Source organism: Rhododendron vialii, chromosome 6a (assembly GCF_030253575.1).
Source record: "Rhododendron vialii isolate Sample 1 chromosome 6a, ASM3025357v1".
Lineage (NCBI taxonomy): Eukaryota > Viridiplantae > Streptophyta > Magnoliopsida > Ericales > Ericaceae > Rhododendron > Rhododendron vialii.
In genome coordinates this window covers 36222097-36283181 of record NC_080562.1, presented here as the reverse complement: position 1 = coordinate 36283181, position 61085 = coordinate 36222097, and the positions used below count along the sequence as shown (strand labels likewise).

General features: G+C 38.5%; 7 protein-coding genes and 1 pseudogene across 8 annotated transcripts in view; 3 read left to right on the top strand and 5 right to left on the bottom strand.

Moving 5' to 3' along the window:
• Positions 1–623: 623 nt before the first annotated feature.
• LOC131331434 (uncharacterized) lies at positions 624–2953 on the bottom strand. Its single transcript, XM_058365365.1, has 4 exons — positions 2305–2953; positions 1963–2171; positions 1782–1846; positions 624–761 (listed from the first exon to the last, which is right to left on the bottom strand). Exons 1-4 carry the CDS (start codon positions 2356–2358, stop codon positions 724–726), a joined length of 366 nt encoding a protein of 121 aa, XP_058221348.1. The 5' UTR covers positions 2359–2953; the 3' UTR covers positions 624–723.
• LOC131328694 (BRAP2 RING ZnF UBP domain-containing protein 1-like) lies at positions 2416–6110 on the bottom strand (annotated as a pseudogene).
• A 3929-nt stretch (positions 6111–10039) lies between these two features.
• LOC131331433 (translation initiation factor IF-2, chloroplastic-like) lies at positions 10040–21313 on the bottom strand. Its single transcript, XM_058365364.1, has 12 exons — positions 18982–21313; positions 18801–18833; positions 18187–18300; positions 17825–17974; positions 17614–17712; positions 17449–17511; positions 16558–16713; positions 16331–16396; positions 14754–14987; positions 13915–14190; positions 12906–13094; positions 10040–10563 (listed from the first exon to the last, which is right to left on the bottom strand). The coding sequence occupies exons 1-12, from the start codon at positions 20593–20595 to the stop codon at positions 10408–10410; spliced, it is 3150 nt and encodes a 1049-aa protein (XP_058221347.1). The 5' UTR covers positions 20596–21313; the 3' UTR covers positions 10040–10407.
• A 1430-nt stretch (positions 21314–22743) lies between these two features.
• LOC131329538 (DNA-directed RNA polymerases II, IV and V subunit 12-like) lies at positions 22744–25952 on the top strand. Its single transcript, XM_058362707.1, has 3 exons — positions 22744–23120; positions 24233–24325; positions 25669–25952. The coding sequence occupies exons 1-3, from the start codon at positions 23075–23077 to the stop codon at positions 25689–25691; spliced, it is 162 nt and encodes a 53-aa protein (XP_058218690.1). The 5' UTR covers positions 22744–23074; the 3' UTR covers positions 25692–25952.
• Positions 25953–26332: 380 nt separating this feature from the next.
• Positions 26333–29120, bottom strand: LOC131329537 (CASP-like protein 2A1). Its single transcript, XM_058362706.1, has 3 exons — positions 28661–29120; positions 27227–27344; positions 26333–26834 (listed from the first exon to the last, which is right to left on the bottom strand). The coding sequence occupies exons 1-3, from the start codon at positions 28882–28884 to the stop codon at positions 26550–26552; spliced, it is 627 nt and encodes a 208-aa protein (XP_058218689.1). The 5' UTR covers positions 28885–29120; the 3' UTR covers positions 26333–26549.
• Positions 29121–51357: 22237 nt separating this feature from the next.
• On the top strand, positions 51358–53416 carry LOC131329161 (uncharacterized). Of its 2 annotated transcripts, none has more exons than XM_058362243.1 (5): positions 51358–51741; positions 52440–52476; positions 52570–52691; positions 52900–52963; positions 53169–53416. In XM_058362243.1, the coding sequence occupies exons 1-4, from the start codon at positions 51466–51468 to the stop codon at positions 52960–52962; spliced, it is 498 nt and encodes a 165-aa protein (XP_058218226.1). In that variant the 5' UTR covers positions 51358–51465; the 3' UTR covers position 52963; positions 53169–53416. The 2 variants fall into 2 exon arrangements, with proteins under 2 accessions (XP_058218226.1, XP_058218225.1); XM_058362242.1 differs by having other exon boundaries at positions 51360–51741; positions 53100–53416.
• A 46-nt stretch (positions 53417–53462) lies between these two features.
• On the bottom strand, positions 53463–57851 carry LOC131329160 (ultraviolet-B receptor UVR8). Its single transcript, XM_058362241.1, has 4 exons — positions 57271–57851; positions 54845–55061; positions 54365–54680; positions 53463–54064 (listed from the first exon to the last, which is right to left on the bottom strand). The coding sequence occupies exons 1-4, from the start codon at positions 57594–57596 to the stop codon at positions 53580–53582; spliced, it is 1344 nt and encodes a 447-aa protein (XP_058218224.1). The 5' UTR covers positions 57597–57851; the 3' UTR covers positions 53463–53579.
• Positions 57852–58213: 362 nt separating this feature from the next.
• LOC131329159 (uncharacterized) overlaps positions 58214–61085 on the top strand; it is an 11618-nt gene continuing 8746 nt past the window's right edge. The window contains exons 1-5 of the mRNA XM_058362240.1: positions 58214–58907; positions 59065–59622; positions 59725–59990; positions 60085–60174; positions 61074–61085. The exon at positions 61074–61085 is cut by the window's right edge and continues 123 nt beyond it. Coding sequence (XP_058218223.1) covers positions 58860–58907; positions 59065–59622; positions 59725–59990; positions 60085–60174; positions 61074–61085 — 974 coding nt within the window. The 5' untranslated portion in view covers positions 58214–58859. The remainder of the gene's footprint in view (positions 58908–59064; positions 59623–59724; positions 59991–60084; positions 60175–61073) is intronic.

The window sequence follows — 61085 nt, the reverse complement described above, 5'->3', positions numbered from 1 at the left end:
CAACCATAGTTAGGCACGTATCAGCTTAACTGAGTCATTGCATCAAGAAATAAACTAGTACTAGTAATTTATAACCCACAGTTTAAGTTGGCCAAAGCCCAATCAAGAAGGGATGACCGATGAGTCACCGAAAAGAAACACACGTTGAGAACGTCAAATGCGCTTTTGTTCACCGGAGAAATAAGCTAGTTCCAATAGCAAAATCTTTATCAGTTGATACATGCGCAAGGAAGACAGATTTCAGGTTAAGGTATGATGTATCTAACGCAGGGCATCATTTTTCTTTTCTTTCCTGAATATTTCTGCACGTGTAATTGTAACTGCTACACCACTGAATCTTCAGCGTTTGAATGAATGATCCCAAACTTGTTCCTCTTTACAACATGAAGCTGAATCTGATATATTCTCTATTTACATTCTACATCATGACAACTTTCAAGAAAGGACCAAAACCCTTTTAGCTAATATCCACCGAGCCAAGTATCAGGGACGGTTAAACTCTGTGAGTACTCATCCATATCACGTCCACCCGAGTGACGTCAATCCCAGGGACGGATCGTACCTCAAGTCTGCTCAAGTTAAAACACATGTCGACAGATGAGGAAGTACATACAGTCATTGCCGAGTTCTTTCAATTGCAGCTGCCATTGTGGCTGAAGCCTCTTCAAGCGTCCGCTTCTTTTCCACACTCGTGAAAACCTCAATAATATCTCATCATAAAAGTCATCCATCACAATTCCACACTCCAGTCCTGCATTTACCTGTCCAGAGGAAAACTCTTGTAACGCGAGAAAAACATAAAATGATGACTATGACTAACATGAGAGCAAAAGTCAGGGAAGAATGCGTTTGTGCCACTTGACGAGGCTGCTTATCTATCTTAATGGACTCAGGTACCAGTGTCAGGAACAGTATGTGCTGAGGAGTCGGGTTCAATCTAGTTTTTCCATATCAAAGACACGGAAAAGCAAAAAATAGCTGTTTCGGAGTATATCCCTGTTTCCTCTCTGTATTAATGGTGTTTTGAGTGTCCTGGGGAATTCTTGGCATAGCATAGAAGTTCCACGCATAATTCACAATAAAATCAGGAAAAAAAAATCTGCTTGCTAGATGAATGCAATTAAAAATGCCAAACATGGATCCTATGCCTTATCCAACTGTCTGACACGGGTATTTCATACATTTAGAAGAGGATATGTAAGTCTTTACTTGTACCATACAGTGGTTATTATCATTGTGGTTTCCAATATAAGCAAGCTAAACAAGTGAAAAATTAGCCGTGGCCAACATGGAAGCATTTCCAATTTTTGTTGAATACAATAAAAATGTGATTAGAATGGAGTAAAATATAAACTTGACATTGCCATATATTCAGGTGACCTAGATACACAAACAAAAAATTATTAATTATTATGACTCGCACTGACATGAAAAAGATGATCGGACAAACCATTTACTATATTTTCATTATTGGTAGCAACTTTTCACTAGGCTTCAATGTAGAATTAAGTCTCTAATCTATTATGAACAATGAAATCAACACGAAAACGAAATCATACAATAGAACTTATATAGCGTAGCTCGTAATACCTGTTCTTCCTTATCCCGTATCGTTTCATCTCTTGACTTAACAGATGATTTTCCCTGGAAAAAGAGAGAGAATAGAAGTCATATTATGCACGTGATACTTTTCACTGTAGTTGTTCAGCATTCTTGCCAGTCCATGTGACGATTGTCGAGACAAGAAAGCATTCTTAAGCATGAAAATGGAAAACAGTTACCTCTCCTCCTTTTCCTTGACCACTTTCTCCAAGATTTCTTGTCTTTGCATAAGACGTTGATGTGTCTGACAACAAAAAGGATACTTTATCAGGGGAAGAATTGCAACTTAAGGTATCATTACTCAATCCAGAGCTTTAACGCAAAATTTTACTAGCCACCAAAGATGCATTTTTCAAGAACCTTGAAATGAGTTTGCCGGAGGCGAAACCCGAAGGGAAAAAGCATGGTGAAAGAGAAGAGGGGCGGGGGGAACTTACGACAGCAACGTCATCATAATGTTCTAGTTTTGATTGGATATCCTGCATCCTTGAAGCCAAAGCTTTCTCCACTGCTTCAGATATGGATCTCTCCTTTTTACTTTTCGCCTCTTCGAGTTGTGATTCAAAACGCTGAAGGCGAACACAAGGAAATGCGTCAGAGAAATAATATACAATTCTGTAATTCTAACTCATGCAAACCTCAAATGCATGGACAGGTGATTATCAGTGAACAAGTAAACATTATGATGCAAGCTGTACTTACTTTTCTTTGAGTCTCCATCTCATTTGAGAAAAGACGATCATAATCGTCCACCATCTGATATTAAGTCAGCAAGTTAGATAATCACTGCATGCATGTTACATTAAAGTTCATTTATCTGCGAATAACAGAGTGGATAAAATTTTGGGAAACCCAGTTGCAATGCTCAAATGACCTTCACAATGCAGACGTAAAAAGTTTAATAACATGAACATATTGAAGAAACCAAAGAAAATATTACTTGCATGCAAATTTAACTTCATTTTAAAGGTTTTGTTTATGTCAGCCTCCCCAACTAAGTGTTACCAAATAAAAGTAACATATGAATCGTTTCCCACCATCTTCCATATGGTAAATAGAGATCTATTTGCTTTAAAAGTTATTTCATACTTGTTTAAGATTTAATAGATGTACAAATCATATATCTGGACACTATATTTTCTTTTTATCAGCTCTGTGGAAATAAATATCTTCATAGTCAACTTTTTTGACAATAGGCTCCTGCAATCTCCATGTTCTAAAATTTCAGTCCCAGCAAGTGCATATTTTGTCATAGAATTAACTTGTCGCATGTCTGCATCGCTATCCCTGACTAGATTCCCTGAATAATTCCATATGGAATGCAATACTATTTTGACACTTGTTTAACAATAGAAATAAGATGAAAATAAATGTACCGCTTCAACTTTGATGTCATAGCCCCACTAATGCCAAAATCCTCGCTGCATCCACACGTACTGCATTCTCCATGAATCGACATAGAATTCATCTTTGCCAACTTCCCATCAGCTTTTGATTGGTTCAAGCGGTGAACATAGATGTGACCAACATAATCCCAAACCCGCTGGCTTTCTAACTCAAGAGAAAAGCAATGTTGTGCGTCTTCCCAATGTCGAACAGCATGTTTTTCTTGATACCTGGATTTAGAAAAAGTATTTATACCAATAACAACAAACCCACAGTGAGGAATACAGCTGATAAAGTGCATGACATAAACAATGTAAGGGCCTTGATAAAGTATCCATCAAACATAAACAAGCGAAGAATGCTTACCTTCCACATCCAACAAAACCACATATCACGCAAACCCGCAAATTTTCAAATGTTCCACAATCAGCGCACTCTGGTTCCTCATCGAGCTGCTGACAAAGTCGACAGACCTGGTAGCAGCATACAAAATATTAAAGAGATCTTCATCCACTTAGCAACTGCAAGTTTATCCCCTTCTGTTCCAGAACATTGGTTTTGTATCTTCCTCTTTTAGATAAAACAAACTCACATGTGAAGGAGTTGGCACTGGTGTGATATCACATTGTATTGTATATACACTATTATGAGACGTACAAGTCAAAATGCTCCTTCAGCTGAACTGATTCACTAGAAAATGTGATTGCAAAAAATTATATAATGCGAGGGGTACGTGAGAAACAAATCCTTCCCTCGCTAAAATATCTGTTTCTCATAGTTCTGGGAAAAGAAAAAAAAAAAAAGATTGTACCAAGGTGGCTGCAATTTTTGGTGAAGAAAACATCAAAACAAATACTCTGAGCAATCATCCTAGCATTGCTTCTGGCCCATCAACAACTTCCCCGACTCTTTTTGTACCATGTATCACGATGAAATATCCAGACACAGACCAAGTACAAACTACTTTATTAAACTAGGACGCATACTGGCTTTGATACAGTTCAGGACATATAAAAACGTATTGAGCCCCAAGAAACTTGTGGAGAAAAACTGGGTAAGCAACAGGAAAAAAGGTCAACGAGCTTAGTTTTGCCAAATGAAGGCACAAAACTACTGAATCTAATCTTGAATATGGATAACTGGTTTCAAAAATCAGAGGGAAGCAAGAATTAACTAACCTGGCAAGACAAATACTTCCACTTCAAAATACAAGGACATTGAAATGAATGGTCACACAGTGTACTCTATATTCCACTCGTATCATCTCTCTAGCAATAAAGATAACATAAAAACAAATCACCATAAGACAACCGTCACAAATTCTTTAACCCCAGAAGCTGAATTAAGCCAAATGCACCGTTGAGAATTCACTGATTGGTAGTACTACACAATATACCAATTTATACATACTAACCAAGACAAACAGGACAAGTTGGGAATTCAATGGATCCGTGGGGAGGCAAACCGGCCTCTTCTTTCAAATTATAGTACACCACAGATTGAGTACAATATGTGGCAGACCTCAGCCTAACATATCATCCATAAAAATCCAAATTAAGGCCAACAGTAAAGCGTAAAATCCAACCCTTTAACACAACTCTACATATAAATAGAGGAAATCAGGCCACCTCCGATGGTCTGAACAGATTTCCATTGAAACTACAATAAAATCCATATGACCTCAACTGATTGACAAGCGTGATCAAAACACTGTAACGATCCTCCATTCCATCATTCCTGCAACACATAGAAAACCCTATAGCCTCAACATTGAAAGGGAAATTGAGAAAATTCTTTGTTCGGTTGCCATTTTAGTTTTAGTTTTAGTTTTGTTTCCAATCATTACCCTATATATTTCTCCAATCATTACCCTATATCTCTAATTATTAATTTCATTTCTCTCTTTATCTCTCTCCAATCATTACCCCTATCTCCAATCATTACCCTATTTCTTTCTCCACCCACTACCAAAACTAAACTAAACTAAACTACCAACCAAACACAACCGAATTTCAGTTTGGCTGTTAGAACAAGTCCAGCCATGTGCCGAAGCCAAATTTTAACAGAATAGCAAAACCCTCTCCACCCTTGTGCCAAATTTTGGCAATGTTGTTCTTGGTGCCAAGTGAAAAGTGGGTTGCAAACAAAGAAGAAAAGTGGTTATACAACTTATACTTATGGCTTATGCCAACATGGCATTGCACTGGCACATCAATCCTTCCATCTTTTAGCAAAATGACAATGTAGAAGACTTTGGCTGTTTGGCAATGTCATTTTGACACCAAAATTAGTTTTGCAAAACCCTTTTCAAAAAGTTATCCCCTTGAGAGTTTTCCAAACTTGTTTCGTACTTAAACCATGTTTCGACTAAAAAAATGATCCTTTCCGGATCCTCCATTCCATCGTTCCCTATTCACATAAACCCCAAGAGCTCAACAATCAGATGTGAAATTCCAAAACTGGTGAATCTACCAAATTCAGTATCACTTTTGAAAAACACTTTTTTTTTAAAAACTTATTATGTTAACAGCTTACTAAACTTGCCTATCAAAAAAAAAGAAAAGAAAAAAGCTTACTAAACTTGTCAACAAAATCCGTACTTTTTTTTAATAACTCAGGTGTTCGTGTTAGCTTTTGCGCACCTCGACTAATCTCGGGACCAATCCCACCTTCCACTTGCAAGGTCCCAATTAAACAAAAAAACAAAAACAAAAACAAAATCCGTACTTCAGTTAATTCCAGAAACAATTACAGATAGAGACGAATTATAATTCACGAATACTGTATTCTTTTTCACTAGGAACCAAGGCAAGAAGTACAAAAAAAAAAAAAACCGAAGAAAAGTTCAATTGGGGCCCGCAAAAGGTGAGGAATTCTTCGCGGGAGAGATAATTAGGTACGGCGGCGGCGAAGAGGGCGGTGGAGCGAGAGCTAGGGCTGGTGAGAGAGGCGGTGGCGGGGGAGAGGCAGCGGAAGAGGTGGACCACGCCTTTGAGTTCGGTTATATGGGAGAAGTCGTCGTTTTTGTTGGTGGTGCTAAGTTTTGGGCCTGGTGCGGCGGAGCTGGTGGTGGGGAAGGGGTTGGAGAAGTCGTCGACGGTGTGGATCTGGAGTTTGTACATTATTTATTTATTTATTTTTTCTTATCTTTGGTTTTTGGTGGGATTTTTGCGTGGGAAGAAAAGAGACTAGCCAACTATTCGCAGTCCCGTATTTTCTCTCAACTACTATATTTTCGGTAAATAGTTGTTGAAAATCATACATAATATTTTGATAAATAGTTATTGAAAAAAATATTATATTTTGATAATTGTATGTTGAAAATGTATCTCAATTTCGATAACTATCGAGTATAATTTAAAATTTTTAATGAGTTAAAAGAGAAAATATAATTTAAAATTTTTAATGAATTAAAAGAGAAAATATAAGGCTGCGAATGCAAACAGTAGTCCCAAAAAAAGCGGGAGACACTGCAAATTCGAAGGGAGAAACTACACTGACAATCCCAAATGTTTGAAAAAGTACTACAAGGATATCTTATGCTTTTATCAAATACTACTATCTCACAGAAAGTCCAACCGCATTGATCATAGAGTGGGCTTACTACGGATTTTATACAAACAATTTAAGTCGTTCACTAAATTTAGAACATTTTTCAAGCTACAACCGGTGAATAGCTTGGTCGCCACAGAAAATGAAATCTCCGATGACAGGATTTTCCTTGCTAGGAAATTTCTCATTTAATTACCAATGTCGTACTATGAGAACCCACCTTTGGGAAAAAAATCCCACAACGGCTATGTGGGGAAATGTTAAGTCGAATATAAAGGAATCATTTGAGATTATTAATCTTTTGAACTGCGTGGTTAGGCAAATAGTTAGCAGGATAGTTGGGGCGGATTGTTACAGTTGGTATCAAAGCTCACCCTGGTTTACATGGTGAGAGCCACCTATAGAATTTGGTACGAGCACACTGATTCAGTTGTACAGAACTAAGTGTCACACCCTGACTACCAGGGGGCCAAGGGGTGCAACGGGGACGTTGCAGCCAAGGTGGAGAGATTATAAGAATCCACCTTTGAGATTAGCTCTTTGAGAAATGTGGTTAATTAGCTATAGATGTTGAATTTCATTGAATTACACCCTTCATTAACCATGTGGGGAAATGGAGTTCGATCGGCTAAGCAAAATTTACGGGCCATATTTCCTGGATTTTTCCTTCTGAAAAAAATGCCCAGACGTCCAAACACAGTCACTTGAATGTCCGGTCACAGGTCTCGCACGATGCATGTAGATGCTCAAGTGTCGGATGGCTACGGATACATCTTCATTCGGAAAAAAATTTGTCCAGATGCAAAATGCTATATTTTGAGGGGGATGTGTCTGAATGACTGACCAATAAGTAATAAGTATTCACTGGTCTCGCACGATGCATGTAGACGCATAAGTGTTGGATGGCTACGGATACATCTTCATTCGGAAAAAAATTTGTCGAGATGCAAAATGCTATATTTTGAGAGGGATATGTCTGAATGACTGACTAATAAGTAATAAGTATTCACTGACTGAACCATACGTGAGGAGGAAATCTTATCCAGATTTTTGTTGCCCTTTGTAAAAAATCAATACATCACATGATTACTTGAACATGTAATTCTCCTTCTTATCCAGTAACTTGGAAATTTCAAACTTTTTGGCAAAAGAATGACAGTAACATATGTTCACTTTTGAATGAAAATTGCTTTACAACAACTAGGACGGTTTGGTCCCCCTTGTACGTGGCTTTAAACGGAAGCTGTGGTCACAAATTTTTATGTACCTGCTAAGGACATTTCTAGCTCTACGGATGGCATACGGCATTCAAGTACAAAGCATATTGATGCTCTATTCCCAAAATTACTGTCCTCCTCGAAATTCGTGTATCTTGAGAGTCTCGCCGCGTCTTATTGAAATTTCTAAAACGCCATGCAAAATACTTCAACCCTACGGACCACTATCTTAATGCATAGAGGTACATTGTGACAACGATGTGACCAATGGGCACATTGTGGATGCCCCAAGACCCACCTATTAACTTATTGCACTGGAACATACATAGAAATTATGAAGACACAAGATATTTGGCAAGCTCAACATACAGTGAGTCTAGTTTTTTTTTTAATTCAATTGTTCATTGCTTTATCAATTGGCATGAGAATTGGTTTGTGTTGGAAACAAACCAATGTGCCATGCGTTAACAATGGAATTAAGGAGAAACAATGATAAAAATTTACGGACCGAAACCACTAGTGGTTCAATTCTTACCCCATGCGATGTCAACCAAATGCGCGCAAGCAGCTCCTAACTTATGTAATTCACCGCGTTACATGAATGTGCAGTTTTAACTCGAGCCACATGGAGGTCCCAACTCCCTTTGTGTACGGTGAAAGTGAAACGCAAAGGTGACACGTCATGCGTATCATAAGAGAGAAGAGCCATATATAAGAGGGAAATCTTATCAAGATCACTGGTCCCCGGCCCCTTTCTTCCAGGAAAGTCACACGAGACATATCCCTCGTGGTTCTCATAGTGAAGTCTTTTTCTTGTGTCAAGAAGCAACTTTATGTGATTAATGCAAAAAGTAGGGGTTGGCGACAGAAATTTCACTTCTTAGTTTCAAAGCTGGCCTATAAATTTGGCTCAATATTGCTCTTCTCAGCAACCCATCTCCCCAAACTTCAGCGACTCTCTCCCCCTCTCCTCTTGTTGATCAGGACAATTCTTGGTTGTTCTCATTGCCTGAACAATGGCCAAGGAGTCGAAAACAAGGTTCGTGACAGAAGTTGCTCCATCAATACTAATCTCCAGAAAAAAGCGGCCGTTGATGAAAAAGCTAGACACCATCGCTGAAGAAGAAAGAGATTTCGATGCCAATGGGAGCCTTTCAACTCCTTTTGGCAGCTCATCAGATCGAAAACCATCATACCGTGAAGTCTCACTTGCTGCATAGGCTTTTTTGTGCTGGTTTCAGTCTCAGTAACTGCAAAAGATGAATAAGTGTGGAGCAGCAACAACAGAGTGGTAGTATTAGATTAATATGTCTAATTAAATAAATTAATGGTTTATTTTTGTCAAGGTGAATGAATCACCACAGCCTGCATTTTAGGGGGCAGTGATGGTTGGCATTTTTTTTGGAGGAAAATGCCTCATGTTCAACCCCCTCTTCACCACCATTTTTGAAAAAGGTGACTGGGTGGCTGTGAGCAAGTTTTCTTGAAATAAGGCGAATCGTAGTGTCTGTTTTCGTAGAACAAGGCATTGGCCTTTTATGCAGTGAAATAAAAGCTTCGAATTTATCTACTGCAGTTAGCATGCATCACCATGAAGATTGTAAACTACAATTACTGTCAAGCATTTTCGGAAATCAAACGGATTGCGGTGATTTTAATGTGGCCAATTCTCTCTTTTCCAATCACGTATTACCGGAATAAACCTGTAAAAATAGTATTTCAAACGTTCTTGTCAAAAGGAATATAGGTCTTGTGGAAATAAGAACAAGCAGAAGGAGAACAATAAGTAAGAAAGATCGGAGTGCGATGGATGGATCAAGCATACAGCCGAAAGAAACCCTCAACTCTGATGGAAGTAAAGTAAAGCTTAACAGATTAACCCAGTCATTGCATCAGGAAAGAAACTAGTAAGTAATTTAACCCACAGTGTAAGTTGGCCAAAGCTCGTTCAGATGGGATGATTCACTGGAAAAACACATGTTGAGAATGTCAAATACCCCGTCGTTCACCGGAGAAATAAACATTGAGAATGTCAATTACACTGAAACATGGATGAGAGAGAGAGAGAGAGAGAGAGAGAGAGAGAGAGAGAGAGAGAGAGAGAGCTGGAAACCCATGAGAAATCTGGCCAGCAACAATGAAACATTCGTAGAGAGCTGGGAACCCATGAGAAATCTGGCCAGCAACAATGAAACATTCGTAAAGAATTGACCTCATTCACAAGATAAGCTAGTTCCAATAGCAAAATCTGTATCTGTTGATACATACACAAGGAAGACAGATTTCAGGTTAAGGGATGATGCATCTAACTCAGAGCATCTTTTTTTTTTTGAATATTTCTGCACGTGTAATTGTAACTGGTACATCACTGAATCTTTCGCGTTTGAATGAATGATCCCTTTGTTCCTCTTTACAACAAGAAGCTGAATCTGATATATTCTCTATTTACATTCTACATCATAACAACTTTCAACAAAGGACCAAAACCCTGTTAGCTAATATCCACCGAGCCAAGTATCAGGGACGGGTTAAACTCAGTGAGTACTCATCCGTATCACGTCCACCCGAGTGACGTCAATCTCAGGGACAGATCGTACCTCAAATCTGCCCAAGGTAAAACACATGTCGACAGATGAGGAAGTACATATGGTCATTGCTGAGTTCTTTCAATTGCAGCTGCCATTGTGGCTGAAGCCTCTTCAAGCGTCCGCTTCTTTTTCACACTCTTGAAAGCCTCAATAATATCTCCCACCGCCCAATCATCGAAGTCACCCGTCACAATGCCACACTCCAGTCCTGCATTTACCTGTCCAGAGGAAAACTCTTGTAACGCGAGAAAAGCATAAGATGTTGACCATTACTAACATGAGAACAAAAGTCAGGGGACAATGCATTTGTGCCACTTGTCGAGGCTGCTTATCTATCTTACATGGACTCAGGTATCAGTGTCAGGAGCAGTATGTGCCGACTGCCGAGGAGTCGGGTTCAATATAGTTTCCATATCAAAGGCACGGAAATGCCAAAATATCTGTTTCGGAATATATTTCTTGTTTCCTCTCTTTATTAATGGTGTTTTGTGTCCTAGGGAATTCTAGGAATGACAGAAGTTCCATACATAATTCACAATAAAATTAGGAAAAAAAATCTGCTTGCTAGGTGAATGCAATTAAAAATGCCAAACATGGATCCTATACCTTATCCAACTGTCTGACACAGGTATTTCATTCATTCAGAAGAGGATATGTAAGTCTATACTTGTAACATACAGTGATTATTATGGGAAAATGACGGCCCAGGACGTGTTTTGATAATTAATACCCGCCAAGGACATGCTGAGAACATTTGAGTACATTTGTTAATGCTGAAAATGTCCTTAGAGGGTATTAATTATCAAACACGTCCTTGGCCGTCATTTTCCCGATTATTATCAGTGTGGTTTCCAGTATAAGCATGCTAAACAAGTGAAAAATTATCCGTGGCCGACATGGAAGCATTTCCAGTATTTACGAAGTTGAATACGATAAAAATGTGATTAGAATGGAGTACAATAAAAACTTGACATTGCCATATATTCAGGAGACCTAGATACACAAACGAAAAATTATTAATTATTATGCCTCGCACTGACATGAAAAAGATGACCGGACAAACCATTTACTGTATTTTCTTCTCCTGAGTCCTGAACATTGGCACCACCACATAAAAATGACATGGCCATGAACTGCCACTGAAACCACCATTATGGCAGTCTCAGAGCAAGATTCCACCCTCCTATAAAAGCGCAAGCCAATTTTTACAACCTCATATAACTGACTAGGTCTATATCCCGCTGGAAATTAGGACAAGACTCCAACGCGCTAAATATCCATCACTCAAAGGTCCAAAAGTGAAGTCGAAATCTTATGTTTCACCGTATTTGTTAATCGAAGGGGTGGAAAAAATTGAAAATTTGCTTTCCTACCATGCGCTATGACGTCAACACATTAATAATACCATACTCGACAATAACGGTATGGCATAATCTACATCCATGAAGCACCAGAACTTTTCTGATCTCTTTTCTAACCTGTGATGTGTCCTGTTAATACTTCTTGACTGATTACCGAAAGTAGTTCCATGATTAACTTAACTAGATCTGACATGTGGGAACTCTCTGGGAAAAAGCTATTTTGGCTAGACAATGAGCTATGCACACAAGTATCCTTTTTGGATATGAGAGGCCAAACCAGCTTAGGTCAGGATAAATGAAACTGACAAGCAGCAGTAGGGTTCCATTTAAAAAATCACTAGGTAGAAATATAGAAAATAAAATGACAAACACACATAGCTATATCTCCATTCCTGCATTCAAACTTCCGCGCATTTCCATACTGTTTACCTCAAAAAGTGAGCAAAATTAAATAACCTTGCGTTGAGAGCGTGCCAGGACCAGATTGCAGTCCAAATTGGTATTTAAGTAAAAGAGCTTCAGGATGTAAACCTACATGTATGGTTACCTACAACCTCTATTCCCTACTGTGATCAAAATTTCTGCACCGTTACTCCATAATCCTATGCACAACCTCGCAAACAAGTAAACCATTCAGTTTTCTAAGGTTTCCAGAAGAGTTCGGTATGGCAATTTCATGAGTCAGGCCTCAAAATTGCCCAGTCTAACAAGATTTAGTGCCATAAGATACAAAGCAAACTAGTAATTCTCTTTACAAGGCATTATCTCAGCTAGCAGACAAAGGCAAGGGCGGAAGTGGGGGAAGCGATAATCGTTGAATAATTGCTTCTCTAGTCTCTGTTACTTCTAATAATAGAAAAGATCCTTAACGCTGTAGTCCAAACACTAAAGATTATTCCTTGAAAATACATCAAAGCACACTCGTAAAATTCGTCTAGTCAATATTCCGTGTACTATAAGCATAAAGGCTCCAAATATACATTTGGACTAAGTTGACATGCTGCACTTTTGCATTATGTGTGACAGCCATTGTCCTAAGCAAACAAGAAAGTCCAAAAGTTCAAACATTCTGCAACGAGGGCAAAGGTCAAATGTATATACTAGGTTGCTCAATTACTTAAAAGTTGTAGAGGCATGGAATAGCAATATCATAACCCAGGAAAGTAAAACATGGGTAGGAAAGAGCTAGATATACATACCTCTTTCGCCATCTCCTTAACCCGTCTCAAAGAATTGAGGACACCAACATATACTATCTTTCCATTTCTCAGAACCCTAATGCCACTATCTTTCACAACTTTTCCTTCTGTTACCATGCAGCCAGCAACACGACCACTACCACTGGTAAATATGGCCCGGACTTCTGCTGCGCCAATTGTTACATGTTCCTGTCATGAGAAAACACTAGCTTTCAGCTTCAAATATACAGTGACCATAAACAAATGCAAAAATCAGACGAGGATAAAAGTGTTTAAAAACGAATAACTTCCTAATTAAAGTGCACAATCAATTGATCCATTGAATCAAACACCCTCAGGTTGGTCAAATTTCCGCAAGGGAGTTCTCAGTAAGTATCCTTGACAGAAGTACTTTACTTTTGTGCACCAGGTCATCACATTTGTTGTGTGGAAACTTGCAAAATGAGTGCAACTGCCCATGGCCAACGAGTAAACATGAAAATTGTACGCATTTTTTCGTTGACATATCAATCACGCAAAATCGACATAGGAACAAAATATCTCCAATTTCTTTGGAGCATCCGCCTTTTGGGGGAAGGCTGCCTACCTTCTAGACCTCCAGTCCTGGAGCTTGGTAATGATCTAAACACGTCAACATTCAGATCATTAACCATCACATGATGCAGGTACATTAAATCTTAGTTGTGCGACTTGTGTCCGTGCCCTCTAGTAAGATTTGATGCTATAAAAGACACCCAGACCATGTTCGTTTTGGGTTTTGAGGAAGTTTTTTGAGGTAATGAGTGAACAAAGATAGATAGAGAAATGAGAGTAATAATTGGAGAGAAATTTATTGGGGACCGTGCGTAGAGAGAAGTTTGAGTCTAGAGACCCAAAACGAACATGGGCCCACTGATCTACACAAAAGTGTACCAAGCGACATACATATTCTCTACAACAGGGTATCCCGCAATGATGTTTCAGATTAAATGGGAGGAAAAATCCAACAAGAGATGTGAATATGGTAAACCTCAACAGGCTCCAGAAGTCCCTGCATAGCGTTTCGCACATCATCAATAAGGTCATAGATAACTTTATACAGACGAATCTCTATGCCTTTGTTGTCCGCATAGGCCTTAACAGGACCAGGCGCTTTGACATTAAATCCCAGAACAATTGCTTTACTGACAACCGCAAGGTCAATATCGCTGGTGCTGACATCCCCGGGTGATTGCAAAAGGAACTTCAAAGATACATTATCTTGTGGGAGCACCCGCAGGGCTTGTGTTATAGCCTCTATCGATCCCTAGACACGATTAAGAAAATTTAAACTTAATTATAGGAACAAAAATCCAATCACAAAGAACTAATTAAATAATCTTGAGGCATTCTAGATACATGAAATGTTTATCAGTAAGTTTGATAATGTTTTAATGGGATATTCTTCCAAAGAACTAGATGCTATATGTAATTTGAACGCATTTAACAGTTAAAAACTTCTATTTGAAAGACAGTACATTCCAGCCTTCCTATTTTTCAACATTTTTTGCAATTAAAAGTGGGACAAATGTACTGTTTCAGTATGAGTGTATCCATGCATTTTACGGGTTTATGCGGTGAATATGTTGCTGCATGGGCACTATGCCCTTCTTGGGGATTTCTTTTCCGAAATGGGCATTATCAATTGGATCATTCCAGTGAAAACAGACAGCCATAGTTGTTCAAGGTTTATTCAAACTCTATATTAGGCAGCCTGTAACTATCTGCACATTGATACAGATAATTTCTTAACTACAACAGGTATGGCGACACGAACATCAAGAGCCAAACAAAGAATAAGAATAACAGAAAGAGAAAAAAAATGTATACCTGAACATCAACCTTCAGAACTATATTCAACTGGTGCACGTCTAATCCAGATTTCCCCTTTGAAACACCAGAAGCTAATGAAGCAAGTGTAACCTTCCCATACCCAGCCTGGGCTGCAATATGATCTTTTCGCAATGACTCTGCACGTGCCTCTGCTTTTTCACGTGCAGCATCGAGTGAGCTAACAACCTCGAACTCATCACCAGCAATTGGAACATTATCCAATCCGATGACCTATAGAATTGTGCAGCTGATATTTTCATCAGTAAAGCTTCAAACCAGAAGCAATAACATGCAACACCAGAAAAAGAAACTAAAAAAAGAGATTATTTGGACAACTTTGTGGTACTTGAGAAAGCAACATCATCTAGGAATGGGTTCAAAGGCCACTAGGCTGGTTTTACTGGGAAAACTTAAAGCATATGTCCCTGCAGTTATCACTTCTTGATCCTTTAAGCCATTAGAGCAAGTCACTCAGGAGCCATTAGGCAGCCAAAGCCAAAATTTGACAAAACATACGAAAAAGTGGTGCTCCAACCATGAGCCAAAGTTGCTGCAAAAAATGACACTGAAGATGGCTGTCATTTTTGGCAGCAACTTTGGCTTTGACAAATCTTCCACATCATTCAGGCCAGTAGATTTGCATCCAAATATGAGATGATTTTAATCCAATGGTTTGGATTTGAGATTGTGTCAAAATGGCACCAACCAGTTCAACAACATTGTTATTGTTTGACTTTTTGATACTGTAGCAAGCCATAAAATGGCTTAGCAAGCAGGTGCACTTGCTCCTATCAACCCAAAGAATGCCATAGTTTTGGCCATACCACAATAATCATGAACTTTGACAACAACAGGTACACAAAGAAGTGCTTATGATAGGAGGTTTTCACATCATATATGAGTCATATGACACTATGGACAACAGTTACTCGATTGGAATATCATGTATGGACTATATACTGATGGCTGTACAATGGGAAGTTAGATATAGGTCTACAACTTGAACCCCTATAAAACAACTTCCAATGCAAGATTAAACTTGCTACTTTATCATCCAGGTGACTTTGTCCATGTCATAAGGTATGCAAGGCTCATGGACTGGCACAATGTTGCATCTCTGTGCACTTCATTTTGTTCTATAACCGTCCTCAACTAAACAATGACTGAAGAGAGAGATTCTGTACAGAAGTCAGAAGAACACAATTGCACAGAAAAGTCAAAGTAGTTCGCATATCAATTAAGCGGCAAGGATTATGACTATCCATTACGGGAAATTCAGAAAACATCATCAGCAAAAATCAAGTGGTCTACCCTTCCCTAAATCCTAATAGCGTGTAGCACTTTCCAACTGAAAGAGCAACATTTCGACATCAGATTGGGTATTATCCGATACTCTTGTCCCATAAGGAATACAGCAAGAATCGCCATTTTCAACCATGTCATCCCTTCGTAATGAAACACAGCATGAAAACGTAATACTACTCAAAATCAGTAAATTAACTATGCATACTAGTGATGTTCAAAAGGAAAAAAAAACTTTGCCAAGTAGCAAAAACAGTTATAGAACTACGGACCTGTACAGGAATTGATGGTCCAGCTTGATCCACACGATTTCCCTTTTCATCAAATAAAGCCCGGACCTGAGTGAGAAAATGGGAAAGCTTATTAAAAATTTGGAAACAAAACAAACCCAACCATACTGGTTTGTGATCAATCATCATCGCGGTGATGTTTCATTTTACTGTTGGCAAGTTCCTTCTCCATAAAACTAGTTTCCTAAAGTTAGCACTAGTTTACAAACCTTTCCAAAGGCTGCACCAGAAACAATTATATCCCCTTTCTTAAGAGTCCCATTCTGCACAATGAATGTGGCCACCGGTCCTTTAAATTTATCAAGACCTGCTTCAATTACGGTTCCCTTTGCACTTCTATGAGGATTAGCCTTCAGGTCTTGCAACTGAAATACAAAAAACACGGAAAGTAAGACACACACAGCAGATACCAACAAGAGCAAGAAACAATAGGCTAGTTATCATTAATTTTGCAAGATTCCATATATGAATCATCATCGATCAACAAAAAAGACTTTGCTGATAAAACATTTGTAACACTGAAATAAATGAACACAAGCCCAAATTACATTGCCATAGAGAAGTATTTTATTGAGTTAGTAATAAATATCAAGGAATTAGAAGGATTATTATTGACGAGAAATGAGAATCCCCATAATTTTTGTAACGTATCTTTTGTTATTACAAGCATGACTCTTATACAAAGGTGAACTACCCACAAACCAGAGATAGTGACTTCTATGAAATAGAGTATATTCAGGTGCAATTTTTCCTTTGACAGGGCAACTTTAGGAAGATTTAAATTACTACACCAATGTAGGAGAGTAAACAGGAAGGAAAATACTTTCATCTGCAGATGTCCCAGAGTCCACATTAGCAACACAAGCCTAAACACTACACTACTAAATATGTTCCAAGATATCTACATACCCAGCATAGCAAGCATTTCCAACTACAAATTGCAAAAGAAAAAAGGGAACAAAATACACGCATTTACAACAACAAAACGAGAATGAACCCAAGTAATTCTGAAAGCTAGAAAATCTATCAAAACATGACCAATTTAATAACCTTGAAGAGTGTCAAAGCTAGAAAGCCAAAGTATTCTATCAAGAGCTTACCTCTGCAACCAGCATAACAGTTTCCAACAACTCATCCACATTATCCCCTTTAAGGGCACTGACCTTTTAACCAAGCAGGAAAACGATAAGCGTCATAGAAAGAAATATAAAGCATCACTGCTAGATTAGGAAACACAAGTTTCACAGTTGCTATAGTATAAACACCTGAACCACTGGGACATCGCCACCCCAATTTTCTGGCATTAAACCAATTGAAACAAGCTCTTCCATCACCCGATCTGGATTAGCTCCATCTCTATCTATCTGCATTATTGAATATAGAAAACTGAGTGTCTTCTACTCTAGAAGCGAAACTTAATGAATGGCAAGTTGAGTTATGTTTGAGCTTAGAAAGGTGCTAGTACACCAAAGATACCTTATTTATTGCAATCACGATGGGTACACCAGCTGCTTTGGCATGAGCTATGGCCTCATTTGTTTGAGGACGGATACCATCATCAGCAGCCACTACAATGATAGCAATGTCTGTCACCCTCGCTCCACGAGCTCTCATTGCCCCAAAAGCCTACAGCAGTGGATAAACAGATACCATTTACAGAAAAATTAGCAAGTTATTGTCACAGATGAGGCAGAACACCCAACAAACAAAAGGTAATCAGATGCACAACAAATCAGTAAGTAAATCAACAATAGGAGGGGGACATTTGAGAGCTACTGAACAACACATTTCTGGCAAAGAAACTCAAAGTTAGAGAAAGAAATGCCCCAAGAGCCAACCTCATGTCCAGGAGTATCAAGAAATACACATGTTTGCAACTTTCCGTCAATAGGTACGGGTACCACATATGCCCCAATTCCTTGTGTAATCCCACCGGCTTCAGAAGCAACTACCTGTACTGTCTAGAAGTCAGACTGTAATTTCCAGATGAATATATATAAATCAAACTCAGTACTGTCTAGAAGTCAAACTGTAATTTTCGGATGAATATATATAAATCAAACTCAGAATACACCATCTTGTAGCAAAACATGGTATGCTCGTCAGATACTTGTGCTACAATAATGTATAACCACGAGTAAAGCTAAAACTATAGAATCGTGGAGATTACTAAGTTAAAAAGATGCATGTGTCAGACACTCGTATGTTCCACACATTTAGTTGGACATTCATCAAACATTTTGTTAGTTGAATTTTCACACAAGCTACGTATAGAACACTTACACTATCCATGAAACAAAATCTCGTAAACATCATCCATCATAGAAAGTAAAAGAAACATAAAAAAAAGAGAATACTTTGGTGTGTCCCGGTTCCAACACTTATACAAACCGTATGTAGTCCAGTTGCTAACATATCAAACAAAGCACAATATGATTAAGCTTCTGGATACCTTGCTCGTCCGTATGTAGTCCAGGAGAGTTGTCTGCCAAGTTGACAACACCAAAAACAAATAAGTCAAATCTTGCTATCAGAAACTCAAATAACAACTCTAATGCAAATGTGAGAAGTACATTATCTAAAGAAGAAAGATGCACTACAAAAGAAAAGAACAGATAAATGGTTTCTCTTACCTTCCCATGGTCCACATGACCCATTATAGTAAGGACAGGAGGCCTGTCTTCTAAACTGTCCAGGTCCTCTTCATCAAGAATTTCCTTCTTCCTAGCCATATCCTCCACTCTGGTGGGGTCAGCATCTATCACTTCCACATCGTACTCTCTACAAATCATCTTCACCACGTCTCTGTCAATACTTTGCAACCCATGCATTCCCATCCCCCTAGAAAACAGATAACCAAAAATCTCTCCTTCACTGATAGCCAAGTTGTAGGCTAACTCGTCAGCCATCATACCTTCTTCACCAACCTCCAAAATTTCTACTTTGACAGGCGCCGCCTCTCTAGCCGCCTGCAGTCTAGCTGCCTTCCGACTTGCCTTGCTCCATTTCCTTCCCTTCCTTCTTTTAGTAACACCTGGAATTGAAACATCAAGTAGCGCGGCCTCCTCATCAGCAATCTCATCCTCATCACCCTTACGCCTCCGCAATCTTCCAGATGGACCTCCACTTTTCTTTCGAAAGTCATCTCTAAGTTTTCCAGCGGCGGGACCCTTTCCAGGTCTTGGAGGTGCTAATACTGCTTCAGCAATCAAAGGATCAATCAGCGGCTTCTTTGATGCAAATTTGTCAACCAATATTGTTTTGTGCTCCTTCGTTTTTGAAGCTAGATCAATTCCATCTATAGTTGGGGTTTTTGGAGCAGCGCCCACATCCTTCAAGATGGTAGGTTTCTTGACCAAAGGTGGAGGAGCAGGCGGTGGAGCTACAGCTGGCTTTGCTTGTAATGCCGGTTGAACTCTTAGAGGGGGTTGAGGTGGTCTTAGGTTTGCAACAGGCTGAGACTCTACCTTATCCGGTGGTCTTAGGTTCCCAACAGGCTGAGATTCCTCCTTATCCGCTGGTCCTAGGTTCCCAACAAGCTGAGAGTCCACCTTATCCACTTCCTTTACCCATGGTTCGTGTTTCCGAATCTTCTCAACTTTAGGAGGCTCATTGACAAATTTTGGTACACTAGCCACGGGGTTTCCCTTCCGCCAAACACTCTTTGAAGCTGTAGACTTCAAACCATCCACCGAATTAACTGGTTTGGCATTTCTTTGGTCAGCAGTTGTATTTGTGGGTGTTTTATTTACTGATATGCTAACTCTTTTAGTGCTACTAGTTTCTAACTTCTCTGCCTTCTCCAATACCTCTCCCAATGACTCCATCACTTTATTCCTTTCTCCTTCATCATCCATCGACTTCCCATCCTCAGAATGCCCACCAAGTTTCGATGGGTCCCAACCCACTGAGTTTCTTGTGTTATTGTTTACAGGGGGTTGAATTTTGGGTGGAGACTTCAACAATGGCTTTGGGGCCGCCTTAAGAACAAGATCAACATCATTTTTGTCTTTACTTCCTCTATCAAGGGAAACTGAAGTCCCTTGCTCATCTATGTAATCAGTTGTTGTTACCGAATATCTACATACACCCACATACCTCCATCTTTTCCCAACCCAAATTGGGCGAAAACTACCGGCATTTCTAGAAAGAGAAAAGCCATGGACTAGCGAAAGAGATCCTTCCGAATACCCGGATTGACTCACACTTGTGCTTCCCAAACTCACCAGGGAAGCCACAGAAGCCATTGTCACAATTATATGTCCAAAACCATCAGAATTTACCCCAACAAGACTTTTTCACAACCTAAACTGTAATGTAGGAACAAATGTATAGTCTTGCAAATATAACAACCACCTCAACTCTATCTCTCTCTAATTTCTTTCTCTTACAAGTTTCTTATGGACCTTTATTCTAATATGGATGTTTAACAGGCAAAAACCCACAACAGAATTCTCAAGAAAAGGACACAGCTACAAAAGTAATGGGTTTTAGAAAACCCAAAATCTCCAATACAGAATTGGATATGAATATCTGTATATGAATGTGACAAATAACTCCCTATGGAGAAATCTTACCTCTGGGTATCCGCCAATTCGCTCATTCTATATAAGTGTGCGGATTGGATGGGCTGAATCATTTGGGATTTGATACTGTTAGTTGATATCAGTTCTGAGTAGAGAAGAAATGGAAGTTAAGGCACCGTGTGGTTGTGGAGGGAGACTGTGGGGATGGGTGGTGACAGTTTTTTTTTTTTCTTTTTTTCTTTCTGAAAATTCTCTCTTTCTGGGGGGGCTTGTGTGGCTATTTCTCTGCCTGTCAAATTGTGTGTGATAAGGCTTTTGGGTAAGGTTTCCTCATGGAATTTTGACAACCTTCCTATTTTTTCTGTTGGATTTTTTGGACATCTTCCCTATCTATCATTGGTGTGTCCTGACTCTCTGTCCAGTGTCCACCAGTTTAACAAAAATGAGGTGAAAAAGGAGTTGAGGCTCTGTATAAAGCTCAACAACTAAAACGAGGGAACATACCTGACAAGGGTGATCAATTAACCGGGATAGAATCAATTTGGGCTAGCTTATGTTTGCCAGGACTCTTGCATCTCATTAGAAAGTCAGAAATTCGAGTTTCCTCACCTGAGTGTGAAGTGTTCCTTTCTTAGAGGGAGAGGGATTTTCCTTTTCGAGTCTTCCCACTTGAGTGTGAGTGTTCTTTTTTTAGAGGGATTTTCATTTTTTTCTTTGTTTCTACCCTACAATGGCTTGTTTCTTGTCTTAGTTGAGTTGTAGGGTTTGGTTGTCTTGTGAACTCACAATTAATCTACGTAAAAATGATATCTTCTACCGATTGAAAAAAAAAAAAACCGGGATAGAAAGCTTAAACAAATTTGTAATTGCATTTAAGTGCAGATTCAAATGCTTGATTAGGTAGGTTTAGAATAGTGAGGATTCTTTTGAGGCCCCTTCTTTTGAAGGGAAATGATATTTACTACACCCTTTTTATACAGTAATTCATACGCTCCCGGTTTTGTTTTTATTCATATAAATTTACAATATAATCATTTTTTTTACCATTCGTTAAACCTCATCTCTTCTATTTTAGGAGACTTGAGAAAGGGAATGGATACTTACGGGAATTGAAAAAAAGGCAAAATGCTGAATTCATGTGAATAAAGACAAAAAATAGAGTGTAAATTGTAAAAACTAAAATGTGAACATCACTCTCCTTAAACACGTGTCATAAAAGTAGGGTGCCCAATGGGTCAACCGGATCCCCCAAATCCCTCAAACCAAACTGTTTGTGAACCCACCCGACGTATGATACGGATGGATATATCCTCATATATAAAATTTGGTAGATCGAGTTTGATTCAGTTTGGAAGGTCTTCTGATATATGAACAGCCAAAAGCACCCAAACTGCATCCAAATTAACAGAACTGGACATCTCTCACATACGGATGCAAAAGGAGAAAATGACAAACCGCAAACAACAGTTCGGTTTCATTCTATCCCTACATGAAAAGGGCCATCATTTTATCCCACGGCTTTGCCCAAAGTCTTCTTAGCCCGTCGGGCTTCAGTTTGTCTAGCCCAAATAGAACATAGCCTATACCCGATGGTACGTGTTCAAGCTTACCGGCCCGTTTAATTCTGTGCCAATCATGCTTCGTACCATGCCATGAGGTGCCCGTGATGGCCCACATCCATCTGAGTTTCGTCGGAAAAAGTTTTGAGTAACTAACTTGGTACTTGATGTGCCATGTCTCGTGCCTTATCGTGTCTGTCTAAAATCGTGCCGTTCTCAATCCACTTTCGTATCGCGCCTGTCTAAGAACGTGATTTACCATGCTCGGTCCGTCTAAAATTGTGCTCGTGTCGTGCGCGTATGCCAATTTGGCGCATTTAGCACCTCTATTCAAGCCCAGACCGTTAGCCCACCAAAATATTAAAAGCCCGCGGGGAGTCCTTTCCTCCACTTAACAACGCTCCTCCCGCCATTCTCTCGCTCTTCCCTCTACGTCTTCTCCAAACCCTAAGCCGTGATTCGAGTTTTCGCTCTCACCTTAAGGTCAGCAATTCCATCGGATTTTCAAAAATCTGTTGCCTTTACGTCCCTTGGATTACTTCTGGATACTGATGTCGTGCTGTTGGTAGTACATATATGCAATGATAACACCGATTTGTTTCCTTCTTGCTGTTCTCACAGAGCCCTGAATTTGATCGTTTATGGATCCTCAATCTGAAGAACAACCAGTGAGCTACATATGCGGAGGTTCGCAATTTGCGCACCCTCTCTCCTTATGTGTATTAAACACACATGCAATAACGTATATATACCCTACCTCTGTGTTTCTATTTTGGCAAAAGGCTGGGTCTTCAGTTGGACAAGATACTTATATCTGCAGACACCTTATATATCTAAACAATTAAACGAGTACGGGCCAACCTTTGTGGTTGGGCGGGGATTTGGGTGCCTAACACCTTCCCCTCACCATACCATTGGCTTCCGAAAAGAGAATCTCTGTCGGGTTTCTTGGTTCCTTAAACTGAGTGGCAACTCCAAACAGTACAGGTGCGCCGCAATGGGCACTTCCGATAGACAGACATGCAGCAACGGGTGTCTTGAGTATTCGCTAATTGGCCATCTTGTGTGCGAGACCATCACCCTCTCGCAGGGTGGTAATGTGGTATATCACGGTGGAATTTGGTCTAGTTATGAGTTGTGTGTGTGTCATCTCCAGCCCTTACTAAAATGTACATTCAAATATTAGTACAAGTTTGACTAAAAGTTTCGAATCACTTGAATGGAAAAACATCAATCTAAAGCATGAATGTGAGACTGGGAGTAAAAGCGTATTGTTGGTATAGTTCCAAATTTGGAAGACACAGAATGGCCTTCTAATTTCATTTTTATTTTGTAGAAGTTTAAGTAAAGTTCAGTTTGATATAGGCTGGAGTCCAGGAGTTGGGGGAGTTTGATGGGGGTTTTTGAACTCAATTTGTATTTGAGTGGGTGTCAGAGTAAGGGTTGGAGATGCACTAAGCATATAGATATTGATTGAGAACTCCTGTTGGGGAAAACATGATGACAAGAAAACTTGTCTTCTTGGATGCCGTACTTGGCATTTGATTGCCTGTATGAAGCGGGAACTGGATAGGGCACCTGTTTGAGTGATCTTTAAACAGAGGAATTTAGTGCTACTCAAAACGAGTTTCTTGCAGTTATTATGACAAGTAAATTGAACTACAAGATGCAATTCTAGTGTAATGCAGGCATATGTTTGTGTTTACGCATCTATGTATAGACCGGTCAATTCGTAAAAGGGTATTTGTACTCCCCTCAAATCTTGGTCCTGTAGTTGATCAGCTTGATCTATGATGTAAATTGCGGGCAGGAACAAACGCTGAAGCAAGGTGATGTGATTCAGTGCCAAGAGTGCGGCTATTGTATCTTGTACAAGAAGCGAACTCGCAGAAGCAAGTCTGTCTCAATGGCCTCTTTTGTTTGTCTTAGTATGATGCAGTAACATTAGTGCTCTCCCAATTCCGAACTAGTTGCGATTCTTGTGAGTAAACATCTCATTATTCCCATCAGCGGATGGTTTAAGTTGCTTGTAGCATTATGTTCTTTGTTCTCTGGTTCTGGATTTCTCATGGCACTACATGTGGTGTTGGCTAGTTGAAAAAAGTGCTTCTCAAGAGTTGTTTTCCACGTGGAAGTGATATTTAGCATTTTGGCCGGCCTCATCATGTGTGTCCTGATTTTATTTCAATGTTAGGAAGTTGCTGGCATAAGCTAAGATCCATATCGTCTTATTGTAGGCTGGAGTTTTTTTTGGAAGCTTTCATTTGTTTGTTGACCAAGTTAATTGTGTTGGATTGTCTAGGTTTTGGTTAGGGCATAATGACATAATGTGTTGCTATGTAGCTAGGCTATGTTGATTTGTGCGGTAATCAATGATCATTCTGGCAGATATTTGGTCACAGCCAGTCTGATAATTTAGGTGCTCTCTTAAGACGATGGGCCTGGCGTTGTCCGAAGATGTTAATTCTGTAGTGATTAGGTTTGGAATGCAATATAAAAAAGCTAGTGAGTCGGCTAATCATGAATGTTTTGATTCCTGTTGTTTTAATAGAGGTTGGATCAATAGATTTCTTCATTTGTTTCTGTTATTAAATTTGGTAACATGTTTGCCTAGGCTTGCTTAAAAGGTGTTATAAAGCCAGTCAGATGCTAGAAAGAGTTGAGCGAGCTTCAAAATTAGTTGCAGTCTGAAATGCTAGTAATTATGATAGGCTGGTTTTTGCCTGCATGACCGTTGTTACGCATATGAATGTTACTTTGCATTCGTAAGGGACTTTTGGCAATATTTAAGTAAATAAGGGCACCCAAAACTTCAGTTTGAAAACTACTGTATTTCTCCCAAAAAAACCTACTATAGTTTTTTTAGTAAAGGATTTTGTGAAAAGAAGTCATACAGCCCTAATCCCATCTCAATGACTGGTGTTCAGCATTTCAAGGAACACCATGAAAGGCAAAACAAGATGGTAGTATCATGTCCTGTTTCAGATCACTCCTAAGTTCTACCTCCTGGCCATCTACTCTGTTTGTGCACACAATTTCTGCACTGTCCACTGGGTCATTTTAAAGCTTAAAGAGTTAAAGTCGTATGAATTCGTTTTCTTCTCCTTTTTCTTCTTCTTTGCCATGTTTATTTTCAACAAAACTCCCTTCTGTGTGTGTTTTTAATAGGAGCCATAATAGTTCATGATTTTTCTCGACTGGTGCTTAGTGATTATTACTCGTGTATTTGCTGCAGTTGTTCAATATGAAGCATGCTGAAGATGTAATGAACGTAGGTTCCCGAACAGAGTTGATATTGGGAGAAAATGAGTGTGCAGAAGACCCGGTAGTTTACTTGGTCTAGTAAAAAGACATGATATGTAACTAGTAGTTAGTTCCCTTAGGATGTTGGACTACTACTTCCCATGGTTTTATTATCATTATCTTGTGAAGACTGAGAAAAGAGAAGACCCATGATTTCGACTTTAGTGACTATTGCGCATGTGGGAGACTATTTTGTGCAAGATAAAGGGTATGATTTTCGACAAGGCCAATGCATTATGTTTCGTTTTTTGTTTTTTGATAAGCAAGCCAATGCATTATATTAAGGGTATCATTTTGTTTTTCGATCTTTTCCTTTTTCTCAAGTCAACTCACGTAGGAGTTGGGATGTCACGGTCCATTCGAATAAGTTGTGCCGTTGGGAAGAAAATTGAGGGTTTCGTTCTTTTGCCATTGAGTAGGAAAACTATTGGTGGTTCTCTTGTATCTATCTCCCTTTCATTTGGATTTTACAGCACGTATAGCAAGGCTTGTAGTTGCCCAACCAACATCTACAGACCATTCATTTTCGGTTCGATGGCATCTCCCAATTTTCAACTTTATCGATTGAAATGAATACATGAAATGGAGTCAATCCATGTCTGCAAAGCATACTGGCATTATGTTATTGAGAGAACATTGTACACAACTAGTTAAAACACAGCTTTGATTTGTTTGGATCCTGCATTTCTAGAGTGATTAGCGGATGGGGAAAAGAAAATTTCCTCTGCTTTTCTTTACGCCTCCGAAAATCTCCTGCAAATCCAACATCCAAACGTAGCCCAACAGACTGGGCTAGAGGAACACGGTGGCTGATCAGCCGTGGAAGGTGGCACCGATCTCGATTCCCTTGGTGATGCTGCGGCCGTGAACTGGTGGTGCGTCGTATTTGCTGAAGAGTCTGTAGGAGGAGATGAGAGAGAGCACTGCATAGCAAAGCACCACGGCAAAGGTGATGGCAACAGACGCGACTGACCGGCGACAGAACCTGCCAAAGGACCCACAAGCTTCACTCCAGGTAACAGCTTGGTCTCCGTTGTAAGCCAAGTACACCACCTCCACTGATACAGCGCCCGCAGCCAGTATTATGTATGTCAGGAACTGCGAACAAATTAGGGCTTATCGTTATGCAAGAACAAGACCAATTGATTCACACGAACGTATAGTAAACGAAATAATCAGACAAGAAATAAAATGCGCGTTCATAGGTCGAGGGAAAGATGAACGATATATGTATTCTACAAGGGTAACCAACTAGTCTTATAGAGGTAATCTATTACTGTTATAAACGGAACGCCCCTTTTGGTGTGAACGTCAGTTTTGAGGTTGGCTTACACTTTTAGATATATCATCGACTTCAACTCCTCTTTTCCACTTTCACATCCCAAATTTTTTTACAGATTAATCACAATTAAAGATTTTCCGCTTAATTTCTGCAGTTCTCATAATACGATTTGTACACGCATTGTTTGGATGAGAATAAAGTACTAGACCTGGTCAAGGAGGAAGAAAGTCCAGGCTCGGGACATGGTTGAGGGACGAGGCATGGCTGCAACCACTGCTGTGAGTAGAGAATATCCTGCGCATATTCCGTTGGCGTGCACCAGGTACCTGGTCATAACATTTTTAGCATCAATTACATTAGATTAATTGCAATCGAACTATATATGCTCTTAATTAATTACCTCCAAATAAAAGAGATTTTTCAATACGGTTTTAAGTCTTTAGTAAACCATTTGCATGTTTCTTATGTTTCTTCCTTCCAAGAATTTGATTTAAAAGAGGATTAATTAATACCGGGTAAACGTCATCAAGTTATAATCATTTTCGTTCTAGCACAATATGAAAGTTCTGGTTACTTCTTTTTGGTTCGGCGTTCAGTGATGTCTGGATCAGCTTAAGTGCATCATGACTATTCCTCTTTAGTTCAATAAAAAACAAGCAACTATTCTCAAACTAGGAGATTCAAAAGAGACTTATCTCTTTGGGTTGTGTTTGGGGTGTAGACAAAAGTCTCAAATGTTTTTTTGTTCTATTAGAGGGAAAATGGAGCTAGAAAAAGCTATGAATTCTAAGTAGGGAACTTCCAAGTGGAGAGACTTTACGGAGTACGCCCCCAAATCATCCTTTTTTGGGCTTTTCTTTTATTAGCAAGAAGTCAACTCATTACTGATGCCAAAGGCACTTGAGACTCAAAAGTGGTAGGTACAAAGTGTCCGCGAAGATTATCTAGAATACATTTTTAGAGATATTTATTAGTGGTAAGAGACTTTTATTAGCGATAAAAAAAAGTCCTGTTTTAGATGATCTGTGGGCATATTTTCTTTGTAAATAACATTCCTCTTTCACAAATGTACTGTATAAATCTGTAGGGTTGGACTTTGGATCCGAAGAAAGTAATTTCACCACCAAAATAGGAAAAAAAATGATCAAACAAGGATTCTTCATTTGATTTCCTTGTTTATGCTCCAAAACAAAAAGTGGGTCCTGCTCCTAACAATATTTTAGTGCATGAAACTGATGAACAAAAACATTACAAAGATAGGAAGGATTTCTACAGGCTATTAGGTCCGGTTCTGCTAAGAAATATAAGTATTTGTTTTTTAAATTAAAAGTAATGTATTGGGAGAGAATGACCAATACTCTCTTCGTCCTATTTTTATTATCTATTTTCATTTTTCGTGTCGTTCTTTCAACGTTTATATCTTTCAATATGAATTTCTAAAAATATGCAATATAGATCTTGTTTGATAGTTCTCGATTAGATCAATAATACAAAATTTTCAAAATTATGAAAAACATCGTAGATTGGGAGATATAAGAAGAACGGCATAAAAAATGAAAATGGATAATAAAAATAGGACGGATGGAGTAAAAGTTTTAGCGGAACGGGACCTTATATTTACAAGATGAGAAGAATAATTTACCTAAAAGCCCCGAGATTAGAGTAAGAAAGAGAACCAAAGTCATTAGTCTGAGAGTTCTTGAGCATCACCACAAGTGCTACTATGCACAGGCCCATCGGCAGTAGGCGCAGCAGCGTCTCCGCCGTCCTCATGCCGGTGGTTCTGCCGCAGAACACCTCATCTCCGCCGCCGTCGTCCCTCATAGCCGACCCCATATCCATCGGAGAGCCTCTCTTGTCCGCCATCGTTTTACACCCCTCTCTCTCTAGATTTCTGGTACTGTTGGGAGTATAGTACAGTGATGAAAAAGAAGTGGTCGGAGTAGGAGTACTTATTAATGGATAATTAGGTGAGGTGGGTGGTGAGGCATTGAATGCCCCATCAAGGCTGGCCACTGGCCACCACGCTTTTCAAAGTGCATGGATAAACCTAGCTAATTATTATGGCTATCTCTCTTCTCTTTACGGCAACTCTCTCCATTATTACGGGTCTCTCTCATCTTGACCAACTGCGTACTTCGGTAAGTCTCTTTGCGCGCCCCGACACCACCCCCGCCCGACCCCACCCCCAGACCAAAATAACCCCCCCCCCCCCCCCCCCCCAAATAATTTAACCCACTCAATCCACGGTATTTTTTTATTTATTTACTTAATAATTTTTATATCTTTTTAATTTTTATTTATTTAATATTATTTAAGTGTTCCAATTTTCAATTCGGTTGAATCGATGCAAAGATCTTATTTTTTTATCATTTTTTCTTTAATGATCATAATGAATTTTTGGCTCGAAGGCCTTTCAACAAGTACCCTAAGACTTATTATTTAGTTTCGGGTCTCTCTTAAGGTGCTCATTGAAAGGCTTTAGAGCCAAAAATTTATTACGACCATTTAGGATGAAATGATAAGAAAAATAAAATTTTTGCACCGGTTCAAACGAATTAAAAATCGGAACACTTATTTTTTTACTCTTTATATGTATTTTTAAATTATTTAATATTATACCCACCAATAATTCAAACCACAGCATTTTCTTATTTCTTTTTTATTTACTTAATAACTTTTATATCTTTTTTCATTTTTATTTATTTACTATTATTTAAGTGTTCCAATTTTCAATCCAGTTGAATCGATGCAAAGATCTTGTTTTTTTTTATCATTTTGTCTTCAATGATCATAATGAATTTTTGGCTCGAAGGCCTTTCAACAAGTATCCTAAGACTTATTATTTAGTTTTAGGTCTCTCTTAGGGTGCTCATTGAAAGGTCTTAGAGCCAAAAATTCATTACGACAATTTAGGATGAAATGATAAGAAAAATAAGATTTTTGCACCGGTTCAAACGAATTAAAAATCGGAACACTTATTTTTTTACGCTTTATATGTATTTTAAAATTATTTAATATTATATACGTGAGTAAATTTCTTTATGTTATTGAAATTTTACTCTTATTTTTTTACCTTATTAAAATTTTATAATTCTTTCATGTTATTGAATTTATTAATTTTGTATTTATTTATATCTTTTATCTAATTTATTTCTAATCACTTATTCAGATTTCCTTTTATCTTTGTTACCCAAATTATGCAACCTAGAGGGGGGGTGAATAGGATTGCTAGTAATAATTACCAATAAAAATTTATCTCTAACAATATATGCAAACAATAAGTATGCAATCAAAATAGAGAGATAGAGAGATAGAACCCGTTTATAGTGGTTCGGTCCGGATTTGTCCACGGTCCGGCCCTACTCCACTTCTCCTCAAGCAATTACTTGAAGGTTAGACTAATCTTTAAAAGATTACAACTTGTAAGTCTTGCGGGTGCTTACAAGAACCGAATGCCTCTAGCTTTCCCGAGGAGCTAGCACAACCGCAAGAATTTTCTCCGAAAACTTCTCAAAAACAATAACACCCAAATTCCAACCCGAATTTGGTCTTCTAAGCTTTCAAGTGTTTGACTCAAACACTCACTTAGGAAATACAAGTATGTGAAGAAGGTATGAAAATTATCGCTCACGACTTGTACAAATTTTCTCTCAAGAATAATATGAAAGTGGAAGAACAATGAGAATTTTTGGCTTTGATCTTTTGAGAATTTGCTCTTGCAATAATATGGAATGTTGTAGCTTGTGTATGTACTCATTAATGAGTTCTTGATGCCTTATATAGCCATCCATATGCTTCCTAGCCGTTGGAAACTAGCCGTTGGAACTAGCCGTTGGAAACTAGCCGTTTGAAACTAGCCGTTTGAAACTAGCCGTTGGAAACTAGCCGTTTGAAACTAGCCGTTGGAAACTAGCCATTTGATAGAGTGGTCATCCGGGTGGTCGTCCGGTTGTCACAGCTTTCTGTTCAGACAGCCGGCTTGTCAGCCGGTTCGTCAACCTGTGGCTCACAATTTCATCTAAATAAACCGTTAAAGCATGTATTGAGCTCAATAAAGTCTTTGTAAATATAAATCATGAATCCAAGAGACTTTATGCTATATTTCAAGGTCACGAAAATATTTAATTCGGGAATCGACTTTTCGATAATTTTGTATTTGCCGAATAAAAATATCATTGAATTAATCATCAAAATAATTAATAGAGATGCATATAAATTTTCACAAATTATAATGCATACATTTTTCAACAATCTCCCCCTTTTTGATGATGACACAAAATGATAGTTTTTATTCAAGTAGGAGTTATGCCAATCTCCCCCTTAATACATGCACCAAAGCAGTTATCTATGATCAACGAGTAATAGCAATAATCATCAGATCATAGCAAGCAATTTTTTTAAATTTGCCCAAAATGGCAACATAGATCAATTAAAACTTGGCTTTTTCTCCCCCTGTGACATCATAAAAAAAAAAACTAAAAAGAGAAAAACAATAGGGCCATGGTTCCAGCACCATGCCGCTCTTGCCCTGTAGCACTCTATTTTCGTTCATTGAGAGCTTGGCGTCCTTGATTTTCGTATTCTCGAATAATGGCTGCTACAACGGCAGCTACAATGCCAATCCAATACCACAGAGTATCCACATTTACATTCCACCCGAACCATGGTGGTATTCTCATTGTAAGTAACGCACACAGCAGAATGAAGATAAAGAGTTGCATCCAAATGGTTTGGATAAACAACCTGAACTCTGCTCGTTCGGCATCTCTTTCGTAAAACTCAAACGGTAACCCTTGCGGTATGTTTGCCATTGCTTGATGAGAGATTTAGGCCGAGAGAGAAGGAAAGATAGATAGATGAAGAGATAGAGAGAGTGTTGTTGAATTTATAGAGTATGAGATTGCCGAATTGTTTGAAATGGTGCGCCGAATTGTTTGAAATGGTGCGCCGAATTGTTTGAAATGGTGCGCCGAATTGATTGAATTGCTGCGCCGAAAGAGAGATAATAGGGGATGCGGCACCGAATAGAGATAGGATAGGGGATGCGGCGCCGAATAGGACAAGAATAGGGGAAGAAAATTGTGTTCGGGTGTTTATTGTTGTGTCCCCTTAATACATGCTCCCCCTAAAAGAGAGCTTTTTAAAGAATGCGAGGGGTATTACCGAGAATGATTATCCCTGCAAGCTTAGAGACAAGAAATTCATATCGGCGAAGTATATAAGAGACAATTTAAGCACTAAGCCATGAAGTTCATACAAACTAAGTGTAACAGACTTAATAAATCAGAGTTAGCAACGCAAAAGCTTGAATAAGTCTCAACCTCACGGTTGTCCGGTTGGACATCCGCTTGGACATCCGACTGACTGTCACGACCCTGACCCGCCCCTTGAGGTCTTAATCATGACAAATGCCAGTGATTTCTAGCAGAGGGCTCCCAAAAGACAGATTTCCAAAAACCACGAAATTATCAGCATATAACAGATTTGTTCAAGACTCAAAATAAATGATCAAACTTGATTCTTGTACATCTAACCAACACTTAAACATGTAAAGAAGGTAGGAGATCCCTACCTCGAGGGTTAGAAGCAAGCCCGAACATGGAGGAAACCTCAAAGTGCTCCGATCATGATTCTTCTTCGATCAATAGGAAGATCTCGTCGCGTAGAACAACTTTAGTACTTGGGATTTTTCCGAAATCTCATTCTAAGGCGATGAAATCGAAGAGAGAAGTTTGGAGGAGAGGTGAGAAAGAGAGAGAGTCGGTCGAGGGAGTAGAGAGAGAGAAACGTGTGTGTGTCTGCCCGGAAAAGAAAAGAAATATATGTGGGGGAGAATTATCCCCTACACACACCTTCACTTATACACCCATGCATATTACACTTGCATCCCGAACTTCTAAATTCTAGCACATTCGACATCCGAACTCATTCTCCATTTTATATCACAACTCATGCCTTAATAAAACATAAAGAATTATGGAAATAAAATACGGGTCTCTACACTGACAAATGCAGGTTAAGTCCAGAAAACGTTTAAGAGGAGTAGCATTAAAGACCATAAAACTGTTTTTCTGCATACCAAACACAGGAAAATGAATCATATGATAAAATGTTTGGAGGGTGATTTCTATATCAAGATCATTTGTACTCTCCATCAAGTATGATATTTACGAATTCAATCAACTCAACATTGAATCCAAAAAAAAAAACTTTTGACATCAAGAACACAACTTTTTCATAAATGATTAGACATGCCGAGTTCTCGTCGAATGAAACAAAATTGTTCTTCACCAAGGGGTTTTGTGAAAATGTCCGCCAATTGCTTGTCGGTACTAATAAAGTTAAGTTCAATATCCCCTTTTTGAACATGATCTCTTATAAAATGATGTCTAATCTCAATATGTTTTGTTCGAGAATGTTGAATCGGATTCTTGGTTAAGCTAATTGCACTAGTATTATCACATTTAATAGGAATATGATCATATTGCAAATTGAAATCCTCCATTTGTTGTTTGATCCACAATATTTGGGCACAACAACTTCTGGCCGCTACATATTCCGCCTCGGCGGTAGATAGAGCTACGGAATTTTGTTTCTTGCTATGCCAAGACACTAGAGAGTGCCCTAGAAATTGGCAAGTCCCACTTGTACTTTTACGATCAACTTTGAAACCTCCAAAATCCGCATCCGAATAACCAATTAAATCAAATGCAACTCCACGTGGATAAAACAATCCTAAGTCATGAGAACCGCCAACATATTTAAAGATACGTTTAATAGCTTTTAAATGCGATTCTTTAGGACATGATTGAAATCTAGCACACATGCAGACACTAAACATTATATCCGGTCTACTTGCCGTGAGATAAAGTAATGAGCCGATCATACCTCGATACATCTTTTCATTGACGGCCTTACCATTCTCATCTTTGTCTAGCTTAGTTGATGTGCTCATTGGTGTGCTCATTGGCTTTGATCCTTCCATGCCAAACTTCTTAATAAGTTCTTTCGCATACTTGGCTTGGTTGATTAGGATCCCCTCATTAGTTTGCTTGATTTGAAGTCCGAGGAAGAAGTTAAGCTCCCCCATCATACTCATTTCAAATTCACCTTGCATACACTTAGCAAACTCTTTGCACATATTATCATTAGTGGCACCAAAGACAATATCATCAACATATATTTGAATAATGAGCATATCTTTACCTTTGGCTTTAATGAAAAGAGTAGTATCAATTTTTCCACGAGTAAAGCCATTGTCAAGCAAGAATGAACTAAGTCTATCATACCATGCACGTGGTGCTTGCTTCAAACCATATAAAGCTTTTGAGAGTTTAAAAACATGATCGGGGTATACATGATCTTCAAAGCCGGGAGGTTGTTTGACATAAACTTCCTCATTTATGAACCCATTCAAAAATGCACTTTTCACATCCATTTGATAAAGCTTGAAATTTTTGAAAGATGCAAAGGCAAGTAATATGCGAATAGCCTCTAATCTAGCTACCGGTGCAAAAGTTTCTTCAAAATCAATACCTTCTTCTTGATTATAACCTTGAGCAACAAGTCTAGCTTTATTCCTAACAATATTTCCGGATTCATCTAGCTTGTTACGAAAAACCCATTTAGTACCTATAATAGTGTGATCAAGAGGCTTAGGTACTAATGCCCAAACTTTATTCCTTTCAAATTGATTTAACTCATCTTGCATGGCTAAAATCCAATTTTCATCATCTTGAGCTTCCGGAAAGTTTTTAGGCTCAATTTGAGAAACAAAAGCTTGATTTTCACAAAAATTTCTATGAGACGAGCGAGTGGTTACCCCTTTCGAAACTTCTCCAAGAATCAAGTCCTTTGGATGGTTTTGCACGAATCTCCAATCCTTGGAAAGATCTTGGTTGTCTCCCATGGCATCTTGAGGTTGATTAATAACTTCATCTTCTTTGATTTGAGAGCTTTCTACTTGAGTATCACCATCAACTTTTTCTTGAATTTTCAAGTCATGAATCTCATGTGTAATTTCTAAGTCATCATTATCAACAACATCCTTAGTAGCACAATGATTAGATTCATCAAAGGAAACGTGAATAGATTCTTCAACAAGATTAGTGCGCTTATTATAAATTCTATATGCTTTGCTAGTAAGAGAGTAACCAATAAAGATGCCTTCATCCGATTTTGAATCAAATTTACCCAAGTTATCTTTTCCATTGTTTAATACATAACATTTACAACCGAAGGCATGAAAGTAATTAATGTTGGGTATTCTACCATTCCAAAGCTCATAAGGAGTTTTCTTGATGATAGGCCTAATTAAAACTCAATTCAAAATATAGCATGAGGTATTAACGGCTTCCGCCCAAAAATATTTTGGCAAAGAGTTTTCACAAAGCATAGTGCGGGCCATTTCTTCCAGAGTACGATTTTTTCTCTCTACTACTCCATTTTGTTGAGGAGTACGAGGTACGGAAAAGTTATGACCAATACCATGTTCATCACAAAACTTTTCATATAAAGAATTGTCAAGTTCTTTTCCATGATCCGTACGAATGTTAGAAATAACAAAGCCTTTTTCATTTTGAACTCTTCTACAAAGTTTAGTGAAATTAGGATAAGCCTCATTCTTATGAGCTAGGAACATCACCCATGTAAATCTAGAGAAATCATCAACAACAACAAGACAATAATAGTTTCCACAAAGACTTGGAGAGCGAGTTGGTCCAAACAAATCCATATGAAGTAATTGCAAAGGTCTAGTAGTTGAAACAACATTTTTGGACTTAAAAGAAACCTTGGTTTGTTTTCCTTGTTGGCAAGGACCACAAAGTCTATCTTTTTCAAATTTGATTTTAGGAAGACCTTTTACCAAATTTTTTCTAGAGAGTTTTGAAATAGCATCCATACTTGCATGTCCTAGGCGCCTATGCCAAAGCCAACTATTTTCACTCAAAGCGGAAAAACATTTTATATCACAATTACTTAAATCATTGAGATTAAAAACATATACATTTTCAAGTCTTTGTCCAACGAAGAGTGTCTTGTTGCTTTTGACATTTTCAATGATACATTTGGATTTTTCAAAAATAACACGATTTCCTCTATCACATAATTGACTTATGCTAAGAAGATTGTGTTTTAAACCACTAACAAGTAAAACATCTTCAATAATAGGAGAATTACCTATATCACCGATTCCTATGATTTTGCCTTTGTTGTTGTCTCCAAATGTGACATGTCCACCATCTTTAGGCGAAAGAGAATTGAAAGCCCTCTTGTCACCGGTCATGTGTCTTGAACATCCACTATCAAGGTACCAACTTCCTTCCTTGAGAGAACTTTTGAAGCATACCTACAATAGCACATCATTTCTTGACTTTTGGTACCCAAATCATCTTGGGTCCTTGAAGGTTAGCATTGATACGGTTCTTAGGAACCCAGACCTTTTTTGCATTAGAAGATGAGTATCCTTTCATAGGACAAGTAGGAGAAATATGACCAATTTTACCACAATAATGACATGTCAATTTAGAATGGCTAGAAGGAGGAACATCTTTTCCAAAAAGATTTTTGTGTTGAGTGGGATTATAACCAATTCCGGCCTTGTGAAAAGAAACCATTTGTTTTCCAAGAAGAATGTCTAAACTTTCTTTTCCATTAGTGAGTTTTGAAAGAGAATTAGTTAAATCATCAATTTGTTTTTCTAAAGATTCGTTTTTGGAAGTATCCTTCAAATACTCTTTTTCTTTTGCCAAAGAGGTTCTTAAACTTTCATTTTCTTCCTCCAAAATATCTTTCTCTTCAATTAAATCATCCATTTCTAGTGAGAGATCTTTAGCAACCTTTTTAAGAAATTTGTTTTTAGAAACAACTTTTTCAAATTCTACTTTCAACTCTTTATAGGCAATAAACAATTCATCAAAGGAATAGGATGAGTCGAGATCTACCTCGTTTTCTTCGATGGCCATGAAACACAAGTTAGCGACCTCTTGTTGCTCATCGTCCTCATCGGAGCTACTATCGTCACTATTGTCCCATGTGGCCATCATAGCTCTCCTTTTGTCCTTCTTTGAATATTTTTTGGCATATGGACATTCACTTTTTGTAACGACCCGGATTTTTGGTAAATAAAAATTTCGTTAAATATTTAAATTTTATTTTAACTACTTGGATTTGCTACTAAAAATTTCTTTTTAATTTTAATAATCCGTCATAATTAGATTTGAGACTTATAAAATTATATCTTTCACGCCGAGCAATCTAGTCATTTTTTAAAAACAAGTATACTTATAAAAGCACTTGTATATTTTCCTAACGAGTTAGATAAAATCTTTAAATTATATTTCTTGGCTAGAAATCCTACTTGGCAAGTAGAATTAGCATTCAACCGATTAGTTAGTGGAACTGGACCACCGATTCACCTAGTTACATTACCCTAACCCTAATTAGACCTTTTTGACCGTCTTTGAGCCTTTTGAACCCCCGAACCCTAATTGAACCATTAGACTATAGGAGTAATCATTTTATTCCTATGTTTAGTCATTTCACTTTACCTAGCATCATTACTTACCCTACCTATTGGATAATAAAGGCAAGGGAAAACTTTAACCTTTGGTCCATAAATGTTAGGGAAAATATTATCCCTTGGACAATAGATTTCCATGACTAGTCATATCAAATTATTACCAATATCCCTTTACCCCTTGGTCCATAATTGTTAGGGGAATTTTTGTCCCTTGGTTATTAGACCTTTGACTTGCCTAAATGCATGACAAGACAAGTCATACAAGAATCCCATCATTTTGCTTCCAAAAGAAGCAACCTTAGACTTGCCATAATGAGAACCTAGATTTGACTAGTCATTCAAGCCCATACTTACCTTCTCTAACCAATGGTTAATAAATGCTAGGAGAATTTTTGACCATTGGTTAATAGCAATTAAGTTGCCAATGAAGCCTTGATTTGACAATACAAAATCATGGGCTAAGGAATCTCATCATTTTGCTTCCAAGGGAAGCAAGGCTAGCTTTGCCATGCATGCACACCTATGTTCTAGTCTTAAAATCCTAGACTCACTTTCCTAGATTTTCTTGGATGTATATAGATACAAGTGAGAGAGAGAGAGAGAGAGAGAGAGAGAGAGAGAGAGAGAGAGAGAGAGAGAGGAGGCCGGATGGAGAGAGTGGGGTGGAGTATGTGCATGAGTTTTGATTACTTACACAAGCAACCTTTATAGCCTTAAGCCTATTTTTTTTGACTACATGCCAACCCATTCTAGTCTTCCAAAGTACAAAGCTAGGTCATGATTATATTCCTTCTTGCAAGCAACCTCCCCATAGACTTGACAAGTCCAAAACCCTTCATGATGACCTAAGATTTGGCCTACAAATGGAAGTGACAAGTCATGGAAGACTTGGCATGCTTTCAAGCTTGATTGGACATGACAATGGAGCAAATCCATGGGGAAAAGAGAGGAGAGGGGGGGGGCCGGCCATATGGAGGAGGGAGGGAGCCAAGACTTGTGCCTATAAATAGCAAGCTCACTTCAAGTTCAACTCACCCCTTCACTCCCTTGCTTTCATTCCTCTCCAAAAATCATTTCCATTTCCAGACAGCTTACTGTCCTCCACGAATCTCCATTTTTCTCCTGCTTAAAGTAGTTTTTAGAACCAACTCCCTTCGAGAAAGTTGTAGAGCACTTCGAAACCTTCAAGTTAGACCCAAGAACCATCCCAATCGGTGAAGAAATGACAAAGATATTGGCATCCGAAGTTCAGTAAAAATCTCGGATTTCCATTTCCAGACAGCATACTGTCTCTGCCTTTATCACCATTTTTCTCCTACCTAAAGTAGTTTCTAGGATCAACTTCCTTCACGAAAGTCGTAGAGCACTTCGAGAGCTTCAACTTTGACCCAAGAACGATCGTATTCGGCCAAATATTGACCGAGTTACTGCCATCCAAAGTTTGGTCCAGATTTGCAAGTTTCACCGCCCGTAGAAATCTTCCAACTAGCTTATTCGGCCCCGACTAAGTTTCGGATCAAGGTAGATTAATCTCTACTCATTTTCCCTAGTATAACTTTAGTTATTTTGCTTATGATAAGGCAAGTTAAAGTATTAGGAATAAATAGCAAGCTCGTTTTACAAAATCTTGAAATGACATTACGATCATGTAGATTTTCTCTACTCACTTCCCTAAGTATACGTAGAACCCTAATCCAATAACTCTACGTATAGTATAAAAGCTACGTTAGAGAGTAGCATGTTCTTGATTCAAAGTATCAATATCGTAGATAAGATTATCTATTGTTTGGTTTCAAGTAAATAAGCTTATCGTTTAAAACGCATGATTGTCAATAAGTTATCTCACTAATGGAGGTAAGAACATGTTGGATAAATGACTTTGTCTTGAATAAACATATGTTGTATTGAATTTCTCAAAAAGTAAGATATAACGATTTTCGAAAGATAAGATTTTAACGCTTGAATTGAAGTATTCATATTTTGATCTTTTCGAGCATGCTTAGCAATATAGAATTGGATGATCTTGTTAGATTACAATGAATGATTTATGGTTGCGTATAGGAAAGGTCCTACCGCGGAGTCTATGCATGAGAACGAGACACGAAAATCGAGAAAAATAGAAACATGACACCTAGGGTGTGGTTAACAAGAAAAATGTGTTTCGAAGGAGGAAATATTTTTGAAACTACATAATGACCGATTTTGATGGCATTATGTGAGATGTGTGTGTGAATGTGTGCCAATGGGAACCCGGGACGGCGGAACCATTGTGAGGATACTCGGGAACCCGGAACGGCGGAACCGAGGTTGGGTGTGTGGCTTGGTTATCCGCGGAGAGGAGCCAATGCAAATGTGTGCCAATGGGAACCCGGTGCGGCGGAACCATTGTGAGGATACTCGGGAACCCGGAACGGCGGAACCGAGGTTGGGTGTGTTAAAAACGGATTTTGAAAATGTTGATTTGGTGATGAAAAGTGAAAATGGAGACACGGTCTACGATGAGTTGCGTAGGAGAAACACAGAAAAAACATGGACACCAACGATACTTGAATAATGAATGTGGATGTGTGATTGTTACTATTCGTCGTATATGATTTACTGTTTGTAAGTTATGAGTTAGTGGGTAGGGTTTACTCTATTGAGCGTTGTAGCTCACGGTGTTACCTTTTGGTGACCCTGACATATTATATCGGTGGCGACGCTGGTATAATGTGTCAGACTTCTTAGATGAACAGGATAAGATGTACACCGTGGAAGCTTTTGGAGCAGAGGAGCTTGCTAGGATGGAAGAGCAAGCAGAGTAGTGTTAGGAACCCTAGTTTCCTTTCTTGTTGAATAAATGTACCCTTTCCTTATGATGTATTTATGATGTAATAATGAGCCAGACTCTCTTTATTATATAATAAATGCCTCATTTAACGTACCCAAAATTGGGGGCGTTACACTTTTGATGTGGCCGGGCTTCTTGCACTCGTAGCAAATGATTGGATCCTTTTTGCTACTTTCTTCTTTGCCTCCATCTTTTCTTGAAAATCCTCTACCTTTGCGAGATGCTCTATTTTTGAGGAGTTTCTTGAACGTTTTTGTGATGAGCGCCATTTCATCATCCTCACTTTCGTTGCTTGAATCCTCCTTGCTTTTTGATTTGCTTGTTGTACTTTTGAAGGCAAGATCCTTAACTTTCTTCTCTTTTTCACCCTTGAGGTTGTGATGCATTTCCTCCATCATGAGAGATCCCATGAGCTTGTCCATCGTGTATGTTGAGAAATCTTTGGATTGTAGGATGATGGAGGTGGTAGTGTCCCAATTGGTTGGCATGGAACGGAGCACCTTCCTTGTCATTTCGGATTGACTGTAAATCTTTCCAAGAGCTTTTAAACCGTTAGTAATACTAGCAAATCTAGCAAACATTTGAGATATAGATTCATCCGGTTTCATTTTGAAGAGCTCATAGCTATGCACAAGAATATCAATTTTGGACTCCTTAACTTGACTATCTCCTTCATGTGACATTTCTAACTTATCCCATATTTCTTTAGCCGATTCACATGCGGAAACACAATCATATTCATTGGGAGTAATAGCACAAAAAAGAAGGTTCATAGCTCTATATTTCTTTTCTATTGAAGCCTTTTCCAAATGACTCCACTCATAATCTGGTTTAGGCATAGTCTCTTCTCCAACTTTCTTAGTAGGAATAATGGGACCATTTTTGATAATTTTCCATAGATCATAATCCGTGGATTGAATAAAGATCATCATTCTATTTTTCCAATGAGAGTAATTTTCTCCGGTGAACAAGGGAGGTCTATTGGACGATTGACCTTCGATACAAGAAACATTACTAGTGGTTGCCATGGATCTTAACTCTTAGATGGTTAAATCTACAAACAAGAGCCGAGGCTCTGATACCAATTGTTACCCAAATTATGCAACCTAGAGGGGGGGGTGAATAGGATTGCTAGTAATAATTACCAATAAAAATTTATCTCTAACAATATATGCAAACAATAAGTATGCAATCAAAATAGAGAGATAGAGAGATAGAACCCGTTTATAGTGGTTCGGTCCGGATTTGTCCACGGTCCGGCCCTACTCCACTTCTCCTCAAGCAATTACTTGAAGGTTAGACTAATCTTTAAAAGATTACAACTTGTAAGTCTTGCGGGTGCTTACAAGAACCGAATGCCTCTAGCTTTCCCGAGGAGCTAGCACAACCGCAAGAATTTTCTCCGAAAACTTCTCAAAAACAATAACACCCAAATTCCAACCCGAATTTGGTCTTCTAAGCTTTCAAGTGTTTGACTCAAACACTCACTTAGGAAATACAAGTATGTGAAGAAGGTATGAAAATTATCGCTCACGACTTGTACAAATTTTCTCTCAAGAATAATATGAAAGTGGAAGAACAATGAGAATTTTTGGCTTTGATCTTTTGAGAATTTGCTCTTGCAATAATATGGAATGTTGTAGCTTGTGTATGTACTCATTAATGAGTTCTTGATGCATTATATAGCCATCCATATGCTTCCTAGCCGTTGGAAACTAGCCGTTGGAAACTAGCCGTTTGAAACTAGCCGTTGGAACTAGCCGTTGGAAACTAGCCGTTTGAAACTAGCCGTTGGAAACTAGCCGTTTGAAACTAGCCGTTGGAAACTAGCCGTTGGAAACTAGCCGTTTGAAACTAGCCGTTGGAAACTAGCCATTTGATAGAGTGGTCATCCGGGTGGTCGTCCGGTTGTCACAGCTTTCTGTTCAGACAGCCGGCTTGTCAGCCGGTTCGTCAACCTGTGGCTCACAATTTCATCTAAATAAACCGTTAAAGCATGTATTGAGCTCAATAAAGTCTTTGTAAATATAAATCATGAATCCAAGAGACTTTATGCTATATTTCAAGGTCACGAAAATATTTAATTCGGGAATCGACTTTTCGATAATTTTGTATTTGCCGAATAAAAATATCATTGAATTAATCATCAAAATAATTAATAGAGATGCATATAAATTTTCACAAATTATAATGCATACATTTTTCAACAATCTTCTTATCTTCAAATATAACCACTCATTTAGATTTTCTTTTTATTTTCAATTACAACCACACATTCAGATTTTTTTGTTATTTTCTTATCTTTAACTATAACCATTCATCTATCACCCCTTATCTTTATATATCCAGCATTATCCTTCCAAAATCATCATCTTCTTCCCATCACCTCCATCTCCCTGCTTATTCCTCCAACATCACCATCTTTCCATCATCTCTTTCTCTCTCCCTTCCTCTGTCATGGCTCCTCCTTCCTTTTCCATACCGGTTCGTAAAACATAGAAGAACATTATGGATAACTACAACTTGTCATTTTCAGATAGTTGGTCCGTTGAGAATGATGTTCTTAGTGGAGAGGGCGTCTCCCATAATTTTCCTGACTATACACCCGAATTCACAACTCACCAGGTTAGTTATTACTGTTGTTCTTATGCATACATTTGATGGGCTTCCTTCAGGTTGTTTTACTCACTTCCCATTGAGATCCCCTCCAGTTCCAGCTCAAGAGCGCATTGAAATAGTTATTGCCCGTGTTGGGAACAATCACTTTGTGCAACTTTTCTTGCAGTCTCATTACCCTGTACCACCCTTTCCAATATGATGGTGGGACAATTCATCAGACCAAGCTAAAAGATGGGCTGCTCGTTATGCAACACGAATTAGTTTGTGGCGAGAAATAATGGAGACAAGACCAAGAGGGACAGGAGAAGAATTTGGTGGAAACATTGATTAGAAATTGAATTTTCATGTATTTTCACTCTTCCATGAAATTAGTACAAGTTATGTTTGGTTTGATTAATTAACATTAGTACAAGTTATGTTAGTATAAGTTATATTTTAATTATTCATTTATTAATTAAAATTATAGTAAGAAGTCTTTTAAAAGTAAAATAAAAAACTACTAAAAGTAAAACAAAAAAAAGCTAACAAAAGTATAAAAAAAACAGTAATTAAAGTTTTTTATAAGTAAACAAAAAAAATTAGGCAAAATTAAAAAAAATTAAAACAGTAATTAAAGTCTTTTAGTATTATAAAAAAATTAGTAAAAGTAAAAAAAAATAAAACAGTAATTATTTACTTTTAAAGTAAAACAAAAAAAAAACTAGTTAAAGTGAAAAAAAAAACAAAACCGAAAAAGAAGGGGCAAGGATGGAAAGGCAAGGCAGTGGGGACGGGGGGAGGGGGGGTGTCGGGGGGGTGCGAGAAGAGGGTCTCGTACTTCGGCTAATTTCAAGAACCAATCAGATACTTTGGAAACAAAAAGTCTACACACACAGCAGATCTGTGCACAGATTGTGCATAGATTTTGTTGTGCGATCCATCACGGGTCCCACACAAATTATCCGAACCGTTCATTAAATGTAAAATATTTTTTTAAGGGTCTCAGAAAAAAATAAATTAAATCCGATACCTATAGGTACTCAATCTAACCATATAACTTTTCATTATCTGGAAATCTGAATGAAAAGTTAGATAATTGGATAAAACTCCTATAGGTATCAAATTGAGATTATTTTTTACGGGAACCCTTGAAAAAATGTTTTACATTTAATGAACGGCTTAGATGATTTTTGTGGGACCCTTGGTGGGCCCCACAATGAAATCTGTGCACAATGCACAGATCTGCTGTGTGTAGTAGGACTCCTTTGGAAATTGTTTTTTATGAGGTCTTTAGATTCTCAATTTTTCACATGCTATCAACTCTTATTTACGGAGTACATATGGTTAGAGAATTTTCTTTTTTTCCCTTAATTGTCGTTTTTAGCTTCTTTTTTTTTGGGCAAAGGAGTGAACACTCTCTCCAATTTCGACTCATAAAAATTTCTTACGATCTCACATCAATGATCGAAAAACAGTTTATTTTGTTTTGCCTGTTGAGAACATGAAGTATGCCAAAAATCAAGTTTATTGGACATTATTAGATATGATTTTGGGACACATTTAGAATACATTATCTTGCAAAATATAAGATTGCAACACCGGAATAGCATTGGAACAAACTATTAAATATTAGTAAATCTGTTTCGAAATAATATCAAACGATAATTGATCAAACTGATTTTTAGAATGCTTCGTGCTCTCAGTGAATTAAAAATTATGAACGGTCCCGACTATTTAAGTGTGATTGAAATTTTTTTTTCCGAGCCGAGATTGGTTAAAGTGTTCTCTCCAATCCATTTAAAGGGATTGGAGAGGAGCCAAACTCGATTTATATACCTCTGCCACTGGCAGGCGTAACATGCCAAGGGTTGGTGGAAGCTACCTAGGGGTGAGCATGGACCGGATTGGTCCAGTTTTATAGTAAACCAATAACCAAATCACTACCTACAGATTAAGAATTCGGAGAACCAAATCAACTCATAAAATTCATATAACCAAACCAATCCAAACCATTAAAAGGCGGTTCGGTTTCGGTTTTGAACCATTGTTCGCTCGAAATTGATATATCATCCCCATAAACTATTGAAGTACTTAAAATTGAATACCAAAACTTATATTAAACTAGCTAGTTATATAAAAATCACCATAAACCACTAACATCAACTAACTAAATAAGAGTAGAATACAAGAAATTAGCGAAGGAATAGAGCCATGGAATAGAGTATTATATTAGAAAATTCGTAACCAAGCAAAAAGAGTGAGAAATCAATTGACTTAGTCAAACCTATGTTTGGTGTATTGAAATTGTAGGAATAGGTTATCGCATATAGAAGTTTAGGGAATCAATTTGGAAGTAAAATAATAGGGTGCTCGAATAGAGAATTAGATTAAAAAAATAATTTTATTTAATGTATCTAAACATATTATAGTATATGTGTGTGTTATATAGTTCGGCTTAGTTTGGAACCAAAACTGTTAGTGTAAATCCACAGACCAAACCATTTAACACGGTTTCTACATTTTTAAAACCAGAACCAAACCACATCACTAAAAAGTCAAACCAAACTAGTTAGTTTGGATTGATTTGGACTGGATTCACGATTTGACGGTTATTTTGCTCACTCCTAAAGCTACCAAAAGAAGGTCGTATATACTTGTACATTAGGTGCTACCATTTTAATTTCCAACAAGTAAAACTATACCGATAATAGCACACAAACTCACATAACAGTATTCATTATTAATATTATGGACAAAACCAAACTAAAAACAGTTAGATGATTAACTAGATTCTAACTAAATCAAAATGAGAATCGATGTCTTTCAACCCAACCCAAGTATTACGCCGGACATATATCTTGTCGAAAATTTATATCTAGAACTACCAGTTTCAAAAGAGATAAAGTAATAGTCGAAGATAAGAGACAACAAGAAGGATCAAACGGACTCTATCCAAATATGAATGCACCAATGAACTCCCAAAGTTACAAATCTGACAAGTTACCACGAGTTGCCCTGCTTAAGACATCATGTATGGTTAGAGCACTGTTGTTGAAATGAGTATCATTGTCAAGCAACACCATCTGCAAGAATCTAATCTAATTTGTAGACGTTCAAAGATGAAACAAACAATTGTCGCAAGACTGATATAACTCTTGCAGATCAAAAAACAAGACGTACGTTGAGCTTAAAGAGATGAGAGAAAAGCAAACCAAATATTATAGTATGGTAGAAGCAGTTTAGAACTAGGATCATAGCCTTCCCTTCCCATCCTTGCACAGGGTAGAAACTCCAATGGGGGGGGGGGGGGGGAAAGAAAACATATCTCTGACGGGGGAGAGTAGACGACGACGTGGTCAGGTGGTACAATTGAATAAGCCCGATTTTTAATTTAATTTAATTTTTTGAGAATGGCCAAATAGGGCAACATAAGTAGGAAGGATAAGGATATGCCTCTCTTCTGTGTAAGCAAGGCAGGACAATCAATTTGCCAAAATCAATCTGTACTAAGACCGGCATTGGGTAAAGGGAACAGAGAAAGAAAAAAAAATTATCTGCACATCGATAGTACGAAACGAGAAAAACTTCTTCGAGGAGTAACTTGTAAACAAAGTTTACGCCGCTCAATCGCGCACGTCCAAAACACTTTTGGACGGTCTAGGCTTAAAAAAAAACTATTCGCTAGAATATTTTTTTTAAATATAGACAATTGATTGCCAAGACGGACAGTTAAAATTGCACAAAGCCGTAAATAACTTGTGAATTAAGTTTCTCCCGTATGAAAGACCATCGTAAATTTAACGCAGGTTGTAAGCATAAATATACCAAATCACATCCAATGAATAATCAGTAAATTAATCAATTATTCCTTGCGAAAACTACACCATGAATCTATTCCAACAAAAAACGCGGGTTGTAATTAAGTTTTTTTGTTGCACCTATCTATCAATATTCTATAAGAATGTATGTGAACCCCTAAAGCTCCAAACTTTCAATCCTAAATTCTTAAATTTTTCATTTTTAAAAAAATAAGGAACCCCACGTTCACCTGTACTAGTGTTCAACCCGTTCTATGCATGGGCAAAACTAATCCATGCATGGGGCAATTAATAAAAGTAGGTTCGAACGGGCACAACGCTAGAACGGGTTAGTTTTGTCCGTGCATAGAACGGGTTGAACGCTAGTTTATGAAAAAATATAATGATAGCACGTGAACATTAAACACAATTACTGATAGCAATCATGCTGATTTCGTATGCTATGCTTGCTACAATCACATGGCCTTTTTTTTTCCACATGATTTGTTTGGAAAGTAAGAAATAAGTTGATTTTTTAGGGTGGATACCAATTGGGTGGAGCTAGCTACTACCATCAAACTAAAAGTTGGATACCAATTGCAAGACCATAATGAGCGTAGAGGAATTCACCAACAATCAAATGGCAATAAACAACAACAAAAATGTACAACTTGAAGAAGGCAAACATGGTTTGAATTTTTCCTTCACCGATTAAATAACAATAAAGTCAAACTACTATGTCATGCTACACAATAGTTCTGGACATTTTTCATCCTATTCTCCGGCTCTAAGACAACCCGATTCTATTCATTGAATGGTCGTTCCTTTGGATCTTTGTCCTCTGAATCTGAAGATATGTCAATGTAGACCGGGGGTGGTGTCAATGGTCCGGAGTAATGAGATCTCACGCTCTCGGGTGAAGCTTGGCGGTAGGAAACATATGGCTGAGCCAAAACTTTGCTCTCAATTTATTGTACTTCACATCATCCTTTAGAATCCGATATGCTTCCTGGTACTTTCGGATATGATTCTTTATGCGGTGACACACTAGTTGCTCCTGTTTTCCTTCCTCGACAACCGCGGAGTCCTCAATCACCTTCTTCATGTCGTGCTTGATGCTTTTTTCCAGCTTGCCATTTGAGTCTCCCTTGGTGTTACGTTCATCCTAGAGTTTCATCTGACGTCCTCGCTAAGTATAGTGGCCATATGTATCGAAACTCGTACCATATGATCCTGACAAAGAAGAGCTCGACATCCTACACTTTAAAATTTAATGTTTAAATGTTATAATCTTCATACTAAAAAAATGACAATAATAATTTGGTGCATGAGAGGGCTGTATATTTACAATACGATTAAATAATTTGGTGCATGAGAGGGCTGTATTTAATCGTATTGTAAATATACATCCCTTTCATGCGCCAAATTATTATTGCCATATTTTTTTAGTATGAAAATTATACCATTTAAACATTAAATTTTAAAATGTAGGATGTCAAGCTCTTCTTCGTCAGGATCATATGGTACGAGTTTTGATACATATGGCTGCTATACTCAACGAGGATGTCAGATCAAACTCTGGGATGAACGCGAACACCAAGGGAGACTCAAATGACAAGCTGAAAAAAGCATCAAGTACGACATGAAGAAGGTGATTGAGGACTCCGTGGTTGTCGAGGAAGGAAAACAGAAGCAACTAGTGTGTCACCGCATAAAGAATCATATCCGAAAGTACCAGGAAGCATATCGGATTCTAAAGGATGATGTGAAGTACAATAAATTGAGAACAGAGTTTTGGCTCAGCCATATGTTTCCTACCGCCAAGCTTCACCCGAGAGCGTGAGATCTCATTACTCCGGACCATCGGCATCACCCTCGGTCTTCATTGACATATCTTCAGATTCGGAGGACGAAGATCCAAAAGAACCACCATTCGATGAATAGAATCGTGTTGTCTTAGAGCCGGAGGGTAGGATGAAAAATGTCTAGAACTATTGTGTAGCATGACATAGTAGTTTGACTTTATTGTTATTTAATCGGTGAAGGAAAGATTCAAACCATGTTTGCCTTCTTCGAGTTGTACATCTTCGAGTTGTACATTTTTGTTGTTGTTTATTGCAATTTGATTGTTGGTGAATTTCTCTACGCTCGTTATGGTCTTGCAATTGGTATCCAACTTTTAGTTTGATGGTAGTAGCTAGCTCCTCCCAATTGGTATCTCCACCCTCTAAAAAATCAGCTTATTTCTTACTTTCCAAACAATTCATGTGGAAAAAAAAGACCATGTAATTATAGCAAGCATAGCATACGAAATCAGCATGATTGCTATCAGTAATTGTGTTTCATGTTCACTTGCTACCATTATATTTTTTCATAAACTAGCGTTCAATTCGTTCTATGTACGGGCAAACTAATCCGTTCTAGCGTTGTGCCCGTTCGAACCTACTTTTATTAATTGTCTCGTGCATCAAACGGGCACGACGCGGCCCGTGCATATAACGGGTTGAACGCTAGTAGAGACATGTCGATTGTATGATACAGAATAACGGATCTCATGGGACGTACTCAATAGGATTGTACTTGGCCGCTGCGCTACGAAGAATCAACATGGGACGTACTCAATCGGATCGCATGCACCCGAAGAACGCCTACGGAAGCAATCGGTTCGAACGCAACTCTGCCAGATAACGCTTCCTGCGCTTTTCTTGCTTCTGCTTGCCGAAACCCTTGCCGTGAAACTTGTGGCAGTCAACCCGGAATGCTTCCTTGGGAGTCATGATCCTCCCGAACTCGTCTCTCCTCTCAAGGCAGGCTGCTGCCTATTGTCTCCTGATCACCAACGACATCATGATGATCAGTTTCTTGTGTTCTCAGCGTTCCCCTCTCTTCGAGCAACTTAAGCGTCGCCGCCAACCCTTTCCAATCGGGGCTTCACGCAGAAAAGTAGTTTCATCTGGCGGTGCTACAATCTTCTTCTTCTCTCTGTCGTCGTCGTTCATGGTTTGGGGTTCGTGTTGGGGATCTTTTCCCTCTTCGTTGCCTTCAGAGAAGCCCTCCTGATTCATCGGAAAGTTTGCCGCCTAATCACAAACTAGAGAAAAAGAGCTTGCGATTGCCGATATTAATTAGGGCATTGCGTAGGGGTGAGTCGATGGGGTAATATACCCCATTAACTCGTTGAAGTCCATCTCTCGCTAGGACTTCAATAAGACCGATTGAGAGCATATGAAAATAAAAAATAATTTGAGATAAGTATTGACATTATTACATCATTAATTGTCCATCTGCTTAATAAATTTATGTGGCTAACAACTATTGGGCGCTTTGGATCATAGATGTGGATTATATAACGAAAGGATTTGGACTTGTTTATTTCGTAAGAATAGCTCACATCTAAGTTTGATAGAGAAATTTTTACAGTGTCGGGTGGGAATATCCCACATGGTATCCACTCAATACATTCGGATCGTCCAATACACTTTTGGACGGCTCCGATTGAAACTCTTTCTCTCCTCTCACTCCAACACTTTTTCTCTCTTTTTTCTCTTTTCAAATCTGAGCCGTCCAAAAACGCAGTGGACGACTAGGATGCGCCCAACGGACACCATGTTGTACCCACCCGACACTGAATTTTTTTCCAAGTTTGATAGTTATTACGACGGATTTTGAAATCAAATCTGGGAGTTTTAATACAGTAATGTTTTATGATGAGACTAGGAATGGCTGATTTGAAGTCAAAACTAATGATAAGGATGGTATATAGTTATGAGGAAATTTCAACAGTAAATTATAGATCTCTAATTTTATCATGGATTCATCTTTTACAATAGTTTCCAAAGCTACCTCCTATACTAATCATCTACTATTATTTGGTGAAATTTCACACTAACTCCGTTCATGTAAAAATCATATGTATTAAAATGGAGTTGGCCTAATGAACGTGTCATAACACTTTGTGATGTGAGATCTCGGTTCGACATACTATCCGGGAAAAAAAAGCCCTGTAGTTATCACCCATTTCCTTTTCTTCTTAGGAAGAACAATCTCTAACCCCAGTTGGGTCTTCATCTATGCATGCACAAGGACAGACGCATAATTTGAAAAACTTATAGTAACACATAAAAGGCAGTATATATTAATTTTTTTAATACAAATTGGAAAATAACGTCAAACGATTGTCGTTTTGGATCAATCTATTTAACTACTAAAGATATGGTCATCTATAATAATAATAATTGCACACTATTTTGAGCATCTCTTTTCATTTAAAAATAATAATAGCTCAAAAATAAAATTACTTCTTAAGTGGACATTATTTTTCTCGAGAACTCTTGGTTGGGCGAGTGTTGGATTGTTCAAAACGATGTTGGGAAGATAAACGTATATAGTTTTCTACTTTCCGAGAAAAAAAATACTTCAGTTTTAACAAAAATTTAAAACATGGATAGGTCGGTCGTCCGGGCTCTAGATGCCCCCCGATTCGTCCTTGTGCATGCACTGATTTTTGTGGGCGTGGGATCCAAAAGCCTTTGGGCCTTTAAAAGGGCTTGTTTGGACTGTGGGCATAGTGGTATATCCCATCTCAAACCCAAACCAAGATGAAACAGAATTGACCTGTCTGGCTCAAGTCTAGCCATCCATTCACCACTTCAGGAAAAAGAGAGAAGATAACAATAACCAGAAGAAAACAGAGGAAAATGTCACCGGAACTTCTTCACCATGTCCACCGCCACCAATTGCCGAAACCACCAGTGCTCCGCTGCTCTCTTCCCTCTCTTTCTTTGAATTTTCGAGCCGCGAAGGTGGCGGGACAAAAGAATGAGATGAGTTGTTTCAGGCGGCTGAGATGGGCAATGCGAGGATCCTCACAAGCTCTCACTCCACTGCGGTACCGAGTAATTTCAGCGTCATTACAGCCACTAGATTTGACGGAGGACAACGTTAAACGGGTCTTGGTTGATGCTCGAGCCGAGGCAAGTTATGAAGTGATATGAACCATCCTATATATGTGTGTGTGTGTGTGTGTGTGTGTAGTAAATTCTCTGAACTTTCTTTTTTGAAAGCACAAAAAATTCAAACCTGAATAATGTGAAACCCCAAGGTGGCCTTATAGTCAAGGTATCAAGTTCGAAACTTGTGCTATCAACCCATGTGTGGCCAGTATATATGGGCAACGTCTTTGCTTTAAATGGCCGTGTAAGTTGGTCTAGACTACTTGAGTTATCGAAATAAACCTGACAATGCGCAATTACATTTTGGAAGTATTTAGCTGATAGATTTTTGTGTGTGCGCGCGTGTCAAAATGATCATAAGACCCCAATCTTCTAGAGATTTTTTTGGCATTTAACATTGCTACATAATCTCCTATTTTTCTACTCAATTCCTCCACATTTGCCAAGAATTCTGTAGTATAAAAGTTACAATACATAGTATTCAAAATCCATAGGGAAGTGGATGTAAGATCGGATTATGATATTGTTTTGAAGAATTCTTCACCAGAATGTTGGAGTAGTTGCAATTTCTGGAGTAACAGGCCATTTGGATAGATGTCGTGTTTGAGATAATACCCTAGTCTACCACGTTATTCTATCTAGATTGTTTCTATCTGTCTTTCATTTATCGATTTTTCTATTTGCTGATTGAAATGTGATGGGTTCTTGTGTTTTGGCAGTTCGGGCAGATATTTGACGTATCGGCTGGCATGACAGGTGACTAATCTCCTTTAGGTACATTTAGCCTTTTTTACTTTCTGCATTTCTTGTGGTGTAATGTGGCGCAAATTCGAAGGCGAAAAAATGTAGGAGTAGCAGAGCTCGTTGAATTGGATGGACCCTTTGTGAAGATTAGTCTCAAAGGTCGGTTTTGGCACAAAAGATCAACTGTTTTGGACAGACTTGCTAATTACTTGAAGCAAAGGATCCCTGTAAGCCCACTGATTTTGATCTTATATCTCTATGCATATCTTATGGAAAATTCCAACTTCTTGTCATGGGTGGAGCATTTCATGAGATTTGAAAGCATGGCCGTGGGCTTCATGAGACGCTTATCACTGTGTGATTTACCACTAGACTGACCCATTAGAGAGTTTCTGGATCACTCTATGGTGATCAATGCTGTTTCTTTTCTCTCAGGAAATCTTGGAAGTAGATATAGAAGATGAGAAACAATTGGATGATAGTCCTGAAAACTTCTGAGGTACTTGAGCACTGTGTTTGGATCTCGAATACACATTCGTTTTCCTACAGTAACTTGAATGGGTAATGTTGGTATCCACTAATCTGTTATCATGGCATTCCTTGTCATAATGCTGTTTCTCTCTGCTTGGTTTCAGCTGATGTTTTCTAAGGGTGTTTTGAGAGTGCTTGGCACTCATCTTCACTGGTTCCAACTTCCACATTAGCTCGGTTAGTTATCGGAAGGAGCACAACTGCAATAGACTTTTGGTGTATTGGCTTGCAATAACTGGGGTAGGAACAAGAACTGGAGCAGGAGTTGCATCAGAAGTTACATATCCAGTGATACATGTACTTTCATGTGTGTTTTGAATGGGTTCCGTTTGCCTGATCCAGTTACCATTTATGAATTACCAGAGAACATTTTAGTCAATTTCACCTATTTGGGGTCAATCTATATCGTTTGCCTGCTGAAGTGATTCTCAACCTTTAACCGGATTCCTTTTGCCAGTTCGTCGACATCACCAAAAGCTGCACCAGAAGTTTATTTTTGATAAATTATGAATATGAAATCTCAAACAAGCATTATATCCACATACAGAGAAGATTCAATTAGCTTCATTCTATCACCGATTACATCATTCAGCAACCAGGACTAGATTATGATCAAACCCTGACACAGCTTGCAAAACCTCAGAACCTTCCAAATAATCAACCAACTGTGGTTCAGCTTCATCCATAGAGCTACCTAACCCTAGCCTCCCATTTCTACCGCTCCCCCAAACCCATACCTCCCCTTTAGATGTCAAAGCAACGGAATGTGCACGCCCTCCTGAGACTGAAACAGGGGTTTCCGCCGCCAGCTCGTTAACCACCAGCGGGAGGTTCTCAGGGCCTTCCCTCCCTAGCTGAGAACTCTGGTTCCATCCCCATGAAACAATGCCTGTGCTTTCTCCTGTTCCCTCTGACCTTTTGATTTGGCATATTGCCAAGCAATGCCCGAGTCCTGATGCAATAGAAGTAGGATGGAATTTTATGTCAACTGGAAGCATTCCCAAGTCTTGAATCACCCTGTCCAATTGACCATATACATTGCTTCCACCGCTCAATAGGGTTCCATCACCTGAAACAAACCAATAATATTAACACCAATGCAACTGTATATAAATGTAACATGCTTAAGGTGTGCTTGGTTCACTGGAATGATTTTGAGAAGTAGAATGTTGGCCTCTGAATAGGATGGCCATTCATCTAATGAGTTCTGAATCTTCTGATTTTATTTGGAATGGTACATTCTGTTAGTATTTGTTAGCTTTCCAAACGTAGGAATGAGCATCATTTCAAGGGAATAGACATTCCATTGCGATCTCATTCCAGAGAACCAATCAATGACTAAATGCGTGTTTTGATAGTTAGTACTTACGGCAAAGAACTAGTGAATGGTCAAACCCACACGCCACGTCTACAACTTCAAAATCATGTAGTTCTTGAAGTAAACATGGCTCCCAGACAATAGGCATGTCTTTCTCCTTCTCCATTCCTTCCATTACCAACTTTTCAGCAGCTTCTAGAACTGAACTTGAGACTTGTGTTGCTTTAGATAGATCACTACTTGAATCCAATGGAGAGGGCTCCAATGGCTTTCCCATCTGTCCTAATCTACCATCTGCTGAATAACCCCAGCCAAACAGCTTTCCATCCTTGGTCTGAGCGAGAGCGTGTCCCCAACCAAGAGATACCTGTTAGACAAAGATGAACAGAGGTTTCAATTTACATCCATCCTCAAACAAATGACTCCACATGTGCTAGACGGACCCATCCAAATCTAAGGTTAAATTGGCTAATCAGATATCAATTGCGACATCAGCACATTTTTCTACCTTAAGCATTATTAAAGGACCACCTTAACTATCTCTTCTCCCGAAAGTGCTTCAACTTTGGAAGGTGAAGCACATTCTGTGATTCCTTCTCCAAGACCAAGCTGTCCACGCTTGGACTTCCCCCAGACCCACAAAGAGCCATCATCTCCAATTGCTGTAGAGATGACACCAGATGCAAATGCAGCTCGAACTCTTACTTGGTCCAACCCTTCCACTCTCTTGGGTTCATTCCACGATTCTCTGCCACCAAAAAGCCGGATAAAAGAAGTCAGTAAATTAACTCTGAAAAAAGAATCTTTCCCGCAGTGAACTCCATGAGCCCATCAATTTGTCTTCATCTCTATCACCCACAAATATGACAGTGATGTAGGACAAGATTCTGAAAGATTTTATTCTTATTTTTATGATTCCAGAATTATAAAAATAAGAATCTAAAATCTTATTTAGAATTAGAATTTTATTTTTGAAATTATATTATTAGGAAATCTTATTGTGCTACCTGTTTTGCACGTTTTTAATCTTCCTGTTTTGGCATGATTTAGGATTTCTTTTAGGAATTTTATTTTATTTCCTTTTAGGATTTTATAAGTCCTTTATTTTCTTCTTTATAATTTCTTGACTAGCAAGAAATTGTCTTACTAGATTCCTACCTAAGATAGGATTTCTCTACTAGTATAAATAAGGTTGTAACCTATTCAATTATTAAGCTTTTAATCAATAATATTGCAGAGATTCTCTCTTTCTTTCTTGTGCGCAAGATTTGCTCGTTGCGACAAGTTTATCTCGTTTGGACTAGTACGCTAACTAGTCTCTCGTGAATTCTGCTTCATCAAACAGCTTTTCCATTCAGGAACCAAAAGAAAGCATGTTTGATGGTCAGTGCCGATAATACAAAAAAACTTAAAACGACTTAATACGGCTGAGAAAATATTGCAACAAATAGTAGAAGCCTGGGAAAAAAGAAGAGATTTGAGATCATCATTGGAGGGGAAATTTATCAAACCAATTACTTACCAAAAAAGAAGAGGTCACACCAACATGGGAAAAAGCTGTTCCCAATACAGTAGTGAAGATTCAACAACCTAACTGGGAAAGGCTCCTTTGATCAAGTGGTTTAACGAGTGAAGTCTAAACTGGACTGTAGTGATAGCTTGTCTACATACAAAAGCTGCTCAATAAGATTTCTAATGCCAAGAAAATGAAGGATCCTTCTAGAAAACTACTAAAGAAACTAGAGAAGATCTAGCTAAGAGGACCTCATGAAGTAGCCATGCACATGCATGAAAGATGGACATACACGGTGCTCAAGTCGGGACAGGGAAATTGCAAGAACGTTACATACTTTGTAAGTACTCAAAACACTTAACCAACTCAAAGCTCAGCTGCAAATATGTCAAACTTGCCAATTCACATTACCCCATTAAGTTTTTTTTAAGGTAAATTAAATTATTAATCAAAACCAATTACAGGTTCTAAGGGGCATACCCCCACAAAGAACAACAGAGACAAACTAGAAGAACCACAAAACAGCCAACAAAGCATCCATCAAAACCTTAACTATAGCAAGGCTACCAGAACACAACACAATCAGAAGGGCAGAGCCACATGCCTACATCCAAATCCCCACATTACACAGAGGAAAACACCTCGACGAGATGTTCCATTCAATGCCCAAAAGTCTATTTAGGTCAGAATTCTAATGTTTCTCCAACAGTTCATAGAACTCCTAACATCCCATTTCGGTACCAGCAATCACCATTGGAGCACCTTCAGATCAAAAGTCTATTTTTGGTCAGATTCCTTACTCCATTAAGTTGATCATTACCGTTGCTAAACTAGGAAACCGAAAATAATGTGAGCATTCACTTTGCTAAACTGGACATCACTATGAAACTATATTGTCTCTTTGTTTATATTGTTAAAAAGGACTTTCCTAAAGTTCAGAATACATCCCATGATGATCGTCTTACGAATGTTACAAATTTTGTCGGTAAATCGTACAAATGCAATGTCCAACTCAACCTAGTCAATAGTATCAAACAACAGTGGTGCAACTAAGCTAAAAAAGCAAAATAGGTTACAGCACAATAAAAAAGAACCAAAAATGCTACACTGCATCCCGATATGCACCCTTAAGTTGCCTTAAGTTCATAACACATAATGTAAAAATTTAAAGGTAACTTTCATAAAAAATGCTAAAAAATGTTTTGAAATTATTAACAAGGGTTATGAATTTCATAGCATATAAATGTTATGAATTTTTACACAATATTAAAAATTTCTGCGCCAATGTTATGAATTAAATAAGAAACGTCATGAACTCAAAAGCGATTCAAAAGAATGCGTACAACATGCCCAACTAGAGAGGTGTGTATTATAGCATTTCCCACGTATCTATGTGTGTGTGTCTTTAGAGAGAGAGAGAGAGAGAGAGAGAGAGAGAGAGGACCTAGGAGCGAGAAGGCCGCGGCCGAGCTGACCTTCGATGTTGCGGCCCCAAGCCCAGACCTCACCCTGACTGGTGACGGCGAGGGAGTGGTAGTGACCCGCACTGATATTGGAAACGTCGGAGGGTAGTCCAGGCACAGGGGTGGGTTCATAGGCGTCGCCGCCCATTCCTACGGCGGAGGTGGCCAGTCCCAGCGCCCCTTGGCTTCCGTCCCCAAAGCTCATCACCACCGTGTGCTTGCTTCTTCTGATCCATCTACTACTACAACTGCCAGTTACGGCGGAAGCACTTCGCGCGGGGTTCAACCGCTTCAGAAATCGCAGCATCACCGAAGAAATCAACGGCTTTTACTCCTCCATGTGCCTGCCTATTGTGATCGGATCCATCTACTGTCAATTGAGTCCATTTTCCACATGATGGGTTTGGATTTTTCACTTTGGGCCCAAAAAGAGACCCGGTCCAGCCTGCCGATGATTCTGAATTGGGATGAGAACGAGTCAAGGCGAGTTTTATAGTGTTTGAGTTAGGCTCGATAACCAAATAAACTGAAAAAATTGAGCTTGAGCTCAGCTAGTCCAGGTTAATTTACTTAACGAGCCTCTATAAACGAGCTGAGTTTTAGTAAGCCGAGTTTTTGAGTGTTGAATTTGGTAATTTTAGCTCGAACTAGGCTCAATTACTAAATGTGTCGAGTTGAGCTTTAATGATCCGAGCCACAAACTGCTTGCGACTAGCTCGGTTCGTTCACAATCCTACCGATGAATCAAGAACCTAAGTAGCCTGTATCTCGAGTCTCTCTCACTTTGTCCTTCGACTCCTTTCTTTTGAAAAAGGAGTTGGCCTCCGGTCAATTTGGCAAACTCAACTGTTGTGTGTTCCATCTACGGACTCGTGGAAAGTTCGTTTAGATTGTCTAAATTGTTTATTTTGTAAAATTTCTTCAAGTTATCCTTTTTCCACCGAAGATTCAAACCGAATTAGATTTGAGGCATGACCAACTCTCATAGTAAAAACATCATGTCCATTTCTGGACATTTTTCAACCAAGTCTGTAGTTTTATACTTTTTTTAGTTCTTTTCATGAAATGAACAATTTGAAAAAAATTAACAAAATACCAACAAAAAATTACTCCGTATTAAACATCACTAATATTTATTGTTTTTTAAAAAGTTAAATTAGGTGAACCATACCCTTTATTGAAATCAAGCTTTCAATAGTATTTTTTTTTTTTTTGAAGGGGGTTCCCATAGTTTAGCAAAATCTTTTTGTTCGTAACATTGTGTAACAAGGGATACTAATTACAAACGCTCAAATCAGGATAGAAGAGTGATAGAATGGGCTAAGTGATACCATATGATAGTAAGATGAAGGGGTACAATTAAAAAATATGATAGTTTAAGGGGCAAGTTGTAATTAACGTTAAGGGGTCGTGTCTCGTGTCTCGTGTCTGCATCATCACTCTTGTCAAAACTAGCCGTTATCGTTAGGTGGCACCCACTGGCCTCAACGCGCTCTTCTTGTCTCACTTCTCCAGAAACCTTAACCCAGCTCCTTACCTCTCTCTCTCTCCCTCCCCAAACCCTGGAAAGATGTTCACCGAGGGTCTAGACCAAAGCGCAATCAACTGGATCAAACAGGTACCAAAATACATAAACTCTTCGCTTTTCTTTCGAAATTGTTCATCACACATACACACACACACTCAAATACACAAATACCGTGGCATTGGATCATAGTTGTTTCTGTTTCATAGGGGTTTGAATCACGACTTAAATAGGGAAACTTTACATGCAGGGATCTGAGGTTGAACAGAACCATGCTCGATCGCCATTAACCGAAAAAATCGGTCTTCCATTCCCCTTACCGAGATCACCCCTTGCTTTCAATAGTCCAACTTACAAGTCTACCCATGTTTTGCCCCCATTGAAATTCCACTCTGGCCTACTCGGACCTCGTAATCCGGCCACTCTTAGTCTGGATAGCAATGAGGAAGAAGAAGAAGATGATGATGAGAGTGTGGCCTCGGCCCCAGATGATTCGGGTGGGGCCGATTCCGGCTGGAATTATTCGGAGGAGGGGAGTTTGAGATATAGTGATGTTGAGTATCTGGAAAAGCCAGTTGAGAAACGGTACGATGAAGAAATGTTTGGTTCAAAGTTGAACACAAAGTTGAACCATAAAGTGTCTAGCTTGAATAAAGGGGTTTTGAAGGAGGGTCTTCGGGTTGAAGTGCCAGGAAATTACAGGAGATTTACCGATGGTGAGTTGGGTTTTGGAGGAGGTGCATATCAGAAAACAGTAGGAGGTGGCAGCTGTCAACTGCGCGAAAAAGTTCAGTTGCACAATGCATATGTAAGATTTTGATTTCCATAAGCCCAATAAACTAGAAATTGATAGATTCAATATGACAAGGATTTGTAGTCTGCTGTCTAATTGATTTGATTGTAATTGCAGGGTACTCCCATTAGTGACAGTATCCAGAATAATGTGGTTGACTTGGGAACGCCAAGTGCACCTCCAATTGTTGATATTGGGAGAGAGGAAAACAGTTCTGGAGCTGAAAGTGAACCAAGAGAAGATTCTGGAGGCTTGAATGGAAGGGAGAGAAGTTTTGGTGATGAGATGCCAATATCTAATGAATCAGCAGATCGTTTCCACGGTAATAGAGAGGTCTCCTCTGACTGGAGAGTAAAATCTACGAAAGAAGAACATGTTGAGAGGTATAGGAAATGACCGATCATGATATTTTTGCATGTAAAACCGTCTTGAGTTGTTTTCTGCATAATATTTTTTCACAGTGTTTCTATTTTACAGGGAAAACAAAAAAGTAGCTGGAGATAAGGAAGCACTGGGCTCTTATGGGCAAACCAACTTGTGTGATAATTCACCCTATTATGACACCAGGTATGATCCATGTTTTTTCTATTTTTCTTATTGTTCACTTTATCTGGAGATTGTACTGCCAGAGTAGTTACTTCTTAGTTACTGGTCAGAGTAGGTACTTTTGTTTTTTGCCCGACTTCTGCATCAACTGTACTCTAGATAGTTATGATCATACAACTACTGACGTTAGTAGGAGCATATATGCATATGGCCCAGCCCAGAGTGGCAAATGGGTCTATTCGGTCATCTTTAAGCAAAGGAGATTAATGCTTTTATTAGTTTTTCTGCAGAAACTGAGTAGTCTCTAGAGTTGGGAGAACCTGTTTGATTAATATCTGGAAATCATCAACATCATAGTGACCTCATTTTCGTACCAAATCCTGTTTATCGTCTAATATGTCAGTCATATCAACAACGCTTAGTATGAGGGGTTCCCAAATACTACTTTTGGGACACAAAACTATTCAATGTTACTTACCCAAAAAAAAAAAACCTATTCAATGTCCATATATTTACCAAATCTTGTTTATCGTCTGATATGTCACATCAACAATGCTAAGCATAAGGTGTCCCAAGTACCACTTTTGGGAAATAAAACTATTCAATGTCCATACATTGTGGGTATGCCATGTCAGACGGCAACTAAGATGTTGTGAAAAGATATGGTTACTATAGCCTTGTGGATAATGAATTTGTGGATAGTCATTGAATATAGTTTTGGTATTGACCCTCCAAGCAGTTGTGGCGCCCATGGAATCTTGAGGGTCAAATCACAGAAGTCTACTCTCAGTGTTGTGTGGGGCTGCACTCAATCAATTTTCCAAAGTCAAACAATTCCGATTCTGTAATCTGAATGGGATCTTTTAATATAACCATTTTGAGACTTTGACATCTAAAGTTGCTCTTCTCCTCTCTGGCAGTGGTCAAAATGC

Coding starts and splice junctions, on each gene's coding strand:
- LOC131329538 (XM_058362707.1), top strand. CDS start 23,075: ATGGATCCTCAATCTGAAGAACAACCAGTGAGCTACATATGCGGAG. Junction 23,121..24,232: donor AGTGAGCTACATATGCGGAG/GTTCGCAATTTG, acceptor TCTATGATGTAA/ATTGCGGGCAGGAACAAACG. Junction 24,326..25,668: donor CAAGAAGCGAACTCGCAGAA/GCAAGTCTGTCT, acceptor TATTTGCTGCAG/TTGTTCAATATGAAGCATGC.
- LOC131329161 (XM_058362243.1), top strand. CDS start 51,466: ATGTCACCGGAACTTCTTCACCATGTCCACCGCCACCAATTGCCGAAA. Junction 51,742..52,439: donor TGGTTGATGCTCGAGCCGAG/GCAAGTTATGAA, acceptor GTGTTTTGGCAG/TTCGGGCAGATATTTGACGT. Junction 52,477..52,569: donor CGTATCGGCTGGCATGACAG/GTGACTAATCTC, acceptor GAAAAAATGTAG/GAGTAGCAGAGCTCGTTGAA.
- LOC131331434 (XM_058365365.1), bottom strand. CDS start 2,358: ATGGTGGACGATTATGATCGTCTTTTCTCAAATGAGATGGAGACTCAA. Junction 1,847..1,962: donor TCCGGCAAACTCATTTCAAG/GTTCTTGAAAAA, acceptor TTTTGTTGTCAG/ACACATCAACGTCTTATGCA. Junction 762..1,781: donor GTCAAGGAAAAGGAGGAGAG/GTAACTGTTTTC, acceptor TCCTCTGGACAG/GTAAATGCAGGACTGGAGTG.
- LOC131329160 (XM_058362241.1), bottom strand. CDS start 57,596: ATGCTGCGATTTCTGAAGCGGTTGAACCCCGCGCGAAGTGCTTCCGCC. Junction 54,681..54,844: donor CGGGAGAAGAGATAGTTAAG/GTGGTCCTTTAA, acceptor TTTGTCTAACAG/GTATCTCTTGGTTGGGGACA. Junction 54,065..54,364: donor CCATTCACTAGTTCTTTGCC/GTAAGTACTAAC, acceptor GGTTTGTTTCAG/GTGATGGAACCCTATTGAGC.
- LOC131331433 (XM_058365364.1), bottom strand. CDS start 20,595: ATGGCTTCTGTGGCTTCCCTGGTGAGTTTGGGAAGCACAAGTGTGAGT. Junction 14,191..14,753: donor TTCTGAAGGTTGATGTTCAG/GTATACATTTTT, acceptor AATCGTGTCTAG/GGATCGATAGAGGCTATAAC. Junction 13,095..13,914: donor GACTTCTGGAGCCTGTTGAG/GTTTACCATATT, acceptor TTCTCATGACAG/GAACATGTAACAATTGGCGC.
- LOC131329537 (XM_058362706.1), bottom strand. CDS start 28,884: ATGGCGGACAAGAGAGGCTCTCCGATGGATATGGGGTCGGCTATGAGG. Junction 27,345..28,660: donor TCTAATCTCGGGGCTTTTAG/GTAAATTATTCT, acceptor TGTTATGACCAG/GTACCTGGTGCACGCCAACG. Junction 26,835..27,226: donor CTTTCTTCCTCCTTGACCAG/GTCTAGTACTTT, acceptor ATTTGTTCGCAG/TTCCTGACATACATAATACT.